Raw genomic sequence first — 71,761 nt, forward strand, 5'->3', positions numbered from 1 at the left:
TCGTACGCTGCACTACTAACAGATAACTGATACAGAGTGAAATGGGAGCCCTTAAGGTAGTAAGTGACCCATGTCTGTGGGAGAAGCTGGACAACCAACTGCCAACGCTCCCAGTGTCATCTGCAGGTGGTTGGCAGAACTGACAATATGCTCTCCAAGTGACCTCACTGCCAAAGCCTCCAGACTCGACTCCTGCGTTAGGGAAATGGGGCAACCTGTCAACTCACCTCGAATCTCGAGCCAGCCGGTTGCTCTGTGGGTCCCACTGCTGACGTCCACCCGCACGGTGTAGTTCCCCGTGTCATTTAGCATAGAGTTCTTGATCTTCAGGCGGCCTTCCTTGGTGACATTCTCCCGCCCGCTGAACATGGGCCCAGACTGCCAGGAATTGGAGGGAGGTTTGTAGCTGACAATCATGTTTCCCTCACTGTCGTTTACACCCCGGTGCCAGCTGTATTCCTGAGCATCCTCGGGGAGGTTCTCAAGGTCCAGGAAGCTCCTATATCCCTCTAACCCTACGAATGGGGTGACGGAGAGTTGGCCGGAGGTCGGAAAGATCCCACAGGCCAGCAGACTGGCTGAGGAAGACACAGAAAGAGAGATTGGCTGACACCACCCAGACAACAATCCACAGACACTGGTGAGCACACTAAGGGTTTCCAGCTCCCGATGACTCCCCAGCCTGTCCCCTCCTCTCCATCCGCTCAGCCCCTTCCTGCTCCATTGTCCCCTCACCGTCCTTCAGCCTGGATTCTTCCCTGGACACTCAGACTCCAATCCGTCCTCACACAACCCTTATGTGGATCCTTATAAAGACCTAGTTGTGGCCCAGCACTCCCCCTGCTCAAATACTTTCCATGGCTCCCCAGTGCTCTTATGATAAAGTTTAAACTCTTAGAGTGGCTCATGAGACACTCTTAGCAAGAGCTGGGTTTTGTTTTATGACTCATCTAGCCCTCTTTTAGATTACACCTACCCCATCATCCCATGTACTTCCTCATTCATTCATTAATGCAATCACCCATGCATTCATTTATCAGAAGACACAAGATCCACATTCTTTGTCCCAGCTACACACACAGACAAGCAAAGCTTGAGGAGGCATACCCCTCCTCTAATCTTTTCCTGCTTCACCCAGAAGAGGAAAGCGACCCAGGCATCTCGACCAACACCACGAATGCACCGTACCGTCTCCCAACTTCAGGCTTTTGTACCTGCTGGTCCCCGTTTCTGGCACACTGATCCCTGCTCTCTCCTTGTTGACTCACTTCTACTCATTCTTCAGTTCTCAGCTTTGAGTCTCCTCCTCCTCAGCCTGGGACAGCCTCCTGGGCCCCCTCACTGCAGTCCCCACCCTCTGGGTTATGCGGTGTGGTGACAGGGCTGCAGGTCAAACTGCATGTGAGCTCCAGGAGGGCCGTCTCGGGCACCACTGCACCCCCAGCTCCCCTAAGCACAGCGTGGAATCCAGTGGAGGTCTCAGCATGATTCCCTGGGTGGATAAAACTCCCTGGAAATGTGTACACATGTCTTTGATTTGGCGTCTAAATTCAGTGAAGTCGATATGAACCGGGGTGGGGATCTGTTGTCACCTAAGACATCAGGCGTCTAGTGCTCTGTGAGCCCTAAGCCTTGGCTCCATGGAGGAGGCAAAGACACCCAAGATCCCCAGCTCCAGGCCTCCAGGTATGGATACTGGGTGTGTTTGAGGACAGTACACCTGGCTGCCAGTGAAACACGATAGTCGTGCATGTCAGGGGGACACAAAGTGTCCTGGGCAAAGTGAGGAGATGGGAAGGGGTGCAGTTGGAGAAGTGGGGGAGGGGATCAAGGCAGATAGCCACCCAGGGGCACACTGTGTGTGTGTGTCTACGGGTGAGGTGTGTCCAGGTGTGTGAGCTCATGCAAGTCCTGGCCAGAGTCCCGTCCCTCTCACCTCCCCCTGCCAGTCCTGCAAGGCCACCTGTCTCTTACCCACAAAGACCAGTTCCCTCCAGAGGCTGCATCTGGGTCTGGAAAACTCCATGAGCTGCAGTGGCTCCTCGTGGTGGAGGGATCTCTCCAGATCCGCTGCCCCTTCACGGCCCTGTGTCTCAGGCCTGGAGCTGCTGTGTCCCCTTCTGCTTCCTGTCTCGGGGTTGGACTCTGCACCACAGGTGGGAGGGGCGGGGAGGAGGGCCTCCGGGGAGTCAGTCCTTACGTTTAGGACTTTGTGTTTCCATCACTTTATTATTATTATTGTTATTATTATTAACTTATTTACACTATTCTCTCCTGGTAACAAAAGGAAACGAAACAAAACAAAACTCACTTTTAGGAAAACTAGAAAATACCAATCTGGGCAACAAGCACGAGACGTATTTACTTGTGACAGACAGTGTAGTTATTGGTGGGTGTGAAGAGGGGCCGCGCCAAGGCTCCTGAGTGCAGGGCCCGCTGTGTGTCCAGGGGCCACGACCGGGGTGCACTGACCCCACGGCCACCCGGGACGAGCCGCGTTGGAGCCCGCACGTCTTCCAGTTCATCTGCATGAACTCAGTAAAGCCCCACTTCTTAGAGACGTGGGTCTCCCGGCGGCAGGGACACTGGCACGTGGCCCCGCATGGAGCCTGGTCACCGGCTCCTTGTGCTGCAGCTGGTGGGACGGACGTGATGGCCTGCCCTCGGGGACCTGGCCGCTGTGCCCCGGGACTTTCCAAAGGCACCTGCGCCCCTCCCCCGCCTGGAGGGCGTCAGCCCCGGCGCAGGACCACCTCTTGCCCACGCGGCTGACGTGGAAGGGGCGAGCCCCACGCGGACGTGAAAACCCGTCTTTGCCCCGGCTTTGCACCGTGTACTTGTTGGCACAGACACGAGCGGCCTCCAGAGCTTCGGGAGAGAGCTGCTCCTGTCCGTCAGACACCACGTGGCCACCGAGTGGGACCTCGGCCCCTTTGGCCTCCCTCTGCCCCAGGTCGAAGATGAGTGTCTTCGCATCGGAGACACCTCGACAGAAGCGACAGAAGCGACACTGGGTCCGGGGTGTGGTTACAACACCGGTAACCTTGGGTGGCGCGGCGGCCCAGGGCGACACCAGGACCTTCAGGGGTGCGCCCGAGGGGAAAGAGGACGGCAGGCTTTTCAAACGTGTGTCTTGTTTTTTTGTTTTTCCGAAGCAGTGCTGAATTTCCAAACCGCGTCATCCCAGGTGACAACTGGCTGCTTTCCCCCTGGACAGACACTGTCCTGTCAGGGGCTCCCCAGGTGACTGCCTATTCCCCCAGGTGGCCCCTTGAGTGGCCGCAGCGCGTGCTAGTGTATGGCTGAACCAAAAGTTATAGAACCATTTCTCTGGGGGTTGGGCCCTCAGGCTCTTCCTAAAATTCAGCATAGGAGTGATGGTGCGGGAGAGAAGAATGTCCTCCACGCAGAGGGGAGCCGGAGCTGTGCCCACGAGACACATGGCTGCACGTTGAGGCCGACTGAGAGGGACACTGGGGCTGAGGGACACACCGAGGCGGGGAGGAACAGGGCACATCCCCAAGTCTGCGATCCATACGGAAGTTCCTACTGTACTTGGGACTAGGTTCCTCTTTCATTTCATACCAACAAATACTACTCTTTTATTTGCAAAAGGAATGCATTGGGTATAAAAATATTTGGAAAATTCTTAACATAGAAAACACTATCTTAATAATTAAGCCATTTAAAATGATTTGTTATGAATCTTTATTATAAATATTTTAAAATCAGATAAGTAAGTACTTATCTAAATATATAAAATGTTTACACATGTATACATTTTTACGTTTATAAATAAATAAAAATATTTTATAAATAGAACAAGTATACAGTTATTTGTTCTGCTGTAATTAATGCTGGTCAAAATCACCTGTAATTATTTGACGCCCTGGAAAATATTGAGCTTTTTCCTATGAGTGTTTTCAGTTCTGATATATGTCACTTCTGATACATATATATACATATATATATATGCATGTCTTTACCAAAGTGCAATCACACCATTAAATACCCTCCTTTATTTGGTCTTCTCCAATGTTAAACCCAAATTTAGTCAGAGGAACGTGAGTGAATACACACTTCAGAGTGTATAGTGTCTTATTAAATATCTCTGAAGTCTTCTACTGTAGCCTGAAAATCCATATGCAAAACACACGTGTGCATAATATGAAAACAATGTATTAGTTACCGCTGAAGTTACTTAATTAGTCGTCCCCAGCATTTGAGTATAAGTGGTGGTCCCAAAAGACATGCGTATTTGATCTTCTGCCTTTAGCTCATCTGAAGCACGGGGCTACAGTCCGTCCCCTCATCTTCAAACCGCCTCACTCCAAACTGTTTCCATTGTCACTTCACCTTCCTGGGCTCTGACTCTGCTGCCTCCCTCTCTCACTTACAAGGACCCTTGTGGATACACCCAGCTTTCCTCCTCCCTAAGAGACCCTTTTGTTTGGGATTGCATCCAGATGAAAGGAACCAAAAATAATCAAGTGTCTTAAACGAGGCAGCAGTTGATGTCTCTCTCACATAATGACTCTGGTGGCATGCAGTCCTAGGTGAGTTTGGAAGCTTGGTGACAAGGAGGAGCCCAGGCTCCGTCTATGTTGTTACTTGGCGACTCTTGTGGCTCCGCTTCCTGATCCAAGATGGCTGCCGGAGCTCCGCAGGCCTGTCTACCCACCACACAGGAGGAAGGAAGAAGAGGGTGGGAAAGCCTCCCTTGGAGGACACCTCCCTGAGAATGGCTCACAACAGTGCTATCTCACTAGCCAAAATGTCCCATGTGGCCACACCTACCTGCAGGGGAAGCTGGAGAGTGCAACCTTTTAGTGGAGCTCCCATGTGTCTAGAATCCTCATCACTAAGGATAAAGGAGGGGGGGAGAATGGGAGGAGCCCAGACACCTCTGCCCCAGAAAACATCTGAGTGGCTCTATTTGACTACACTCAACATGAAGCATCCCTGTCAGATAAAGCTTTGTGCCAAGTCATTGCACAAAAATGTCCCTCCCTTGTACCCAGATTGTATATGGCCAATGATGACCGGTCTGCTCAAGCAGCACCAAGATGGCAGAGCTGATTTTATTCAGAGCCCGTGGCTTGAATCCGAGCATTTAATACAATGGAACCCTCATGAGGCTCTTGCCCCTGGGAGGTGACTGCCACCTTGGAACATCCCTCTGGCTTCAGTGACTCATGATTGTTCCCTCAAGCAGACTCCAAAGCTGGACCCGGCCCATCTCATCCTGGGTCCCATATAATTTAGAGCATTTTATCTTTAATCAGGTGAGCTTCCTATGTCATCAGCCCCTGAAATCCCCAAGCTGAGAAGTGTGACAGGTTTTGGGAAGTGACTCCCTCCAGAAAGACATGTCAGTAGTGGGTGTAGTTCCTTTAGGCCAGCTTTGCTGCTTCCCTGGTAGAGTCTGGGGAGCAGTCCCAAGGAGCCATTAATCTCTTTCTGGAGCTTTCTTTTGCCAGTTCAGCTTCTCAATAAGCAATATTGTGGCTGGACCAGCCCTTGGAGTTCTTATCATGATTGCATGATGCCCTTGGCAATAACCATCAGGAAACTTTGAAAAAATAAAGGGTTACTACTTACAGGCCCTGCAAACTACACAGCACACTTGGGGCCACACGGTAAGGTCAGAGAGAGAGAGAGAGAGAGAGAGAGAGAGAGAGAGAGATTCACAGGCTCAGTCTTTATTGGTAAATTAAAAACATAAGAGAAGGAATTTAAAGTTCCAGAAGAGAAAAAAGAAGAGGCCCAAATGGTCAGTGAGTGAAACCAACCAAGATCTGTAAAATAACAGAACCTTGAGGGGAGAAGTGGCTGGGATCCTTATGTAGTCCTGTGATTGCCCATCATTGAAGTGGATGCATTGGCAAAGAACGTTTCAGTCAGGCCCTTGAATTACAAAAAAGGAAAACCCCAAGCGTCAGGGCTCACACTAGGGAAACCCAGTTTGTACTTTCTAATCAAGAAGGCACATCCTCACAGCCCCTCCCAGGGCAAGGTTCTGCCAAGCGCAGCCTGAGTGTACACTTATAAAACATGCACTCCTCCCTGCTTATCAGGCCTGGAAACCTGGGATCTTTGTGGAGCTGTAAACCTGGTGGAGTCAGGCAACCCCCAGCTCCTGTCACTGTGCCCTATCTATGCAATCCCCATCACCCCAGGCCATCAGGCCACGAGGGGGGCCATGGAGCTGTGAAACTCAGCAGCCCTGACCTTGGTGTACATCCTCATAGAGGTGCTGTAAGAACTGGATAGACAGGTAAGAGGCAGGAGCCCCTGTCAGCTTGCAGAGAAGGGAGAGGGTGGGAAAACAATAATATTGACATTAACAACCATAGCATTGTTAATAACAACTATTTCCTATTTCATTATTCCTTTGTAGTGAGACTGTATATCGTGAGATAAATTGGCCTCTGAGTGACAACACGGGAGTAGTTGGTGGTGAAAAAGGATAAATTGAGAGATGGTTTGAAGCCTCCAGGAGACTGGTGATCCTGGTAACTCCGGAGTGACCAGCAGAGGGCGCCCTCAGCAGGGCCTCACCAGGGAACGTTGAGACAGAAGCACAGACTCCAGCTTCTCCTGGAGGAAAACTACCTGATCTTTGCGGGCCTCAGGTCCTCATTTGCAAAAAGTCTAGCCCTCCCATCACATGAACCCTGGAATCCAGCCGCCTCTCAAGGCAGGTCAAATAAGGCCCTGAATAAAAAAGGGGGACACAGGAGGCAGAGAGACACACGACAGGAACCTCAGATCTGGTGCACAAATCAGTAATTACTCTAATCCACAGTTTATCCGTCATACTATATTTTTTTCTTTGTGGATTTGGGAATTAGGAGTGTAGAGTTAAAAACAGATGCTCCACAGACAGGAAGATCAGATTCAAATCCTGGTTTCAGCATGAGGTGAGTCTGCTCTCTAGAAAATGGGATCATGAAATAGTTCAGGGTGATGAGTGTATCATAAGTATCAACGTAAGAGCACCCAAACTTGTGGAGAGTTTTTACAAGAGTTTGTTTGCGCCCAAACCGATGACAACTGCTAGGAAGCAAGTTCTCAAGAACTCCTGACAGCTTTTCATTTTCTTTTATGCATTTGAAATTAAGCAGGGAAAGTAAGGACGGTTACATGAGGGTGGAAGAAAGCAAAGCAGGGATTGGATTACAGGATAGTGAAGATTATGTGCTTTCTTGAGGGTGGTCATGCTTTAGAAGGAGGATCTGAAGAGGCACTTCAAAAGTGTTCACCAAGAGGCATGAGGACAACGGGCAGGGCTTGTTTACGGCAAAGACACGCCTTTTACTAGAGAAGGTATAGCCTGGGTGCGACTCCCCACCACGTCCTGCCCAGTGAGGGATGTATGATCAGATCACCCGTGACGGTACTTTCCCTAGAGCCCCTTTCTCATCCACACAAGCTAATGAATGACAACTTTGATCACATGCAAAAACTCTATGTACCTCTCCCCATAACACTTTATGTTCTTGATGTCACAATTTACATCTTTTGATTGTGTTTCCATCAAAAAATTGTTGTTTTAATACTTTTGTCTGTTAACTTTTATGCTCAAATTAAAAGGGGCACCAACGTTTCAGTCCATGACACACCACATAGCCTAGGTATGCGGTAGACAGGACCATCCAGGTTGGTGTACGTGTGCTCGGTGGTGTCCCCACAGTGACAACATCGCCTAAAGGCACAGTTCTCAGAACCTATTAAGTAGTGCAGGATGTGTGTAACATCCTGTCCTTTCATTGTGATGAGTGGAATAAGCAAGTCACAGAAGGACAAACGCTTTGTGATTCCACTTACAGGAAGTGTTGAAAATACTCAGACTCACAGAAGCAGAGAATAGAGTGGTGGCTGCCGGGGGCTGGAGGGAGGCAAAGTGGGGAGTTGCTGTTCAACACGTATAAAGTTTCAGTTATGCGAGATGAATAATCCCAGAAACCAGCTGTTGATCACAGTGCCTGTGGCTTCCAATCCTGTATTGTGCACTGAAAAGTGTTGTTAAGCGGGTTGGCCGGGTGGCTGTTGGGTACAGCGCAGAGCTCAGAACACCAAGGTCACCGGTTTGATTCCCACGTGGGCCGGTGAGCTGCGCCCTCCACAAGTAGAGTGAAGAAAAGTTTAAGAAAGTAGATCTTGTGTTAAGTGTCCTTACGACAAACAAACACACACACCCAAACATGAGGCCCAGGGAAACGTTGAGAGGTGATGGATATTATTTCTTACCTTGATTGTGATCATGGTTTAAACAGGTGTATCCGCACGTCCAAACTCACCGAATTGTACACATTAAATACGTACCATTTTTGTATATCAATTATACTTCAACAGTCTGTTTTAAGTAGAGACACATCTATGAACGTCATCATCACTCTTGTGATGCAGGGGATCATTACTCGGGGTGTCAGCGGGTGGTCATAAGGCTCAAAGGATCTTTTGTAAGTAAAGTATTTAGAACAGTAATGAATTGATACCAAATACTCACACTAACATGCCTCAAACAATTAACTGGACATTTCCAGCTAATTAACCAAGTCGCAGACGACCTTTCGCCTGATTCCCATAGCTGTTCAGTTGGAGGACCAGAAAGTGAAGGGTCATTACTGCCATCTGGTGGCCAACACCTGAATTGCTGCCTCTGCAGATTCCCACGGAAAGGTGGGAACACACTCACTCATCCTCTTTTGCAGAGATGAGGTTTCACAGTAGGTTCTGTTAAGGTCTAGAATCGACCACCCCTCAATTGGACAGAGGACACACGCGATAATGCAAGTCACACAGCGAGGTTTATTTCCAGCTAGCTGGGGTCCGAGTATCTGCCCGACGCAGCGGGTTTCAACAAGGACCCCGAGCACTCAAAGCCAAGGGTTTATATAGCATCTTTAAAGCATCCAGTAATTTTCCATAGCTTCAAAGAGTATACATATCATGGGCTTGTATCACATTGTGATGGTTTGACAAGATAAGCTGGCTTGTACCCCACCCAGTCGGCAGTTAACAAGATAAGCTCTTTTCAAACAGGACATCTGGTCCACACCCTGTTAAGGCCGTCCAGAAAATGGCTTCCTTTCTTATGCTAACCTACTCTTACAGTTCTATTTTGTCTTGCTGGGCATTGGATGGGAGGGTGTTACACGGTAGCATTTCAGGAACCTCTGCAAAGAGAGCTAGAGCGAGAGCAAGAGACAGAGAGACACAGAATGAGAGAAACTTTCTGGTACTTCGTGAGAAATTGTGTAACAAAACCTTCTGCAACTGATACAAACCATTTCCTGAATTCACTGTGTCCACCAGACACAAATTGCTCTTCCAGCTACAGAATAGACAGGAGTCTGCGTGACGTCAGGCAGCTCAGGACCCACACGTACGGGGCTGCTCAGGACATGTGAAAAACAGAAGAAACAGCCACATGGGTGAAACTTGACTTGGAGGGGCTCCCCAAAGCAAAAGCATCCATAAGAAAAAGACTGACCTGAGGGGCCAGATCCAGAGGAAACTTGCACTGTGAATTCGAAGGAGAGTTTGGAACAGCCTTCCCCCATTATCCAAGCATTTATTCACAGAAACCTATACTGAGCATGCGCTGACCAGGCCCTGCCCTGACGTGCTGATTGATGGAGACAGGTTGGAGACATGGCCCCAGACATGGGGATAAATCCCTGAGAATTAGTAGCATGCTTTGTGTTCTAGAGACACCCGTGTTCCCATCCCGTTTCTGTACTTCTGAGCAGAATTAATATGCCATCGTGATGACAAGCAGTGACTCACTGATACCTGCCTTTGTTCCTGGTACAGAAAGCAGGTACCAAAGGTCAAGACACGGGCAGGCATCCAGGAAAAGGGGAGCAGGTCCTGCCTTCCCAGGTTCGTGGGGATGCACATCGTCCTCTCTGGACTGCAGTGTCCGCCTCTGAAAAATAAGGAAGTGAGCTAATCTCCCAGGACAGCCCCGCTGTGATAAAGAGCAGGGCTGGTGTTCCTCTTCTGTGCACATACTCCCTTATCATCTTATCTTCCTGTGTGAACTTCCCCTTGACCCTACAGCTCTTGGTTCCTTGAAAGAGGAACCTAAACACCAGACAATCCTAGAAAATGGCTCAGCCTGTCCCATTCCTGAGCTGCAGCTGCCCCTCCCTTCTGGGGGTGAGCTGGTCGGGCAGGCGGCTGAGGTCAAGCCTCTCACCCCCAGGGCCTCAAGCTGAGCTCCTGGATTTCAAGCTAGAAGTCATGACACAGAAGGGCTTCTACAGCCCTGCACCCTGCACCATCTCCAACCCGTGGGGTGGCTGGAACCAAACCACACCGGCTTTGGCTACTGGTTCCCGAACAGAGACAATCCTGTTCTGTAAGGGGACCTTAGTGTCTCCAAGCCACCGAGATGGAATACTACATGTTGAGACTCAGAGAGAATTCCATCTCCTCGGGGACCCTGGGAAATACAACTGTGCTTTAAGCATCACCGACACCTGGATGGTGGAGATGGGACAAATTTCTTACCACTGCAAAGAAGAAACAGTATATAATTACGTACATGGCGTGATCTCTGCATGTGACAGGTATGGAACTGCTCATAAAAAGGACAAGGATGGATGGAACGTGGGGACCCCATGGAGCCTGATCGCTATAGACTGAATGGCTCTTGTCCAAATTCAAATGCTGAAGGCTTTACTCCCACACGATTGTTATTTCAGAGATAGTTGCGATTAAGTGAGCTCATGAGAACAGTGGGTTTATAAAAAGAGGAGAAGAAAGAGGGAATGATTTCCTCTTTCTCTCCCCATGAGCATGAGCATGAGGGGATGTAAGGAGAAGGCGGCCTGCCAGCCAGGAAGCGGGCTCTTACTAGGAGTCAAATCTGCTGACACCTTGATCTTGGACTTCCCAACCTCCAGAACTGCCAGAAGTAAGTTTCCGTTGTTTAAGCCGCCCAGGCAATGGTATGTTGTTATGGAAGCCTGAGCTGACCTGTCAGCCTGAGGCACGATTCAAACAAAAGCAACCAATTCTCCAAGAGAACCAGGTGACACCACTCCCTCCTGTTACTACAGAGCCTCCTCCCACAGCCCCGGTTTCTTCATGCTGTTCCTGGGTACAGCCCTCAGGGGGCCTGCGTGGGGTGGGGTCCTCCTCCTGGGGCAGTGGGTACTTGTGATTCATAATGTGCTGGCAATCTCATTTGATAGTATTGGGGGCCACACGCTCAGCCTTCCCCGTTACCCTGGGGCAGAAATCCTCCCCCACCAATGTGGTGACTAGGAGGCCATCAGACCGTCCTGGGGGCCACACCCTGAGCCCCTGCCAGCCCTCAGTGTCCAGAGTCCTGAACTGTCCTGGGGAGGAGCTGGGGACAGAGGAACGTTCACTGCTGAGTGTGGCACCTGCTGGTACCCAGGTCCCCCTGCCGCTCTGTGTGGAGTGAGACTCAGGAGGCTGGTGCCTGGGCTGCTCCTGCTGGGCAGATATGAGAGAGGACGGCAGAAGCGGTAGGAGCTACCTCAGGCCGGTGGTGACCTCAGCGCCGTATGAGGCCCACCAGCTCAAGATTGTTCTCAGGTTCAGCTTCAGGAGTGCCAGCGACGTGGACCATCTCTGTCCTGAAGGGCCTGGAGGCTGTCCAGCATGTGGGACGCAGGGGTGTGGGGATGAGAGACACAGGGAGGGGGGAGGCGGGGCTAGCCCAGAGCTGGCAGGACAGCAGCTAAACATCCCCTCCTTTGTGCAGCTTCTGCTGAGCCCCCCACGGGGAGGATTTGAGTGGTCCCTGCACTGTGTCCCACAATAGCCCAGCCAGACAGGCCTCGGGGCTACCTGAGGTCCATGTGTGGCTGTTCACCCCCCAGCCCCAGCCCCAGCACAGGACCAGCTCATAGGCCGTGCCCAGTGAATGCTGTAGGAATGGGTGAGCCGGTGTTGCCATGTGCAGGTCAGAAGGTTGATGGCAAGACGAGAGGGGCAGCTCCAGAAGGCTTTTAGGCATCTGGACTGCATAAAGCCACCACCATCAGGGGGCATAGGTGTGGCCTATGTGGCAGACGGGGAGAAAGGGAAGTGAAAAATGAGCCTGGACCAGGAGAAAGGGAAGTGAAAAATGAGGCCAGACCTGGAGGCCAGCTGAGGGCATTGCGAAGTGTCACCTGAGCAGGGAGACGCAGGGCAAGTTGGGAAGTGCTCTCCCGCTTCCCTCTGTGATTTTGCCTCCTAACTGACCCCGGGCCCACAGGAGGGTCCCATAGCTGGGAATCTTCTTTCTTGCACCTTGAGAGTCCAAGCCATGTCCACCCAGTTGGGTCACTTGTGGCCAAGAACAACCAGCTGACAGAGCCTCGAGCACCGACAAGGCAAGTCCTGGAGATTGTCTGTGGCTCTCCGGATGGGGGACGTCTCAGGGCACCAATGGCATCTGTTGTGTCCCTTCAGCCTCCAGCCCCGACACAGGGCAGATGCTCCCTCTGTGTTGAGTGAACGTGAATGAGTGAGTGTGTGAGTGAGTGAGTGAGTGAGTGAGTGAACGTGAATGAGTGAGTGAGTAAGTGAGTGAGTGAACGTGAATGAGTGAGTGAGTGAGTGAGTGAATGAGTGAGTGAGTGAGTGAACGTGAATCAGTGAGTGAATGAGTGAATGAGTGAATGAGTGAATGAGTAAATGTCTGAATGAACGGTTGCCCCCCACAATACATCTGAGACTCCTCCTCACATTTTATGAGCCACACACCCAGACAGCACCCCCGACAGCCCAAGCCTGGAAGAACTGCCTGCCTCCGGGGTGTGGACGGGGGTTTCTTGCACTGCTGACCTTTAGGCTGTCTGATGCTTGTCAGGGGCCGTCCTGTGCATTGTACCATGTTCAGAAGCATCTCTGGATTCTGCCCACCAGCTGCCAGCCGCACCCTCCTCCCAAGCTGTGACAATGTGTCCACGTATTGCCAAGTGTCTCCTGGGTGGGCAGGTTCAGAAGCACAGGCAGAGACAACACCATGACCCTTGGGCCAGGCCAGGAAGTGACCTCTCCGTGCACACAGGGCTCCAACAGCACCTCAGCCTCGGCAGCAGGACTCAGACACCCATTGTTTGTCATGACGCGAATCTGCAGAGGCTGCTGCTGCCCCCCCTGTCCCCCAGATGCCCGGACGGGCCTCACCCAGGTCCAGACCTGGGGAACAGGGCCCACGTCCCTAGTCCAAGCGCCAGTGCTGAAGAGAAGTTCCCGAGATGGGACAGGACAGGACCTGGGGTCTGCTCCCTGTCTCCCTGACTGCTCCTCTCTAGGAGGGTCTCCAGGTCTCTGGGTTGCGGGGTGTCCATCTGTTCTGTGCAAAAGGGGGATGAGCTGCAGATGTGAGGTTCCTCCTCTGTGAACCAGGAGGCCCCACACTCAACCCCAGCTTCCGTGGTTCCCCCCCAGTTCCCCTCCCCATTCCTTCTCTTTTCTCCCACAGGAGCCAGAAACCCTCCGTGTCAGACATGCTGCTGCTGCTTCTGTCCCTGCTGTGGGCAGGTGAGTGGTCAAGGGGAGGAGGCAGGGTGGGGGTTCTGCTGACCCTCCTTTCCCCACAGGGTTTCCTGGCTCAGGATGAAGGATACCGGCTGACAATGCAGGAGTCTGTGATGGTGCAGGAGGGCCTGTGTGTCTTAGTGCCCTGCACTGCCATCTATCCCGGGTACCAGCGGCAAGACTCTGACCCAGCTCACGGCTACTGGTTCCGGGAAGGGGCCAATACACGCCAATATGCTCCTGTGGCCACAAACAAGCCAGGTAGTAAAGTGCAGGAGGAGACCCAGGGCCGATTCCTCCTCTCTGGGGACCCTCGGACCCACAACTACTCCCTGGATATCAGAGACACCAAGAGGAGGGACGAAGGAAAACACTTTTCTAGGATGGAGAGAGAGATGTGTTATGGAGTTACACATCTAACTTGCTCTCCGTGCGTGTGACGGGTTAGGCACTGGCTCCAAGAGAAGCCACAGGGGAAGGACATGGGGGTTCGGGACAGGGCTGGGATGGACACCCGTCCTGGGAGGGTGTTGGGGTCCAGTGTGTCTGGTCTCAGAGGGAGGAGCTGGACCAAAGCCTAAGGCTTCTCTCGGGGCCGCACATGGGACCCTCCTTCCTGATGCCATGTCTCCCCTTCTCACCAGCTCTGACCCACAGGGTCCACATCCCCTTCCCGGGCACCCTGGAGTCTGGCCGCCCCAGGAACCTGACGTGCTCTGAGCCCTGAGCCTGTGAGCGGGGCACGCCCCCCATCTTCTCCTGGACATCAGCTGCCCTCACCTCCCTGGGTCCCAGGACCCTCCTCTCCTCCATGATCAGCCTCACCCCTCGGCCCCAGGACCACGGCACTAACCTCACCTGTCAGGTGAAGTTCCCTGCAGCTGGTGTGACCGTGGAGAGAACCATCCAGCTCATCGTCACCTGTGAGAGTCTGTGGTGGGGTCCTGAGGGCAGCAGGGATGGGGGTTCCCATTATTCTCTGAGGCCGGGGTGAGAGCGGGATATCTGGGGTCCCAGACACAGCATGAGCAGGTGCCTCAGTCCTCAGCCCCCTGCGCCTGGTTTCTTCCCTCTGTCCCCTAAGACAGCTTCCACATGGACAGCCTTGGCCTCTTCGTCCACAAATAAGGGCTCCCTGTACTTTCTTGACTCTCTTTGCCCTGTCTGTGAAAACCTACCCTCTCTGGTCCTCTTACATGTTAGGTCAAACTATTACATATCAATTCATACCCCGAAGCCTTGTTCTCCACAGCTCTGTCTTTTCTCTGCAAACTTATCCTTAAAGGAGCTCAGTGCACCTGAGCTCTGACTCAATTCTTTCAGTGCAACCACACTGCAGCTTCTATCTCTGCCCTGACGCCTCCCCCACCAGGACAGCCTGACACGCAGAAGAATCCCTGGGGATGAACTACGATTCAGAGAGAAGCATATGAGGTCTGACAATTAAGTTTGCGAACTCATCCTAGAAAAAGCGCTACACACCTCATTGCTGAACATGACTACGGTCACCTTCGAAGTGCTCCCCTTGGGAAGCTGGGCACCGACGCCAGCGCCTAGTCCACTCTTCAGAGCAATTTTGGAAATCTTTTTCTGGAATGGTCATCACAGCTGTTGTTGTATTAACTTTGATGTCCTGAGTGTCATCAAAATGCCTTCTTTTCAATATTTCCTTTATCTTCTAGTAAAGAAAGAAGTCACGGGAGGGCCAGATAAGTTGAATAGGGATGGTGTTCCAATACAGTTGTTTGTTTACTGACTAAAAACTCCCTCACAGACAGTGTCGTGTGAGCTGGTGCCTTGTCGTGATAGAAGAGCTGTGAATTGTTGGCAAAAAGTTCAGGTCGTCTAACTTTTTCATGCAGCCTTTTCAGCACTTCCAAATAGTAAACCTGGTTAACTCTTTGTCCAATTGATACAAATTCATAATGAATAATCCCTCTGACGTCAAAAAAAGGTTAGCACCATCAGTGCAACAAGTTCGCGAACTTAATTGTCAGAGAACACCAGTCCACTGCTTGTCCCCAAATCCTTTCCTCCCAGGTCAGCCATACATTTTCACGCGCCAGGTCTTGGATCCCACGCTTAAGAGGTCAGACCCCCTTCAGAGCTGGGCGATTTCTGAGCTCAGGACACAGCCCCATTTCAGCACCACGGACAGCACCCGCGCGTTGCCTGGAGCCAACCAGGGGTACAATCTAGTATCTTGGGGGGACAGGCATCCCCTTGTTTGCTGAGCACCTTCATTGCATCCCAGGCACATTAGTTCAAGATAATGCTGGGAGAGACTGGAGAGTTCACTGTATCACAGCAAATGAAGGATCTGGACAGACACCTCATCTGAGGGCATCGACCCACAATGCTGGGGATTTGGCGTAAACAGTTTGATGTTGATGGAGCTTGCATGATCATAGAAAACTATCCAGCTCATTGTCTCTTATGAGTGTGGGGCCCAGGCTCCCAGGACCCTGAGTGCAGTAGGGAGTCCAAAGAGAGTTCAGGGCTTGGGATACTCAGTGCCTGTTTCCTGGGGACCAGACTGACGAGAGGGGCAAGAGGAATTTCCTAACCCACCATCTTTACTGTTTCTGTGGCTCTAGAAGGGAGGAAGGCCAACACCTATTATATCTTTAACCACTAAAGAGGAAATTGTTATGTTTCTGCCCTAGATACTTCATCTCCCTGGATTCATGCCTTTCAAGAACATAGCACAGGTGAGAAGGAATCTTTCCTCTCTGGGACTAGTTGGGAGTGGGGTCTCTGCCACCCCATAGCAAAGCTGGATTCCCAAGTAACATAATGGGCAGGATGATGTCAGACATGGGATGTCCTTATTTCCCCACAGTCAGGTTTCTGCCCACATAGCCTCCTGATCAAACTCAAGAGCTCCACTGAAGTTCCCTCAGATATCACAAGCTGAAGCCTTGGGGGCTAAGGGCTGGCAGCATCAGCACCAGTATTCAGAGGCTAAATGCCAGTGAGGAATCCCACAGGGCTTCCGTCCCGGTCCTGGAGCCCAGAGCTTTCGTGGTAAAGGGAGACTGCCACCACTGGTTCTCACAGAGCAAATGTATCTCTAGTTAATCGGTTATAAATGATTTCATGGAAATTCTTTGCTGGAGGGAAAAAATACAGGCTTTAGAATAGGTGAAACTTGGATCCTGGTTTCTCCACTCGTAAGAGGGTGATAATTGGAAAGTTAGTCTCTTTCCCTCTCTCTTAGTTTCTTGCTCTGTAAAGTGGGGGGACGATACACCCCATCTCACAAGTGTACACATACATGCAAAACACCATCTACAGGTACTGGGATAAGGTTGTTTTCATTGTGTGCAGGTTTTTCACCTCCTGCAAACTCAAGTTTCTGCCAACAACATCTCATGATACACTAGCAGTGCCAAGACCCATCATGTATTAAATGAACACATGACCCTTAAACGAAAGGAGCTAAACGTTCACCAGCAACATTCAAACCAGGAAATGAAGAAAACAGCACACCATGCACTTCCAAATGGGAAAGAAACAAACGTTTTTAGTGTGACACTGAAAATTTTCTGATCCTAAATAGTTATCTCTTCTCCAGAAGCAGGAATGTAGGGGAAAATGTTGGGCTGACAGAACCCTGAGAATTTTCTCTCAGATTTCCCAATAGACACATATGCTCATATGAGTGGACAGACCTGAATAAAATCAATAAAAAGACTCCCAGAGAAGAAGCCTTACATATCATTGATTCTGTATCTGAGGGTCACCAGAGCTTTCCGTCTTCCAACTTCTGAGTTGGGGTTCGAGCACAAACCCCAATGTAAGATACACCTGTGGGTTGGTGGAGAGGACCGTAGTGAAGGTTGGAGTCTCAGATAAAAGAGTAGAGTCCTGGACCCCAGGAGGTGTGTGTTTTGAAACCTTTTTGAATTTTACCCTCTTTTTCTCCCCTTGATCACACTCAAACCCAAACATTTAGGTCTCAGAGAAGTTGATTGAAAGCAACATCCACTCCCCAGACACTAGCTTAGATTGAAGAGGCAAGATACAATGTCTGGACAGACTGCCTGTGTTAATCTTGAGAATATGAAAAGTAATCACATGAATACTGTGCATACATACTAATCTGTTTTTGGTTCTATTCTGGGGTTCAACGCATTGGATGATGCCTCCCCACCTGGGGAAGGGCGATCCACTTTACTGAACCCACTGATTTAAATGCTAGTCTTATCTGGAAATACCGTCAGAGACACACCGACAATGATGTTTATTCTGGGCATCCTGTAGGCCCACACAAGTCTGTATGTAAAATCAACCATCACACGTCCTAGAAGGCCACACACACATACACACACACACACACACACACACACACACACAGGTGGGCATTGAACACTGAGTACTGAGATGGACCATACACCTATTGTTTGGGCAATTCATTTGCATACTCTGGACCTCAGTGTCTTTTTCTGCAAATTGAAGAAGTGGGGCTAGAAGGTCCCTGTCATGCAGGGTGTCACGAGGGGTCTCTGGTCCCACTCCCCACATAAGAACACAGGACAAGGTGGGGCCAAGAAGGAACACCCATGGAGCCATAAATAGGGGAGTCATACCACTATATTCTCACTGGTGGCTGGGTTGGAGACACAGGACACAGGAGCCCTACACTATCTGCAACCTGCCGTCCACTTCTCTGCCAACCAACCTCACTTACTAGCTGCAATCTGCTGTGCTAACTGCAATCCGCTCTTGCTAGCTCAGCCACCATCTTCTTGCTAGCCCCTATTTTCTGCTAGCGTAGCCACGGCAGTTATATTAGTGGCCAATGGCTCACTGGTTACAGCTGATGGCTAACTAGCCACAGCTGATGGCCATTTACTACCTGAACCAGCACCCCTCCACATGAAGCCAAGAGCCTGGAAACTGCACTCCTGGCTCTGTCCCCACGGTTACAAATTCCTCTGTTTCACACAGCCAGATTATCTGTCATATCCCCTTTCATGTATCTCCTTCCCATTCTTCCCCTGTTCTTTGCAAATTGGGGACGATGGGGAACAGACAAGGTATGTCCCAGCGTTCTGACCACAGAGATGCTGCAGCTTCCCCTGTAGGGAGAGATGAGTTGGCCAGGACAGGGAGCCCAGGAGGGGATGAGATGCCCGCTGAAAACGCAGGAATTGGTGGTGATCTGTGGGAGCCTGTGTTCATGCGGAAACCCTGCACCTTCCCTTCTCAGTAATCCCAGCGCTGACTCCACTGCAGGTTGTGGGAAGAGGATAGAATAGGATGGGCAGATTCACAAACTTGGATGGAAAACAGATTAATTTATTCCTATGGAGGCAAAGTCTTAAGAAAGACATATGCAAACCCACAGTATCAAAAGCAGCATGCTGGGATGATAAAAATAGGAAGAGAAGCAAAGAAACAATTAGCTTTAAAGCTAGGCTAAGGGCTCCTGTGGGGGGATGTGGGTGTGGTGAGAAGGGTGGGGAACAGGGGGAGTCCTGGGGGCCCACCACGTTCTATTCCCTGGAGGGTGTTCATTTCCTGATGAATCATTGAGGTTTTCTTGTGGGGGCTCTTTTCTGTATGTGTTTCATATTTGCCCCCCCACCCCAATGTTTCAAGAAACCCAACCTGGGCCTAAGGAGGCACCACCTCTCATGCATTCCCACCACTTCTGCCACCAATGCCGCCAGTTAAAAATAACCTGTGAAATCAGGGGCCTGTCTCTTCTCTCATGAAATCCTCACCATCGCCGAGGGTGGACGTCCCCAGGGTGGCATTTCTCACTCCGTGTGTCCTGCACACCCCGATTGCTGGGAGCAGAACCTACACAAGCAAAGCCCCAGAGGCCAGAAGATCCTGTCATGCTCTGGAGCAATGACAAATGTGGTCCCATGAGACATCGGTGATGAAAAAATCCTTCCTGGCACCCAGACAGCTGCGATGAAGGGGTGTTTATCCCTTTCAAAACCTGCACCTGCCTTTCCGCTCTTCCTTCCCTAACAAATCCCACTGTGCAAAGAATCACAGCCTCAGTTTCCCAGGTGTCCTGCCAGCCGGGCTCCTGTGACGTCCTCCCTGTGCGTTAACACACAGAATCCTCACCTCCACTGCCCGGGTGTCCCCTCTGCACAGTCCCCTGAGACTCAACCTCCAATAGGGAAAGAGTGACATCCCACCCCACCTGAGCGTCACCCATCACAGCTGCTGTCCCAGGGGGCTCCAGGCTCCAGGACACTTGTGTCCCCACTGGACAGTGACTCTCAGGGCAGCATCCAGGCGGGTGTGTGACTTTGTGAGCAGAGAGGGGACGCCCACTGGTGGACATTGAAAGCAGGACAGATAACTGGCCTCCTCCACCCCCTGTAGCTCCCCCGTCCCCATGTCCCTGAGCCCCACCCCTGGCTGGACCCACTCCACAGACGTCTACAGCCTGTGACGAGAGGGTTTGGCCAGAAGGAACCTGTTTTAACTTTGCAGAAAATGACCCCCAGGGGGAAGGGCATGACAGGGAGGCAGGGGATGAACGTGGGACCTGCGTGGGGTGTGATTTGGCTTCTCTCACCTTCCTGACCCCCAGGCCCCCAGAGGTGAATGTGGGGGTCCATGGTTGACCATCAAGGGCTGCCGCACCCTGTCAGTGTCTGAGTGTGGAGTTCTTCCTCCTCCAGGAAGCGTCACTGTCCTGACCTCACCTCTTCTTCCTCTGGAACCTTCTCTAAATCTTGCACTTTTACTTCTAATTTCTGGGAGACAAACCTTGAGAAAGAGACGTTTCCAGAGGGAACCTGGCACTGCCAAGCCCAGACATGTTGCTGGCCCTGCTCTGGGGCCGGAGGGAGTTCAGGAAGGATTACAAAGGCAGGTGTCCAGGATCTGTGGACCCTGGGTGTCCATGTGCTCTGTGCAGGGGGTGGGGGACGAGCTCCATCTCTGAGTTCCTCCTCTGTGAACCAGGAGGCCCCACGCTCCACCCCGGCTTCCGTGGTTTCCCCCTGTTCCCCTCCCACTTCCTTCCTTCTCTTTTCTCCCACAGGAGCCAGAAACCCTCCGTGTCAGACATGCTGCTGCTGCTTCTGTCCCTGCTGTGGGCAGGTGAGTGGTCAAGGGGAGGAGGCAGGGTGGGGGCTCTGCTGACCCTCCTTTCCCCACAGGGTCCCTGGCTCAGGATGAAATATTCCAGTTGACAATGCAGGAGTCTGTGACGGTGCAGGAGGGCCTGTGTGTCTTAGTGCCCTGCACTGCCGTCTATCCCGCGGACCGGTGGCAAGACTCTGACCCAGCTCACGGCTACTGGTTCCGGGAAGGGGCCAATACACGCCAAGATGCTCCTGTGGCCACAAACAAGCCAGGTCGTAAAGTGCAGGAGGAGACCCAGGGCCGATTCCACCTCTCTGGGGACCCTCGGACCCACAACTGCTCCCTGGACATCAGAGACGCCAAGAGGAGGGACGAAGGAAAATACTTTTTTCGTGTGGAGAGAGGAGATATGTTATGGAGTTACACAACTAACTTGCTCTCCGTGCAGGTGACAGGTAAGGAATGGGCTCTAGGAGAAGCCACACTGGAAGGACATGGGGGTTTGGGACAGGGCTGGGATTGACCACCCCTCCTGGGAGGATGCGGGGGGTCCAGCGTGTCTGGTCTCAGAGGGAGGAGCTGGACCAAAGCCTGAGGTGTCTCTCGGGGCCATACCTGGGATCCTCCCTCCTGATCCCATGTCTCCCCTTCTCACCAGCTCTGACCCACAGGGTCCACATCCCCTTCCCGGGCACCCTGGAGTCTGGCCGCCCCAGGAACCTGACCTGCTCTGTGCCGTGGGCCTGTGAGCGGGGCACGCCTCCCATCTTCTCCTGGACATCAGCTGCCCTCACCTCCCTGGGTCCCAGGACCCTCCTCTCCTCCATGATCAGCCTCACCCCTCGGCCCCAGGACCACGGCACTAACCTCACCTGTCAGGTGAAGTTCCCTGCAGCTGGTGTGACCGTGGAGAGAACCATCCAGCTCAACGTCACCTGTGAGAGCTGGGCCAGGAAGCTGGGGTCTCTGGTGGGGTCCTGAGGGCAGTGGGGAGGGGGTCAGGGCCTCGGGCACTGGGTGCTGGGTCCGAATCTGGTCTGGGACGGGGTCAGGAAGATGCCTGCCTCCACCTTTCCTGAATGTATGCAGCTCCATTGACTTGGGTCTACCATGTCTTTCTGTCCCAGACTCTCCACAGAGCTTGACCGTAACTGTCTCCCACGGAAATGGCACAGGTAGGAGGAGCCTATCATGGGCTGTAGGGAGCAGGGCCTCTCCCACTTTAGGGCCCGGCTGGGTCCTGCCTCATCCTGCTCTCACCCCGGTGACCAGACACCCCCTTGTGGGTAAACCCAGTGGTCCCTCCGTCCTCAACCCACTCGGCCCCTGTGAGCAGCTGTCCCCTTCGGCCCCTTGCTCCCAAAGCCCCCTCTTCCCCCACCCCTGTCAGCTGCACCAGGAGAACAGGGTACCATCCACATGGCAGAGCTGCCTTTCGAGGCCCCATATCATCAATCTCCTGGCGACAACTCCAGCTTAGCTTTGAATTTTCCCTAACGATGTTTTATTTAAGTAGTTTTTAACAGGTAATATATTCACATGGCCAAAAAGTTCAAAATGCGTAGCTGAGTCTGTCTTGAGATGCCGGGTCCCCTCCCAGGAAGTGACCAGTGTCCACACGCTGCTCTGAGCCTTGGTTTGTGCACTTAAAGAATAAGGGGTCCTTTGATATCGGTAGGACAGACGTCCTCACTGCTCTCTGTACCTGTGAGGTGTTCCCATTCCTGGATGGACTGTGGTTGTGTACACAATCTTCAGTGGAGAACCATGGCATTAAGTTTTTGTCTGAATGATATTCCATGTATAGACGTAACACCTTTTGTTCATTTATTGATGAGTTGATGGATGTTTGAGTTGTTTCCACTTTTTGGCTGAGCTGCTAAAAACATTGGTGTACAAGTTTTTGTTTGAACATATGTTTTCTCTTTTCTTGGGCATAGACTTGGGAGTGGGATTTCTGGGTCAGATAGTAGTTTCTATAGTCATCTTTTTGAGGACAAACCAGACTGTTTTCCACTGTGGTAGCATTATTTTACATTCCCACCAGTAATGTATGAGAGTTTCAATTTCTCCACCCAATTACCAACATTGTAGTTTTCCTTTAAAAAATTATAGGCTACTAGTGAGTGTGAAGGAGTATTTCACTGTGGATTTGATTTGCATTCATGTAATGATAAGGATGTCATTCATTTTTTTTCATGGATTTATAAGCCATCTGTACGTATTTTTTGGAGAATTTGTTTCAAGTCCTTCGCCCGTTTTTCAATTGGGCGATTTGCTTTGTGTTGTTTAGTTGTAAGATTTCTTTATATATGCTGGATACTAATCCTTATCAGATCTCTGATTAGCAAATATTTTCTCCCATTTAATGGGTTGGCTTTTCACTGTGTCCATAGTGTCAATTGATAAACAGAATGTTTCATTTCATGAGGTCCAACTTGTGCATTTTTTTTCTGAATCCAAGTGCTGGAAGGGCAGGGCAGGGGGTGAGGTGAGGGCATGGGTGGTCCCACAACCAGTGTTGCAGGAAGGCCTGGAGGACAATGCCCAGAGTCCTATTGGGAGAGGAAGATACACAGGATTGCAGTTGAGGAGGTGAATCTGTCTTTGTCTAGTTCCTACAGGGAAATCAGGGCCTGGGGCACAGGTGGTGATGGTGGCCATAGGGGAAGCGGCTGTCAAGACCCTGCTCCTCCTTGTCTGCCTCATCGTTTTCATGTGAGCTCTGTCCCAGGGAGAGGGGAGGCATGGGGAGCACAGGGCGCATGTGGCTGAGTCACAGAAGCAGGGCTGGAGGGACCCGAATGAGTTACGGGCAGGGCTGGCAGGAGGTGATGGGTTGGTGGGTGAGGATTCCACACGGGCAGCCATCGTGTGTGCCCCCACCAGCAAGTGTCCAGCAAGTATACCAGCTGTGCTCAAAGTGGTCTGTGTAGCTAGACCTGCCCTCTCCCACCTCTGTCTTCCCTCCACATCCTGAGCAGGAAACAGGGGACTGGGTCTGCTGCCACTGCACCCTCCCTGATCCAACCAGACTGAAAGACCCTGGTTTCTTCTTTCAGAGTGAGGTACCACAGGAGGAAAGGGACCAGGACCACAAGGGGCATGGAGGATGCAAATGTCTCAGGAGTTAATGTCTCAGGTGAGTGTTGCGGGTGTCTCACCAGCCAACATCCCATAGACACCTCCTCCAGGATGACCCCCAGATTTCTCTGCTTAACATGGGCAAAGTTGAGCTGCCACCTTTCTTCATCCCCAAACCCATTTCTCTGCTGAATTCTCTGACATATGGATGGCATGGTGGGTCCCACCTCTACAGGTGGGGTTCTCCACTTTGCCCTCCCTTCCTTCTCTCCAATCCAATAAATCACTAAGTCTTTTTCATGTTTCCTCCTAATCACCGCTCATCATAATGCCCGTCTCTTTCCCATCCTCACCCTGATCATTCCGGACACTTCATCTTTTCCTTGTGTCTGTGAACCCACCAACCTCCTGCTTCCATCTCACTCCTTATCACAGGCCTCCAGACAGTGTTTCCAGAGACCATATCATTTGCTTCCTGAAAAGTATGACAGCGACATTTTCTCTCCATGGCCAGAGATCCAGGTGGAGACGCCTCAGGCTGGATTGGAGGGTCTGCTGTGATCTGTCACCTGCTGGACTCCCTACCAGATTCCACCACTCCCTGCATCCCAAACTATCTCCACACTCAGCCGGGCCCCTTTGTGACTCTGAGACGTTGCATGTGCAATTCCTTCTCCTGAAATGCCCTTCCCTCCCCACCCTACATCTCCAAGTGCTGATCATGCTTCAGGCTCAGTCAAAAGTCACTCCACTGGACGTGTGTGTGTGTTGTGTGTGTGTAATTGTACAGTTTTGAGCAAAGTAAAATCCAGTCATCTATTAATAGACTTCTTCAGCAAGTCTAACTGAACACCTACTACGTGCCAGCATTGTTGTAGGTGCCAGAAATGCAACAGTGCACATGGCATCAAAAATCTGTCATCAAGAAGCTGTCATTCTGGAGACAAGAGGATAGAAATACAAACAAATAAATAAAAATGTTGTGGCATGTTGGATGGTGATATGTGTTTGTGGAGGAATTACCTACGGGAAGAATCAGGTGACACACTGGGAGACAATTTCCTACACCTGAGAGTGTGAAGCGTGATGTTTAAGCACAGACTCAAAGACAGTGAGAAAGCAGATTCCATGTTTGCCTAACAAAGATTACCCAGGAAGATGGAAAGACCGTGTCACAGCTCTGAGGCAGAAGCAGCCTGACCTGTTGTAGGACACATGGTGCGGTGACAGCACAGGGCGGCACAGGAGGGGGCTGCTGGGAGGGGGGCCCCAACCCAGGTGAGGCCTTGCAGGAAATGCAGGAATCTGGGAGCCTTTGAGGAGAGAGAGACATGGCAGAACGTCCCTTGTAGCAGGATCCCTATGGCTGCTCCCATCACAATAGACCAGCGTGGGTCCACGGCAGCAGAACAGAGAGAGGGCATGGAGGGCAGGAGGTGATGGTGGTAAACCAGGAAGGTGGAGTGGAGGACGAGGTTTTACTTCTGCGTATATTTCGAAGGTGAAGTTGATTGAATTTCCTATTGGATGTGGGGATTGAGAGAAAGAGAAGAGCAGGGACGGCCCCCAAATGTGTCTCCTGAGCACCTGGCAGGATGGGGATATGTTTCATGGACGTACACAGGAGGGTTTGGAAGGAGATGTTCATTCTGAGCAGCCACTTGATAACAACTGGGGATGTCAGTGAGAGAGCTGCATATGAGGAGAGGGCTCCAGACTGGAGAAGTGAACGCGTGCAGCCAGTGTAGGTGACGACACCTGCTGAAGTAAGAAGAGGTCTGATGGCACATGGAGAAGAGAAGGCACAGGAAACACATTGTCACTGGTGATCCTGGCGACAGTCGTTTCATGGTTGGTGGGAAAAGTGTGAAGATGAGATGGAGCTGAATCAGGAGGAGGGGGTGGGAAGAGAAGCCTTTGTGGAATTTGGCTGCAAAGAAGGACAGAGGAAAGGGGCTGGTGAAGGAGGACTTGCTCTGGTGCGTCTACGCACCCCCCCAGCAGTGCTCACTGAATTCCCACCTGTACTGCTTCCTGGGGCCACTACAACACATTACCACATACTCGATGTCTTGAAAAAAGGAAATTTATTTTCTCAGATCTGGGGGCCAGAAATCTGTAGGGAGGAAAAATATCTCCTCCCTCTTCCCTTCTATGTTCTCAACTGAGACCCTTGCAACAAAGAAAGCTTAGGTGCCACATCTTGGGGGAATGTGTCCCGAAGCCCATTATCTGATATCAATTTTACCGGCAGCACTCAGGTGTGGTTGGGACGCACTCACTCCAGAAGCCACATCTTGCCTCTTCCGGGTGCTGTGGCTGCCGGCTTTCCCAGGCTTGTGGCTGCGTGACTGCTGTCTGTCTCTGTGGTCACATTGCCTCATCCCGCTCTGTGTACACATTCACCACTGCCTCTCTCTTAAAGGACCCTTGTGACTAGACTCAGGGGCCAACCCTGATTATCTTGGATGATCTCCACATCAAGATCCTTACCTTAATCCCGTCTGAACAGACCCTTTTTCTTTATCAGGTAACATTTGCAGGTACCAGGTACCTTAGTACCTGGATATCTTTGGGTGGCCATGTTTCAACCCACTGTACTGCTCATGTGAACTTTTGCCCCCTTGAAAGTCCCCATCTGGCCTCCAGACCTTGTTTACTCTGCTTTTCCATGTCCAGACAATTAGTGGGTCATCTCATGAGTGATACGTATTTTAGGGAACAGTAGATTGCTCTTCTGTAAAAGCCAATGTTAAGAGTGCTAAAAGAAAAATTTAAATCTGGGAGAAAAACATCTGCAATGTATCTTTGATGAATGACTTGTATTCAAATATATCAAGGACTCTCAAACAAAACAATAAGTAAACAAACAAGCAAATAAAATCAGTTGTGTAAAAAAAAAACCTCACTCAACAACAAAAACCAAACAACGCTATTTAAAAATTGGCAAAGAACTTTACTAGACATTTCCTTGAGCTTATACAAAAAGCAAATACACATGAAAATATGCTAAACATCACTAATATTAGGGAAATGCAAATTACAGCCATACAATGAGGTACACCACCCATTATTCTGTAAGATGGTTATTATAAAAAAAAAAACTAAAACAGTAAAGTGTTGGTGACATAGTGAAGGAAGTAGAATTCTATGCTTTGCTGTTAAGGTTGCAAAATTTCATCTGCTGTGATATTCCTCAAAACATTAAAAATAGAACTACCATACGATCCAGTAATTTCACTTCTGGGTATATACCCAAAGAATATGGGTATATACCCAAAGCAGGAACTTGAATACATATTTATATACCCCTTTTCATAGCAGCATGACTCACAATAAGTAGAAGGTAATTGCAACCTAAGGGCCCATCAACAGAGGAACAGAAGGACTAAGAGGTGAACACATACAGTGGAATACTATTCAGCCTTCAAAAGGAAGGGAATTCTGACAAATGTTACAATACGAATTGAAGATGCCAGGCAAAGTGCGACAAGCCAGTCCCAAAAGGACAAATACTATATGATTCCACTTATGTGAAGTCCCTAGAGGAGGCAAATTTATTGACACAGAAAGAATGGTGGTTGCCTGGGTCTGGCCCAGCAGGGGGCAGGGCTATTCTTTTCATGGGCACAAAGTTTCAGTTTGAGAAAAATGAAAAAAGTTCTTGAGAAGGAAGGTGTGATGGTCTCATAACTATGTGAATGTACTGAATGCCACAGACCCAGACAAAAATGGTTAAAATGATAAAGTATTTGTTGTGTATATTTTACCATATAATTAAAAAAAAGAAGCCGAGGATTTAATCAGCAAATTCACCAAAGTAGAAAAATAATGGCAACTAAGCTCATGAAAACATGCTCTACATCACTTGTTAGGAAATCACACATTGAAACCACGATGAGATACAATGGAATACTACTTAGTAATAAGACATTACGAACTACGGATACATACAACTTGGATCAATGTCAAAAATATTGTGCTGAGAGAATATAGACACAGGTGACTACATTTCTATAACTTCTCCTATAGACAGAATTAATTCACCATGATGGAGAGTATATCAGTGCTTACTTGAGACCGGAGACGGGTGTGATGAACTACAAAGATGTGGGAAAAATTCTTTGGGGTGATGGAAATGTTTTATATCCTGATTGTGAAGGTCTACATTTGTTAAAATTCATAGAAATGCATACTTCAAGTGTCTACATTTTATTTTATGTAAATTATAAAGTTCTTTAAAGAAACACAGTGAGAAGTCACAGAAGCTTCCTGTCTATGGACATGGTAAAACTTTCTTTATTATACATCCAATTGTGTTGGGTTTTCTATTTTGTGCTACATTCTTCCTTTTTTTTTTAAACAACCTAGAACAAGATATCATTTTGCTCATTGGAGACTCAATTCCTTATACATCAAATAAGGGTGCAAAAATCTCTTTATGTTAGTAAGACTGAAGGATCATACATCTAGAAACTACTGTGTTTGAAAGATTTTACAAATACTTGATGGCAAATATTTTTATGTCACTGGGGTCAAGAATTTGCCAGATACATACTACACAGAGTGAGATGGAAAACCACGTGAGTTGAACCTAAAATTTTAATTGTTGCTGCATATTCCACTCATGTTTTCCAGAAATATATTCTGAGCCACATTTAACTGTGAGAAGCAGAGTTTTTTAAACAACTCTTGCTTATTTTTATTTTATGTAGAAATTAGACCCTTCAGAGTCCCACGAAGCATTTGAGGTGATTTGTAATTTTATAGCCCTTCTAAGGCAGCAATTTTTTTTAAGGCAGAACAGAAATCACCTAGGAAAAATCACACAATTGTACCAGGAAGCTAGAATGACAGTTTCTGAAATGAAGTACTAAATATAACCCTCAGATTCCTAGCAGCCAATGCAACAAGGGAAATGTAAAAAAAAATAATAAAAAATCTTTTTATTTTTAATTGGGGAATATTGGGAAACAGTGTGTTTTTCCAGGACCCATCAGCTCCAAGTCAGGTCGTTGTTTTCAATCTAGTTGCAGAGGGCACAGCTCACTGGCCCATGTGGGAATCGAACCAGCGACCTTGGTGTTATGAGCACTGCCCTCTAATCACTGAGCCAACCTGCCACCCGAAATGTGAAATCTTATTGTCTGATAAAAGAAAGTATGCAGTTTATTTGAAAAGGCAAATATTATCTTATTGCTAAAGGCTGGGAGAAACGTATTCCATAAGGAAAGCACATTGCATAACATAACGAGAAATGCCTTTAAAGTACTTGTTTACACCCAACTTTGTAGTTGACTGCCTGGAGAACTAGAAGCAGATGTTTCACATGACAGGAAATACTAATCTGTGTGATGAGGAAGTGAAACAATCTCTCCAGTTCAAACAGCACTGAATGGTGTGAATCATGGAAAGTGTCCTGTGCACTGGCTCATAAAACATGTGTTCTCTCTTTGTTTTTACATGAAGATGCTACACGGTTTTTATTTTAGACATGGCATTGAAATGTCACAAATCAGCATATTAGCTGTAAAAACAAAACTCATACACATAATTTTAGAAAATTCCCAGTATGCTAGCAGGATACATGGTAAACTCACCAATGACTGCAGCTCTAAAGCCTGGCGGTTGCATGTATTTGGGGAGGAAGTGACGTCCATGAGTGGGGAGAATCTCAGTGGCATAGAACAGTCGTATCCCTTCTGGTCTCCAGCCAACCAACATTTAGATGCTCACTGAGCATCTAGTGGATGGATGGACCTGCCTTCACTTCACCTGGGACCCCCTTAATTTTTCTGTCCCAGGTGCTCACACAAACCCTAAAGAATCCTACACCTTGCAGGACCAACAACCTGAGGGTCTGGATGCACTGTGACCCTCCAGGTCAAGGCAGCAGTTGACTGGCTCTCTGGTGTAGACAACAGTGCTCAGAAAAGCCCCTCAGATGGGAAGACCTTAGGAGACTCACGTGTCCTCAGAGTTCCTGGTTCAGGCTCCCGTGCTGGAGGGAAGCCCCCGAGATGGGGCAGGATCTGAGGTCTGCTGCCTATCTGCTCCTCTCTGGGTAGGTGTCCAGGTCTCTGGGCTGTGGGGTGTCCACTTGCTCTGTGCAGAAGGGGGATGAACTGCGGCTCTGAGGTTCCTCTTCTGTGAACCAGGAGGCCCCCCGTTCCGCCCCAGCTTCTGTGGTTTCCTTCAACCCCTCTCCCACTGCCTTCCTTCTCTTTTCTCCCACAGGAGCCCAGAAACTATCCGTGTGAGAGATGCTGCTGCTGCTTCTGCCCTTGCTGTGGGCAGGTGAGTGGATGAGGGGAGGGAGAAAGGTGGGGGCTCTGCTGACCCTCGCTTCCCCACAGGGTCCCTGGCTCAGGATAAAGGATACCGGCTGACAGTGCAGGAGTCCGTGACGGTGCAGGAGTCCATGACGGTGCAGGAGGGCCTGTGTGTTTCTGTTCCTTCTCATACCCCAGTACCTACTTGACTTATCCTCGCCCTATTTATGGCTGCTGGTTCCGGGAAGGGACCAATATATACCAACAGACTCCTGTGGCCACAAACAAGCCAGATTTCAAAGTACAGGAGGAGACCCAGGGCCGATTTCACCTCCTTGTGGAACCTGGAACCTACAACTGCTCCCTGGACATCAGAGACGCCAAGAGGAGGGACAAAGAAAAATCCTGTTTTTGGGTGGAGAGAGGAGATACGTTATGGAGTTACACATCTAACTTGCTTTCCATGCATGTGACAGGTAAGGAATGGGCTCTAACAGTAGCCACAAGTGAAGGACACTGGGGTTCGGGACAGGGCCGAGATGGACCCCCCCTCCTGGGAAGGTGCTGGGGTCCAGCGTGTCTGGTCTCAGGGAGGAGCTGGACCAAAGCCTGAGGTGTCTCTGGGGGCCACACCTGGGACCCTCCCTCCTGATCCCATGTCTCCCCTTCTTACCAGCCCTGACCCACAGGGTCCACATCTCCTTCTCGGGCACCCTGGAGTCTGGCCGCCCAGGAACCTGCTCTGTGCCCTTGGCCTGTGAGCGGGGCACACCCCCCATCTTCTCCTGGACCTCAGCTGCCCTCACTTCCCTGGGTCCCAGGACCCTCCTCTCCTCCATGATCACCCTCACCCCTCGGCCCCAGGACCACGGCACTAACCTCACCTGTCAGGTGAAGTTCCCTGCAGCCAACATGACCGTGGAGAGAACCATCCAGCTCAACGTCACCTGTGAGAGCTGGGCCACGGTGTAGGGGGACCAGAGGGCCTAGCTGAGTAGGGGACCCAGAGGGCACAAGCCTTGTCCCTCCTGCATTTCTGTGGTTCGGGGCGTGTAGAGGGTGGTACCTAGATGAGCTTAACCTCACACCTTCCCACTAAGAAGGAAACTCCTCTCTTCTTGTCCTAGGTGCCTCACAGAACCACAAAATAGGTGTCTGCCTAGGAGATGGCTCAGGTAGGAAAGAGCCTCCTGTCCATGTGACACTGGTTGAAGTGGGGTCTCTGCCAGGTGGATTCAGAGCTGGACTTTCAGAGTTCACCTGGCGAGGGTGGAGCCCAATACACGAGAAGGCCCCATCCGGGTCTTCCCCCATGTTCTTCTACTGCTTTCCTGCTAGGGTGAACCCCCACACCCTCTTCCCTGCCCATCCTAAATGACCTTTCTCCCATCACGAAAGCCTTCGGGCGTTTTTGAGAAGACTTTATTTTTTAGAGCAGTTTTGGGTTCACAGTAAAATTGAGCAGAAGGTAGAGAGATGACCCCTACACTCACTGCACCCTCCCTCACACACACTGCTTCCCCACTGTCAACACCCCTCACCAAAGGGGACATTTATTACAATCAATGAACCTTCAGTGACACGTCCATTCTCACCCAAATCCATAATTTACGTGAGGGCTCACTCTTGGTGTCGGGCATTCTATGGCTTATCATGCACAATAGTCTCACTGCTCCAAAAATCACTTTGGGCTATTTTTTGACTGTCAATCCCCCGGCCCTCACCCTGTTCTGTCTGTGGAGCCCAGAGCTCCCCCCACTGCCCTATTCCCTGGTGATTGCATTTGGTCCCCCCACCCCATTAGAGAGTGACCCTGTTAGGGCTTTCTCAGCAGTGCCCATCAGACTGCTGACAAGTGACGCCCAGAGACACATCCCTGACCCCAGGTGTTGGGCTCCCAGGAGGCCTGGCCAGACAGGACCAGGAAAGCTGTCTGGGTCTCGTCTGAAGGGCTGAGAACCTCCCCATTCTCACCCCCTTCTGGAAGCACAAAAGACCATATTTGATCCTGAGTGATTGGTCCCGTGGAGGCCAGAAGAGAAGATTCTGACACCCTTCCAGGAAGGGATGAGGGATGAGGCCTTTTAGCATCCCGCAGTGAGGTGTGTGTGTGTGTGTGTGTGTGTGTGTGTGTGTGTGTGTGTGTGTAATGCCCATGGAACCCTGAGCCTTAAGGTCCTGTTTGCAGCCAGGTCAGGGGTCTGCTGCAGAGAGACCCTAGATGGAGAAGAACCTAGAAGAGACGGCATTTGCTGGACAGGAGTTGGATAGGAGCTGTCACGTAGACCTTGTTCTTCATCCTGCAGTTCTGGAAAAGGCTGAGCTCCTACGACCAGTAAGAGAACCTAGGGGCTGAACCTGGATGGGAGGAGAAGAGCACCCCTCCTTTCATGCTGGAGAAGAGGGGACTTATGCCCACTCGTCAAGATTGGAGTTCACCCCAAGTCTCTCTTGTCTGCAGGAGAAGCGGGGACCAGGGCAGGAGTGGTTCTGGGGGCCGTCACAGGAGCTGGTGTCACTGCACTGTTTGCTCTCTGCCTCTTCCTCATCTACTTCATGTGAGCTGGGTCAGGTATGGGGCAGAGGTGGAGAAGAAGGACCTGGGGGGTTGGGAAGGTTTGGAGTGAGGCCGGGGATAGAGTGGTGGTGAGAGGCCAGCCAGTAGCCAGCCCTGGTTCCAGATGCCCAGGATCCCGGGGCAGGGGGCAGCCTTGTTACAAAGGCTTATTACGAAGCCGCTTGGGCTTGCCCCACCTGTGACCTGCCCTAGTCACTCGCTCCAGCTTCAAAGAGTGACTCTGTGTCAAAGACCCTGGTTCTTCCCGCCAGAGTGAAGACCCACAGGAAGAAAGCAGTCAGGACAGCAGTGGGTATGGACGACATCCATCCTGCCGGCGGGCCAGCTTCCCTGGTGAGTGATGTGGGCATCTTGGCATACAGCCTGGCCCCCCACATTTCCTGGGCGGTCCACAGTCTCGCTCCATTCAGGATGTCCACAAATGAGCTCCTCGTGGTCCCTTTTTTTTTGTGGAAAATGTAGATTGCATTACTATTCAGGTATGTCAGGCCAACAGATTGGGAGACAATTGCCACAGTTAGTCCCTCACAGTTCCCAAGAGGAAGGGGAAACGTCACACCCTTCAAGGCCACGTGGGGCAGCACCAGGGTTGGTCAGGAGGCTGAGGGAGTGAGGAGGAAATGTGTGTGTCCAGGAGCCTTGATGCTGGTTTCCACGGGGAAGGCAAGGCGAGGCCGGGGAAGCTGGCTTAGGACTGGCTACTTTCATTAATTCTATGGGGCTCTGGGGTGTGGTGGCTGTCTCTCGTTGTCTGGGACCTGACCCTGGCATGACTAGGGCAGGAGGAGAATGGTGTGAAGTGTGAGCTCCATAAAGGAGGTGGTTGGGGTGTGCGCTCCGGATTGCTCACTTCTCATAGGGAAGGCATGCTCGCAGGCAAGTCCTTCACTCTCTTTAGCAATCGCCTGTTCCTGGCGGGCGCGGTCCCCCTGGGGTTAGCCCCAGACGTCAGAACATCAGAAGTACAGGGTTCACACATACTCCTTCTGAGTTTTCCATCTCACTGATGGCACCCTTGTCCCTGCCACCCAACCAGAGACCTAGCTGTGTCCCATCACCTCTTCCTGCACCATTATACTGCAAAGCATGTCTGTACTTCTGAACTCAGCTCCATAGAACCGTTCCCCCTGAGCTAAGCTCCCCTCGTCATGTTTACCCTGCTGCAGCCTTCCCGTCTCTCCTCCCTGGCATGTTAGCATTACCTCCACAAAAGATCACCATCTCACCCATGTCTGAAGTGCTTTTTCACGCTGCCAAACCATGAGCACCCGACAACTTGGTCTGGCATTTGGGACAGGAAAACCAGAGTCACCGCCAATGTGTCACACCTCCCACACTGGCCTGCTCACTTGCCTAGAGCAGAGTAAGTGTTTTCATCTTAAGTTTTTCACATCTCAGAATCGTTGCTTGGCTCTCCTCTCCTCCTCCTACTCCTACGTCAGCCTGCCCTGTTCCCTCTCCTCCGAGCTCTGACTTTTCATTCACTCATTTAACTCTGGCTAATGTAGACACCACTGTGAGGTTTCTGAGCACATGATCAGCAATCGCCCATGCATTTACCCTTTCCCCCAGCAAATATCTCCCACTTGTCAATTGTTCAGTGTGTCTGGGTAATAGCTGGATTTTCACAAATTCTTACGTTACAAATGTAAAATATCCCTCCTGGAAACTCTCTCCTTGCGTGTCAGATGGCCTCCTTCTCCCTGTGTCCTCACATGGCTTTGTCTCCATGCCCATGCATTCCTAGTGCTTCCTCTTCTTATAAGGACTTAAGTCATTTTGGGTCCCACCCTAATGACCTCACTTAAACTTCATTCTCTCTTTAAAGGCCCCATCTCCAAATACAGTCCCACTGGGGGTTAGCGCTTCAACATATGAATGATGGACAATTTAGTCCCTAAGACAGACTTAATTCGGGGTAATAATGATGACCCTCGTGTGAAGCAGTTGGGATCTGGATACATTTTGAAGGTGCAGCCAACAGGATTTGCCAGTGGGGTGACAGGGTACACCTGGGGTATGAGTAAAGACAGCTCACTGCCTTTACCTCACAGGTGTCATGGATGTCAAAGATGACTCCATGGGTGTCACAGATGTTGTAGATGTCCAGAGATTGTCAGAGATTTCCATAAATCTCCATAGATACCAATAAAGTCTCTGATGTGGTTGCCCTGAGCAACTGAAAGAACTGAATTGCCAATCCCTGAACTTGCCAACTCTGCAGGAGGAGTATATTTTTAAGAGGGGATCAAACTTTGTTTTTGTTACTATAAGTTTGAGGTACTTCTGAGGTGTCGAAGTGAAGATAACAAGTAGATGGCCAGAGCCTGGAGCTCTGGAGAGGGGTCCAGATGGGAGACACAGAGATTTGGGGGTCTTCCACATCAAGGTCTGAGAGTGGATGAAACCACAACGAGAAGGGGTCTGCAGGCAGGGCCCTGGGACCCTCCAGGGAGTCAAGGAGATAGTGTGAAAACAGCAAGAAGACCACTGAAGAAAAATAAATCACCAAAAGAGTGTACGGTTAGGTCCTGGTGGCCAAGGGGTGATGGAACTTCAGGGAGGCGAGAGTGCTCATTTTTATCGCGCTAATTAAGTCCAGTAAGCTAGAATCTGAAATATGACCACTTCAATTTAGCTAAGTGGTATCGCAGCTGATCTCAACAAAAGCAGATCTAGTAGCCTGGTGGAGGCAGATATCTTTATTGGAGTGAGTTCAAGAGTGAATGGAAGTAGAGACAGTGTAAAGACTCTCTTGAGAAATGTTACCATAAATCTAGAGTTGAGAAATGAGTCTGCAGCGGAAAATGTTTGTACTCCTCAATCCCTTGGAATTTCCCAGGTGACAGAAGTGTCTTTTGTTCTAATGAGGTGACTCTTGGTGGATTCTTAGATGGGGTCTGGGCGCCTGGAAGACCAAGCCAAAATTAGAAGCTTAGAACTTTCAGCCCTGTCCTCCATCCCCATCCAGAGATGGGAGAGAAGCTGGAAATGAAATTAATGACCGATCATGATGAAGTGTCCGTACAAATCCCCAGAGTCTGAAGTTCAGGGAGCTTCCAAGTGGGTGAATGGGGGACAGAGCCAGGAGTGCAGTTTCCAGGCTCTCGGCCTCACATGGAAAGGTGCTGGCTCAGGTAGTAAATGGTCATCAACTGTGATTGGATGGCCATCAGCTGTGGCTAGTTGGCCGTCAGCTGTAACCCGTAAGCCATTGGCCACTAATATAACTGCTGTGGCTACACTAGCAGCAAATGGGGGCTAGCAAGAAGATGGTGGCTGAGCTAGCAAGCGCAGATTGCAGTTAGCAAGTGAGGTTGTTGGCAGAGAAGTGAACTGCATGTTGTGGATCATGTGGCTCCTGTCTCCTGTATCTCTAACCCAGCCGCCAGTGAGACTATAATGGTATGAACCCCCCGTCCATGGCTCTGTGGGTGTTCCTTTTTGGCCTCACCGTGTCCTGCGTTCTTATGTGGGGAGCGGGACCAGAGACCCCGCAGTCTGCCTCGCACGACACATGGCGCAGCGAGCAGGGTCTCCCGCTGGGAGAACGGTGCACTTGGAGAGAATGTGGCAGTTTGCTTCTTCTCACACATCTTGCCCCATGAATCTCTTCCATCCGGATGGTCATCTGTATCTTTATCACATCCTTTTATTATAAGCTGGTGCACAGTAAGTGAACTCTTTTCATGAGTTCTGTGAGTCACTCTAGCCAATTAATTGAACCTGAGGAGTGGGACATGGGAACTTCTAATTTATAGTCCGTCGGTCAGAACCACAGGTGACTTGCTATCGGTGTCTGAAGTGGCAGGGGCCAGGGGGGGGTGTCTCTTATGGGACTGAGCCCTTACCCTGTGAGATCTGACAGTATCTCCAAGGAGATAGTAGCAGAATTGAGTTAAATTGTGGGACACCCAGCTGGTGTCACAGAATTGGTTGGTGATAAGACAAAACCCCACATACCTTGTGTCAGAAGTATTGTGAGTGTGACGGTAATGTAAGAGTAAAGGAGACACACAGGAAGAGTAGTTTTCCGTAAACACCCTCCTGTGCACCCAGTACCGAGCACATAGGAAACCTTTGAGAGGCCAGGGGTTGAGTTCACGGTCAGTAGATGTGTGACCTTGAGAAGTACCTAATGTCTCTGAGACTTAGTTTCTTTCTTTGTAAAAATAACAGTATTTTCCACATAGGTCTGTGTGAGTGTTCAGAAGAACTGGAAAGCAACCAACAAATGCTATATTTGTTGGATAGCTGAATAAATGGGGCCTTAAGAAATGTTTGCTAAAAGAATGGGAGGACGAGCAAACGTCCTGTCACAATCAAATTCACTTCAGGGACCTTCTCTGCCTCCTCCCACACGCTGCCCTGCTCTGACCCCCTTGTTTGCTTTCCACACAGTCACCAGCAGAAGTCCGAGTTAAAGAGCCCCGCTGACTCCTCCAGCTCTGCAGGGACCACCCCTCCCTTGGAGTTGGAGCAGGAGCTGCATTATGCCTCCATCAGTTTTCGCGGGATGAATCCTCCTCAGACGGGCATGCACACGGCGGCGTACTTAGAGGTCAGGACCCAGTGAGAAGCCGACGGGAGCGTCAGGCTCAGCCGGAGCATATCCAGAGCCTAACAGGAAGGGGGACCCACAGGCTGATGCTTGCAGACTTAGCGTCCCCACAGGCAATGGGTTTATAAACTACTGCATACAAGTTTCCTGCTATATTGGAACGATCGTAGGCATTTGCCATCAGAGACTCCTGGAATTAAATCCACACTCTTTCCCTTTGTAAGAGTGTGACACCTGGTGAGTCACCTTACCTCTCCATGTCTTGGTTTCCTGCTTTGTGAATGGCTGTCAGAAGCGCTACCTCACAGGGTTGCTATAAAGATTAAATAAAAGTACATGTGGTGGAAAACACCTATCAAACATCCTGCTGCACTGTGAGTTTGATACCTGCTGGCCCCTTCCCTCTCGAACAGAAAGGTGTTAGTGACATTTCACCCAGAGGCAGGGGAGACGTCCTGTCCTGGGCGCGCATCACATGTGCCTCACTCTCTACCCAAATCCACGGCTCCTTTCCCCGACTTGGCCTCCAGCATCGTCTCCCTTCACTCCGACATCTTCCCTTTCCATCCTGCCTGCCTCATTCTAGTCCTGCTATGGGCAAAATCACTTATTAAGATGTATAGAATTTTCTAAAACTCAGAGCTGACCATAGTCAAAATACTGCTCTATCTTCTCAGCCTCAAGTAATCTACAAGCTTCTTCACTTGACATTCCAGGTCAGGGCTCAGAAACCTTTCTTGTACAGGGCCAGAGAGCAAATGTTCCAGGCTCTGCAAGCTATATGGTCTCTGTTGCGTCTCTGTTTGCAGTGCAAACGCAGCCATAGACAGTCTCAAAATACACTGACGTGGCTGTGTTTCAACACAATTGTATTTACAAGAGCGGGCAGCCCCCAGGCTGTAGCTTTCTGAGCTCTATTCTAGGTTGTTCTCAATGTCACCCAATCCACCTCGCCATCACCATGTCCTAGCCCAGCAACCTCTCGAGCCGTTCTCTAAGTACCTCCATCCTAATGCATTCCTCACTGTCTGCGCAGCCCCATCCTTCCTGCAGGCGGGCCCATCACCACGTCACCATCACGCTTATCTTAGCCTTCGAAATGAGCTCAAAAATCATATCTGGGTTGAAAGGCGGAGGGAAGCAGGAACTCATAATCTTCCTTCTAAATAAACCTAGTATTCTAACTTAAATGAAAATCAGTTTAAACAAAAACAGCCCCAAATTCTCCTGCAGCACCAAACGATAACAGGGCTAAAGCATTACACCATCAGTTCATAGAGTGGCCCCTAAGTAAACAAGTGAAAGATCCTGGTGTGGTGGAAGAATCCCTGAGGCCTAAACCCCTCAGCCCTAAACCTGGAAGGAACAGCGGAGTCTGACTTCTGTTTATGATAATGTCAGGCTGGGCGACATGAATCAACCCATGTATTGAAAACATTAAACGCTGATGGTGAGATTTCCAATCCAGACAATATGGCCTCAAATCATTGTTTCCTGCTCATCCCCCTCTACTCACAACTACAAACCCTGTGGATGGTGCAAGAGACAACCAAAGGAGAATTCTGGAGTGTGGCAAGAAGGTGAGTTTAGGAGTATGGTTTGGGGACCCCAGGAGCAATACAGAGGCAGGGCACCTCAGTCCCCTGACCCAAGAGAGGACAGAAACCCAGACCCACTGTTTTCCAAATCCTGACTGAGAAGCAGAAGGCAGCCAGATAGGCTCATTCCTCTCCAAGCCCCTCTGACACTATCAGGTATGTCCAAGTCCACTTGCTAGAGGGATCAATTGGAACCAGAAATAAGTGTCCAGGAAGCGCTTACCTTCCCCATCAGGTCTGAGACTATGCTCTCCTGCCCAGAAGCGCTGGGGCGGGTGGACATAACTGGAGAAAGGGACCCAGTCATAGTGTCTGATATTCCTGATCCTGACCCTCAGTGTTCACAGATTTTTTTAATTTTTCAGTTACAGTTGGCATTCAATATTATTTTATATTAGTTTTAGTTGTACAGCATAGTGGTTAGATTTTATATAGTTTGCTAAGTGATCCCTCCAATAAATCTAGTATCCACCGGGGTGAAATAGGTGAAGGGATGGAGAAGTACAAAGTGGCAGTTATGAAATCGTCACAAGGCAGTTGAAGATTTTTGTTTACGATGGTAAAGAAACACATAACATCCGATCTACCCCCTTAATGCAGTTTTAAGTGCACAGTATTGTTAGCTACAGACACTGTACTGTACTGGAAAGCAGGTCCCTAGAACGTGTTCACTTTGCATAACTGAAACGTTATACCCCTTGAACAGCACCTTCCCATCTTACTTAACTCATGAGTGAAGTAACCAGGCAGCAATGAAAGAAGCACAGATTTGTACGGAGGAAGGAATGTTGAAGTGACTTTGTGAATGGAGGGGAAACTGGCGTGGTAGGGGGAATGCAAGTGACCTCCAGCAGACATGAAGTATTTGCTGTATCACTAGTTACCCACTAACCACAGCACTATAAAATAGTTCACAGGTAGTAAAATGCTAAAATCAGATAATCCCGGAAGCATGCACTCTAAAAAATGTGTGGTTTTCCTTTGGAGACAGCCAGTACGCTTATTTTGCTTATTCTAAATTTCCTTACAATTCTGAAAGCAAATATTTATTGATCACCTAATAGCATGTTTCTAAGCCGTGTGAATTCAGCAGTAAGAAGACCTTACATTGTAATGGCAGGAAAGACAGGCAAATAATAATTAAATAGATTACACGTTATATTAATTGGTGATAAGGCGTTTGGAGAAAAACAAAGCAGGAAAGATATATAGAAAATATGGAATGGATTATATTGTTCAATATGTTGTTTGTGGATGTTACTGAGAAACTGACAGTTGATTATGCACACATACACACACACCATAGGCATTTACACACACACACAACTCCGCGATGCACACAGAGAGAGCACAGACACATAGACACTGACACACACACTCACTCCCCCACCACACACCGATATACACAGACACACAGACATACACCTAAGGCATACACACCCGGAGCAAAGACACACACACACATCCACACACACACACCAGACATACACACATACACCTCAGACACATACATAGAGACCAGAAACACACACAGGTATTTAGACACACACAACTCAAACATGCACACACAGACACATGGACACATACATACTTCAAATACACATATAGATACACACAGCACACACACAAAGATCACAAAGACAGACACACACACCATAGACACACACACAGAGACTCAGACATAAACACACGTGCTGCAAACACAGGAACACCATGGACACACACACACACACACACACACACACACCACAGACACACACAACATGCATCAGCCACCCTGGGTCCCAGAACAGCTCCTCATACCCAAAGCTCAGCCCTGGGAAGACCCGGACCTGGTTCTCAGGCCAACTAGTCCCAGTGTCCCAGCAGGAGGGAAAGGTCAGGAATGTTCATGACTCTAGGCCACTCTCTGCCATTGGGGTGACCTTTTCATTCTCAGTACCCACCTCCCCTGCCCACCTGCCCACTAATATCACTTCTCCGCCCCCATCCCCTTATCCCTTCCCCCCCCCCACCCCGTGGCCTCACCACCCCGCCTGCTGGCCTGTGTCTGGAGCTGCAGTTGTATCCACACTCAGACCAACCATGGGGAACAGACAGGGAAGGTGGGAACATCCATCTCTTGGCCTTCGGAAAGACTGAGGCATGAAGCCTTTTCCTCCAGGTGAGGAAAAAAAGACTCACCTGAGAGGAGTGGAGAGCAAAGAAGCAGGACTCACAGGTCAGAGCGGGAGGCCCTGCACACTGCTCAGGGTGCTGCCCCTGAAGCTCCCCCCACTCCTGCTCTGAGGGCCCGTGGGGGTGTGGCTGGAGTTCACTGGACTCATTGGGAGCCCCTCGGAGGTGTCTGCCAAGTCTTCCTGTGCCACTGGGCCTGCCTTTGCTGACTCCAGCTCCTGCCCAGACTCCAGGCTCCCAAGGAAGCTCCTGAGGTGTCTTCCTGGAAACCTGTGTGTTGATGAAGGGACCCAGGCAGGAGGGAAGCAGGGTCTCCTGCATGAGACAGCAGTGAGCTCTGCTGGCTGTAGAGCTCATTGGGTGGCTCAGTTATCACCCCCTTTCCCAAAACAGGATGAGGAGAAAGAGGAGAAAGAAGGGGGGAGGAGGAGGAAAGAGGGGAGGAGGAGGAGGAGGAGGAGGGTGAGAGGAGGAGAATGAGAAAGGAAGGGAGGATTTCCTTCCATTCTGGAGCAAAGGGCTGAGGGACTGACTGACGCCAAGGGCTGCGTCCTACCTCCCTGTGTGCTCACACCAGCGTCTCTGGCTGGGGTCCCGCTCTCTAGAACAGGATGAAGTTACTTCCCAGACAACTCTGCTCACCTTGCACCTCCCAGCTGACCTGTTCCTTCCTCTAGGCACATCCTCACTCCCTCCTGTGGCTCCCCCAGCCCCGCGGTCCCTGCAGCACCAATTCTGACCACATCAGGTGTGACTGTCTCTGCTCCCTGTACCCGGCCTGGGCCGTGCTCCTCCAGGGTTTGCCTCACCTCAACCCGCCCCCCCAGGGCACTCCACTCAGCAGATGGGAAACCCGTGCCAGGGGTAGAGGAGCAGCGACGGGCTCAGCCAGCAGAGGGACCAGCCTGAGCAGAAGCCGCAGACCTGTCCTGTTGCAGGGAGAGGACAGGAAGTGAGGCCAGTGAAGTACCAGCCCTGCAGAGCGGAGCTGCTGTGGGAGGAGTGGCAGAGTTTTCCTCGTCACCAAAGCTTCCCCTTCCTTTTTCTCCTCCGGTCCTCAGGGAGGCCCCATCCTACAGACTGGCCACTGTGCAGGCTGTGTTCACTGTGGGCCAGACCAGGCTATTCTGAGCACTTGTATGAACACACCAATATTCTTGGCAACCCCATGTATTAGACACTCAGGCAGCCATAATAGAGCACCACAGACCGGGCGGCTTAAACAACAGAAATTCATTTTCTCACAATTCTGGAGGCTGGAAGTCTGAGATTAAGGCGTCAGCGGGGCTGGTTCCTTCTGAGGCCTCTCTGCTTGCCTTACAGATGGTCATCTGCCCTGTGTCCCTGCGTGGTCTCCCCCTGTGTGTGTCTGTGTCCTAATCTCCTCTTCTCATGAGGACACCAGTCCTGTCAGATTAGAGCCCACCCTACTGACCTCATTTACCTTAATCACCTCTTTAAAGACCCATCTCCATCTTCAGCCCATAACACCCCATGGGCATAGGCACCTGACTGTGCACAGAGTGGTTAACCTGCTTCCCAAGGCAGCACAGCCAGCTTCAAGGAGCAGGCTGGAGTCCAGGACTGCCTGGCTGAAGAGCGCACCCTTGGCCCCCTTATTGGAGGTCTCAGATGAAGAAGCCCCAGGGAAGAGCTGACCACCAGGAGGTCTCACTGAGGAGAGGACCCAGAATGACCACTGGGGAAGGGGCAGGGCCAGACATTTGACCTGCAAGACAGCCACACTGGAGTCTGCAGAAGATGCCCCCCTCCAGCCTTGCCTAGGGTTCTCCCACAGATGAGAACTGTGATGCCTGCGTGTGACAGATGAGGAAGCTGAGCCTTGGCGGGGAGGAGAGCCAGGCTTCCGCACAGAATTGCACTGTGCTGGCATCTTGCTGGGAATGCTTGGCTCTCAGTCTTTTGCAGTCAACACCAGGTATGGTTGAGCAGGGGGCTGCGAGCAGGTCAGGAAGCCCGGGACCACTGCGGGCCATGTCCTGGTGATGTGCATGGAATCCTGGTGCTGTCCACCCTGGGCCTTCATTGGGAACTCACCGTGTAGCTGCACAGGGCCACCAGGTCCCCATGAGCCCCTGCCTGCACTCCCACCTGAAGCCGGAATGGCCAGGGGTTTGTCTGCCTCCTGAGGTGTCAGAGGCATGTTCCAGGACAGAGGCAGAGGCCGCCATAGTCTTCCCTTCCACTCCACGCCCCTAAGGAGTAGATGCTCTGATTGATCTGTTGCATTTATTCATTCATTTATTCATTCATTCATCACCACCTCTCTCAGCCAGGAGGAACCCATCCCATCTTTTATGTCTGGCTCCCCTGCCAGCCCCTCCTGAGTCCCACACCCCCAGGACTGACCCTTCGTGCCTTGTCGAAGCTGTGACTGGCCCAGCAGTGCCTGCTTTCCTGTGTGGACAGCGGTGCTGGAGGGACAACCTGAGGACAGGGATCAGGAACGGCAGGTCGGGTCCTCCTTGCATGTGGGGCCTGACTGGAACCCCATCTGGAGAGTGGAAGTGCTTGTTCTCCAAGGGCTGGGCCAGCTCCACTGCGTCTGGGGGCCCAGCCCCTCCTCCGTGCTCATCACTTTTCTGACTTCACCCCGGCTTCCTGTTGGGCTTCCCCTTAGTCCTGTGACACCAGGGCCCCATGACGCTCCCCCCAAAGCTGCCGCTGCTGCTGCTACTGCTGCTGCTGCCCCTGCTGCGGGCAGCTCAGGGCACCAAGAAAACAAACGGTGGTGGCACCAAAGCTGCAAGGTCCTTGGCGCCGATTCCAAGTTACCGGCTGACTGTGCAGGAGTCCGTGACTGTGCAGGAGGGTCTATGCCTCTACGTGCCCTGCACCTTCTCCTACCCCAAGGAAGGCTGGAATGACTCTGACCCGGCGCGTGGCTACTGGTTCCGGACAGGGGCCCATACCTACCGGGATCCTCCAGCCGCCACAAGCAAGCCAGGTGGTAAAGCGCAGGAGAAGACCCGGGGCCGATTCCACCTCCTCGGGGACCCCCGGACCTACAACTGCTCCCTGGACATCAGAGACGCCAAGAGGAGTGACACAGGGACATACTTCTTTAGGGTGGAGAGAGGACCCAAAGTGAAATATAATTACAGGTGGAACCAGCTCTTTGTGAATGTGACGAGTAAGGAAAGGGGTCAAGGAGAGGCCACACGGATGGGTCTTGAGGGCACCTAGGGCAGGGCTGGGATGAGACACTCTGATCCTCATCTTAGGCAGGACCCAGGGGGATACAGGGATAGAGGACGCTGGGGCTGGCCTGAGGCACAGGCTGCTCTTGGGGGGCACACTCGGGGACCCCATCTCCAGGGCCTGAGTCTCTGTCTCTCTTTTCTCCAGCTCTGACACTGACACCTGACATCCACTTCCAGGGGACCCTAGAATCTGGGCACCCCAAGAACATTACCTGTACTGTTCCATGGGCCTGTGAGAGAGGGACGTCCCCCACCTTCTCTTGGGTTGGGGTCAACCTCACCTTCCAGGGTCCCAGGATTCCCTACTCTTCAGTCGTCACCCTCACGCCGGGGCCCCAGGATCACGGCACCAACCTCACCTGTCAAGTGACATTATTCTCTGGCGTGAAGACGGAGAGGACCATCCAGCTCAACGTGTCCTGTGAGTGCCCCGCCAGAACACTGGGCTCCTGAGGACAATGGGTGTCGGGGAAGAGTAGGCAGGGCCTGAGTTAGTGGGTGCTGGGCTCTGCAATTCAGGGCTGGGGAGGAAGGAAAGAGAATCCCCAATTTTACCCTATTCCTATTTCTAAAGTTTCTGGGGGGAAAGAGAAAACAGCCACCTTCTTGCCACTGAAAAGGGAATAATTTTGTGTGTCTGTCTGTCCAGATGCGCCCCAGGACATGACCATCAACGTGCTCTGGAAAGAAGGCACAGGTAGGCAGCAACATGTTTTCTCCGGAGGTGAGCTGGAAGTGGGGTCTGCCTCCACCCTTCAGAGCAGAGCTGGGGTTCCAGAAATCAGATGGTAGAAAAGCTCAGGCCAGGTGTGAGGACAGCAGATGTAGGAAGCCCTCCACTCTCTCTTCCTCTGATTAAAAACTGGCTTCCCCCACCCCTCACCCTGCTGTCACAGGGAATTGCATGGCCTCCATGCCTGATGGATGTGGCTGTCCCCAGTGCCAGGGTGAGTTACTTCCTCATCCTAAATTTTGCTGTCATTCTCCTCAGGATCTGGACCCTGCTTCCTCCTCCAGTTTTCTGTAATAGTTGGTAATTTTATTTTTTAAATAGTAGGCATAAAATGTGTCTTAGTCTGCTCAAGCTGCCATAACAAAATACCAGAGACTGGGTGGCTTAAACAGCAGGAATTTATTTCTCACAGTCTGGAGGCTGTAAATCCAAGAACTAGGTGCCAGCTGATTAGGTTCCCGTGAGGACTCTCTTCCTGGCTTGCAGACAGCCACCTTCTGTCTGTGTCCTCATATGGTGGAGAGAGAGTCTCTGGTGTCTCTTCTTATAAGGGCACTAATGCCATCATGAGAGTCCCACTGTCATGATTTTATCTAACTCTAATCATCTCCCAAAGGCCTATTCAAATACCTCCAAATACAATCACATTGTGGGGGTAGGACTTCAACATATAAATTTGAGGGGAATACAGTTCAGTCCCTAGCAAAGTTTAATAAGAAGAAAACAGTATTCAATACCTTGTGTGCCTTCCCTCTTGGTTATCTTCCCCAAAATAATCTATGCATATACATTAAAAAATGCACACATATGTACACACCATCTTATGCACATTTCTCTGAGTCTTTTTGTTGTTGTTGTTAACTTTTCATTGTGGTGTAATTCAGATTTACATGGTACAGAGTTCCCCTAAATCCCTCACCCAGCTTCCCTCGTCATGCGAGTCTTCCATCACCATGGCGCATTTGTCACAACTAAGTGACATTGGTACATTACTAGGAAGAAAGCCCCCCCTTTTCTCAAACTGAGTATATCTTGTAGGTCTTCCTGGATCTGTATATAGGAAATCTTCTCCATCTTTATTGAGAACTCCATGGTTTCCCAAATAGAAGTATATTATACTGTAAAATACTTAATTGGTCCCCCATTGGTGGAAAACTGTGGTGTTTCAGTCTTCACCTAAGGCAAATAATACTGCAATGAGTTACTTGTGCAAATATTCCCCACATATGTGCTTGTGTCTGAAAGAACATTTCCTAAAGAAGGAAGTCCTGGATCAAAGGGTATGTTTGTAGTTTCTGCAGATAATGCCAAACCCTGCTTCATGACGTTATTCTGTTTCTACCCCCACCTGCCGTGTACCTGTCCCTCTGCTGAGCATTTCATCCTTGCTAACATGCTAAGTGAATTCACAATCATTTTAACTTACATTGTCATTTTGTGACTAGGTCGAGTTTCATGTTTAAGGAACATTTATATTTCTTTGTGCACTTCTTAATCATTTGAAGAAGCTCTTTTCACATTAAGGAAATCAGCTGTGTGAAAATTTTTACTTCCAGCCTAATGATGACCTTTTGGTTTAGCATATGGTGATTTTTCTGGGCAAAACATTTTTTTTTTGCCTTCAATCCTTTGTAAATTTTTTTAAATTTATTGGGGTGACATTTGTTAGTAAAATTACATAGATTTCAGGTGTACAATTCTGTATTACATCATCTATAAATACCATTGTGTGTTCACCACCCAGAGTCAGTTCTCCTTCCATCACCATATATTTGATCCCCCTTACCCTTATCTCCCTCCCCCCACCCCCCTTACCCTCTGGTAACCACTAAACTATTGTCTGTGTCTATGAGTTTTTGTTTCTCATTTGTTTTTTTTAATTTACATACAGTCACGTATTAGAGCTGGCTCCCACTTGTTGGCAAAAGACAATCGTGCCCATCTTGTCCCAACTCTGGGTTCAGTGACTTCAGATTGGGTGCTTGAAACTGGCCAAGCTGGCAGTATTTACACCAAGGAAATTGGAAAACACTACAAATCAGGACATCCTCCTCCCACCCCCCATAAGCTGGTTGTTAAACATTTACCAGTAAACCACTGGTTGCATTTATCAATATTTTCTTTCATGCCTCTGACTTTCCCCATTTTAATATTATTTCTGTAAATTTATTTTTCAATTACAGTTGACATATGATATTATATTACTTTCAGGTGTACAACATAGTGGTTAGACATTTATATAACTTATGAAGTAATCCCCCAATAAGTCTAGCTCCCATATGACACCATTCATAGTTATTACAATATTATTGACTATATTCCCTGTGCTGTACTTTACATCCCTGTGTCTATTTTTATAACTGGAAATTTGTAATATTATTTTGCAAACCTCCCATAATTTCTTCCAGTAGCCCCATGTAAACACTCCCCAACATGTCCATTTGTGTGAGTGGTGGCCCATGCAAGGCCATTCCACACCTCAGCTGTAGCCACACTTCTGTGCCTTCCTCCCACAGTGTCCTTTTGTGCCAGCACCATCCCCGAGCCAGCTCCCACCCACTCTCATGCTCTACTTAAGCCTCTCCTCCTCCAGGAAGCCCTCCCTGTCCTGACAGTCTCACTGAACTCCTTTCCTCAAGGCTCCCTCAGCCCAATTGACCCTCATGTCATACTGCTCTGTGAGAACCTGCTTTTGGGGTGTCTTGCTCATGAAATTATGAGCTCTCAGACACAGCTAAATTAGATAGATCTCAGTAAATCATTGTTGACAGACAAAATGGCAAGGCTCATAAAGGGAAGTCTGGAACCTGTGTTGGCACAGAAGGCCAAAACAGGAGGAATGGGGACCAGGGTGGTTCAGGTGAATGCACGGGGGCCTCTTGGAAAGACTGTAGTGCCTGCTCCTAACTCAGTCCCCTTGGGGCTGAGCCCAGATGGTATGAGCCCATCGTACAATGGAACAGAAGAAACTGATCTACATGATGTAAAGAAAAGAGAGAGGAAGAGACAGAGGCAGAGAGACAGAGACATTAATGAGGTCTAGGGCTTAACTTTCTCTCTCTCTCTCTCTCTCTCTCGCTCTAGAAATGAAATACACGGGGAATGGATCCTCTCTTCCAGTCCGGGAAGGGGACTCTCTGCGCCTGGTCTGTGTTGCTGACAGCAACCCTCCCGCCACACTGAGCTGGGCCCAGGGGAGCCAGACCCTGAGCCCCTCCCAGCCCTCAGACCCCGGGGTCCTGGAGCTGCCCCGGGTGGAGTCAGTGCATGAAGGTGAATTTGCCTGCATAGCTCAGCACCCACGGGGCTCCCTGAGCGTCTCCCTCCATCTCTCTGTGCACTGTAAGTGGGGGGATGGGGAACCCCTGGGGGCAGGACACCTGGGTGCTGGGGAGGGGAGAGGCACCGCTGACCCTTCTCCTCCCTCCCCACAGACCCCCCACAGCTGCTGGGACCCTCCTGCTCCTGGGAGGAAGAGGGGCTGCACTGCAGCTGCTCCTCCCGAGCCCAGCCGGCCCCCTCCGTGCGCTGGCAGCTGAAAGAGAGGCTGCTGGAGGGGAACATTAGCAATGCCTCCTTCAAGGTCACCTCCAGCTCAGAGGGTCCCTGGACCAACAGCTCCCTGAGCCTCAGCGAGGGGCTCAGCTCCAGCCTCAAGCTCAGATGTGAGGCTCAGAATAACCATGGGAAACAGACAGTGAATATCCTGCTGCTGCCAGGTCAGAGGGTGTGATGGACAATGCCCGGGGAAGGGGGCGCACCAGCCTGGATCCTAGAAGACATTGAGTGGAAGATAAATAGGCCTGACTGAGGGCAAAGGGGGACTAGAGTTCAGGCCCCTCTGTCAGTTGGCTGGAAAGGGAATGGGGGAATCAAGAGGCTGCAGTCATACAAAGTGATGGGGAACAAAGGAGTCCTGGATGGAAGTGGGAGCAGTTTGGGGCATGGATTCAAGAAGGCTGTATGCTCAGGTGCCTGCCTAGGGAAATGGGAGTTCGCCTCAGGTGTCTTGTATCTGCAGGGAGACCAGGACCCAGGAGAGGTGTGGTTCAGGGGGCCGTCGGGGGAGCTGGTGTCACAGCCCTGCTTGCTCTCTGCCTCATCTTCTTTGTGTGAGTGGTGGCCCTGGTTTGGGCGAAGGCCTCACAGGTCATGGTGGTGGTGGTGGTGGTGGTGGTGTGTGTGGAGGGAACCCAAAGAATCTCCAAAATTCAAAACCCAGAGTGCCCCGATGAGCTGATGAATCCAGGAAGAGGTACAATCAGGAATTTAGCCTCCTGGTGTCTTGGCCAGGTGTAGAGTGTTGTCCCAACTCCTGGTCCCAGCCGTCCAGGAGGAGGGAACGTGTGTTCCCATCATGATCTCTGCAGTCAGACAGCAGTCTCCACACCCTGCCTCAGTCAGCACTTTCAGGCTCCCGGCAGCGAGCCAGCCAGGCTAAAAGGCCCTGCCTCTCTCCTCAGAGTGAAGATCTACAGGAAGAAATTGACAGAGAAGGCAGAGAGCCAGGATGGCATCTCCCAGGTGAGGATGTGGGTGTCTTTCCATCTAGTGTCCCAGCTGGATGCCCGTCCTGGGGTGGGATGGCGGCTCATTTAGCACATCCAAAATGAGTTCCTTATCTTCCCCCACTCCAAATTTGGTCCTCCCCTTGGATTTACTACTGCAGTCAACTCAGAGATCTGAAAGTCTCCCTTCCCTGTTTCCTGTTCTTCATCTCCCATAGCCAGTAATTGTCCAAGTCCTGTCTCATTTCCCCTTTAACAAAGTTTTTCTCCATTGGACATTTCCTGCTGAGCCCTCACTGTCCCTCCTGAGTCAGTGACCCCACCTCCCCTCCCCTAACCAGCTTTTGGCAAGGCATTCCCCCATGGCTTTCGTACAGCCTCCTTTCGCTGGCCACCAAGATCGGTGTAGTCCAAAAGGAACATGATGCAAGGGGTGCATACAACTTAGAACTTTCTAGTCGTCACATTAAAAAAGTAGAAAGAAACACAAGGTCAGTTTTCTTATCCATAAAATGGGAGATTGTAAGGATTCAGTGAGATTAGTGAAAGGAACGGGTCATTATGGTTAAAATTTGTTAAAGGTACAAATGAATGAATGAGTGAATGAATGAGTGAGTGAATGAATCTTCAGGAAATGGGTGGGAGATGGATAAATGAATAAATGCCCCCTCAAGCCCCAACTTCTCTTCACCAGACTCCGAAGGCCCTCTCTGACTCCCTTCTGTCCTCCCACGCAGAGTCACCTGAATAAATCTTCATCAGACAGCCCCCCAGACCACCAGCCCCCAGCAGTGGCCGCCTCCACCTCAGAGAAGGAGGAGGAACTCCACTATGCCTCCCTCAGTTTCCACCATCTGAAGCCGCACAACATCAGTTCCACTGAGTATTCTGAGATCAAGATCCGAAAATGACACCCCCAATCCCACCCCCGTAAGCTGCTGGAGCCCAGAAAAGGCATCTCTGGGGGAAAAATGTGCGTCAGGGACCAATTCTTGAACAGTTAACAGTCCTCAGAGCCAAAGGTCATCTATAAATGGGAACGTGAAGTTCCTTGGAGTGGCTGAATACTCCTGGGTTCCAATCCAGGCTCAGCTACTTACTGAGGGTGTCACATCAGGCAAGTCACTTTATCTCCCTGTGCCTCAGTGTCCTCCTCTGTAAAATGGGAGATAATATTGATTAGGTACATCGTTCAATGGGAAACACGCACCGTTGGCATTAAGTATATTGTTATGTGTTAAGTTGACCTCAGGATGGAGGGAGATGTCAGCTTTTGGCTCTACCACAATCTTCAATTTTGCTTGACTATCTTTAAGAACATGTATTATTTTCTTTTTCAGGGAGAGGGGAACTTGTATTATTTTAAAAAGTAAATCTATTTCTAACTGTAAATCATTGGCAGGAGAAGATATTTCCCAATACATGTATCTAACAAAGGATTCATCTACAGTATATAAAGACTATATAAAGATCTTCCAAAAATCAATAAGAAAAAGGCAGACAATGCAATAGAAAAAATGGGATATTTTATGGGCCAATAAGCATATAGAAAGATGTTCAACTTCAGTAGCTGTCCAGGAAATGCAAATAAAAATCACAATGTTATACCACTATACAGCCACCACATTGGCAAAAATAACAAAAGGAATATCAAGTGTTGAGGACATTGCACTAAGTGAAACAAGCCAGTCACAAAAGACAAATACTGCATGAGTCCAGTTACATAGGTATCTAAAGTAATCAAACTCTTAGAGGGTGGACGGACCTCTGGGGAGGATGAAATAGGAAGTTGCTATTTAATTGGTATAGAGTTTCAGTTTTTCAAGATAAAGACATTCTAGAGAAATAGTGGACAACAACATGCATAGAGTCAACACTACTGTGCTGTACACTTAAAAATGGTTAAGGGGCGGCCGGATGGCTCAGTGGGTTAGAGCGCGAGCTCTCAACAAGGTTGCGGGTTCAATTCCCACATGGGATGGTGGGCTGCGCCCTCCGCAACTAAAGATTGAAAATGGCGACTGGACTTGGAGCTGAGCTGCGCCCTCCACAACTAGATTGAAGGGCAACGACTTGGAGCTGAGGGGCCCTGGAGAAACACACTGTTCCCCAATATTCCCTAATTTAAAAAACCTTTTTTTTTAAGTTAAAAATGATTAATATGGTGAATTTTATGGGTTTGTTTTTTTTTTTACCATGATAAAGGAAAGTAATATACAGTGGTTTCCAAGGGCTGAGCATTGGGAGAGTGGGCAGGGAGTTAAGGCTTAATGGATACAGAATTTCAGTTTAGGATGATGAAAAAGTTCTGGAGATGGATAGTGGTGATGATTGTACAATGTGAATGTATTTAATGCCACTGAACTGTACACTTAAAAATGGTTAAAACAGTAAATTCTATGTTGGGTATATTTTACCACAAGAAAAAAATTTCTTTAAGACGATCAAGTGTTGGTGAGGATGTGGAGCAACTGGAACTCTCAGACACCGCGGGTGGAAGTGAGAATTGCTACAACCACTTGGAAAACACTGAACCTGTGAGTCAGCAAATTCCATTCCCAAGGGCATTGTACCCAACAGAAGTGTGTACAAATATTCATCAAATACATACAAGAATGTTCACAACAGCATTAGTTATGATGACTGAAAAGTGGAACCTGCCCAAATGTCTTTCAATAGCAAGACAGGTCAATAGGTTGCAGATTATTCATGTAATGCAAGAAACAAAAAACTCCACACAACATGTGTGAACCCTATAAACATAATGTTTAGTAAAAGAACCCAGACACAGAGTATCTACTATGTGACATCCTTGATACTAAGGTTCAGAAACAGACAAAATTAATCTTCAGTATTAGAAGCCTGGACACTGGTTACCTGGAGAGGTGGGGTGAGGTTTCCACCAAACTGTGAGCTCCTGCAAGGTGAGGACAGTCCTATGTCTGGCTCTGTCTTTTCAGAGCCCGAACTTGGACACAGAACACAAAGTGGACACAGTCAACCTCTGAAATGACGAGCTCAATTTCAAGGGGACAACATAGCGGGGCTCTGCTGAGATCTCCCAGGTTGCATTTCCAGCCCAAGCCTCTCTCCCAAGTGTTAACTCCCCATATCCTCCTGGACATCTCTCCATGAATGACCACAGGCTCCTCACTCTCGGTGCGTCCCAAACTGGACATCGGTCCTCCCTCTAGGTTCCACCCCTGCTCCTCCATCCAGGATGTGAGAAAGTCCATCCTCTGGCACCTGATTCCTGGTATCCGGGCAACGGGCGCGTCATGCTCCTATGTCTGGATTAACTCCAACTTCTCCCCAGGACACAATTTCTGGCCTGGCACTCACCGGGTCTTGTGAAACAGGACTCCTGCCCTTCTCCAGCTCTCAGGCCCCAGTTAGGCCCCTCTCTGCCTGTTCCTATAAGGGGCCAGTGTCTGAATCACTTCCTCATTCCGGTTAGCCTACATCTTCTCCTCACCCTCCCCCACCCCCAGGAGTGCGGGTTGTGAGCCCCCCCGGCCACAGTGTAAAGCGCCGCTAGTCAAGGTCCAACTTCCAGCGTGAAGCCTTCTTCAACCCCTTCCCACTACCCTGGGGAATAATGTCCTGCAACTCCTTTCTCTGGAACTCCTTCCTCTGGAAATCCACAGACCCTGCTCATCTCCCCACCATAGCTTTAATCACAGGCACTAGAGACTAACTAACTGTTTTAGCAAAGGCAGCAGAGGACAATGGTTAAAATTTTAAACCCCTTCCTAATAGGCAAAAGTGGAAACAACCCAAATGCCCATCAATGGATGAATTGAGAAACAAAATGTGGCCCAGGTGTACAATGGAACATTATGCAGCCGTGAAAAGGGCACACTGATATGTGCTACAATGTGGATGAACCTCAAAAACATGCTAAGTGAAAGACACCAGACACAAAAGGTCACATGTTGTATGATTTTATTAATATGAAGCATCCAAAATAGACAAATAAATGGAGACAAGAAGCAGCTTAGGGGCTGCTTGGGGTTGGGGGTAGGAGCCAATGGAGGGTGACTGCTTAATGAGCAAGGGGTTTCTTTTTGGGGTGATGAAAAATGTTTTGGGACAACATAGAGCTGATAGTTACAGAAAATTGCGAATGTACGAAATACTGCTAAACTGTTCATTTTAAAATGGTTAATTTTATGTTATGTGAATTTCCCTTTCATTGAAACAAATAATTTAAGCTCCTAAAGTCATTGTGCCAGGATAAAGCAGGATGTCCCTGCTTTACCACTTAGCCTCTTGCTACTTCCACTAGCTCATCTGTTAAACGAGGATGACAACATTCCTTAACTCATGAGGGTCTTTTGAGAATTTCATGAATTAATGTCCACAAGCATGCCACAGTGTCTGGTCCACAGAGAACCTGACGTGATGGTCCACTCTGGGATGCTGGTTAAAGTGCACTCAGCCAAACGCTGCTGTGGTGATCACGTGACTCATTAAACGACCTCTCAGTGACAGGCTTTCCACTGGCACCCTGACCAACTAAGTGTTCCTGTGGTTACAGGAAAGGTTGCTGATATGCAAATTAGCAAAGAAGTATAAGGGCCTATTTCAAGTATTTATGGCCAGGCTTTTGTTTCACTTCCCCCTCCCACACTTCCCATTTCCATGAGTCACCAGCTCCCTGATCTGTCCCTTCCTCTCCAACCCCAGAAACAGTCCAAGCCTGACCTTTCTCCCCAAGACCATTCAAACAGCCTCCTCCCAGCCTCTGTGCTCCATTCCACCCTATGCAGCCCATCACTAACACCAGTCGCTGAGGGAGCTTCCTAATACTCAGCTCCAACTCTGTCGCTCCCTGGCTAAAAATCCTTCCACACCTGCCATTTTTGAGGTATCAATTCCAGTGGGAGTTATTCAAGAATGTTCACAATCTCATCATCATCTACCTTCCCCTCTTCGCTCACCCATCACCCCTCACACACTTTAGCCATGTCCCTGCCACTTCCTGAAGATCTCCTGCCCCTTCATGCCTCTCCATGCTTCATTCAGACGGTTCCATCTCACTGTACTATTGTCCCTTTTCTCCATCTTTGCAACATATGCTTATCCTTTAAAATCTGGCTCAAATACTACCTCCACAGACAAACTGCATTCCCTGCCTAACCCTCACCCGACCCCTGGACTTTCCCACTGGTTGGATTAGGCCAATATCAAACTCAGTGGTATTGATATTTGGACATTTGGGGCTGAATGATTCTTTGTTGGGGTGGGGAGTTGTCCTGTACATTGTAGGATGTTAAGCAGCATGCCTGGCCTCCACCCATGAGATGCCAGGAGCTTCCTCACCCTGGTTTGATGAACAAAAATGTCTACAGATGTTGCCTAATGTCTGTGGGTGGGCAAAAAGGCCCTCAGTTGATTAGGAGGTTAGAGCCTCCCTCCTCTGTGCTCATACAGATACTTCAATGGAATGACAAACTTTCTCCAGTTCTTTTCAAGGTCACCACACAAATACCACTGCTTCACTCCTGACTAATTTCAAAATGAAAAGGCATTTCAGATTTTTTTGCATTACATTCATGAAAGGAACATTGGGAAATCCGTACTTTTCCTCCCCATTTCTTTGTTCTCCAAACTTTTACTGCATGTCTATTGTATGCCAGAAACAACAAAAGGAAGCAGATACAGTTCCTGCCTCAGGGGAGCTCAAGTTCATGGTTTGGGGATTGCGGAAAGGGCAGAAATATGTAAATTACTAAAGCACCCTTTGATGAGGGTCCCATGATTTAGGGATCCAAGGGCAAAAGCTCTGATCTCTGTCCTCGGGAGTGGGAGTTAGAAAAGTCTTCTCAGGGGAAGCTCCTTTCAAGATGCACCTTGAGGGGAAAGCAGGAGTTGGCTAAGCAAAGAAGAAAGAAAAGCCGCCCAGGAAGTATCAACATCAGGCAAAAAGCGAGGATGTAGGAGAGGGCCTGGCAGCTTTCTGGAAAAGAGCAGTCAGTGTGCAATAGCTGGACCCTGGAGTAAAGCAGACGAGATGAGATCACACCCCTGTAAAGTCTGTCTGGGGTCTGCTCTTCAAGAGCTCTGTAGCCAGACTGAGGAGATTGGACCTCATCCTTCAGTCTATCATGTAAACAATATCTCTGGATTTAGATAAGGACAGACTTGATTCAAAAGGATTATTGCAATAAAGGGAGTGGAATTATTACAAAGGTGAGGGATTGTTACAATAATGGAAGAAGGACTCCTCTTGCCACAAAACAAGTCTTATTAAATTTAAAAAAATGGAAGTCATGCAAAGCATCTCTTCCGGTCACAGTGGAATGAAAATAGAAATCAACAACAGAGGGAAACTGGAAAACTCACAAATATGTGGAAAGCAAACAACATGCACTTCAATGGCCAATGGATCGAAGAAGAAATCACAAGAAAAGTTTAAAAATACCTTGAGATAAATGAAAACCAACACACAGCACACCAAAATGTATGGGATGCAGTGAAATCAGTGCTAAGAGAGAAATTTATAGCTGTAAATGCCTACATTGAAAATGAAGAAAGATCTCAACTGAACCACCAACTTTACATATTAAGAAATTAAAGAACTAACTCAACCCAGTGTGAGTAGAAAGAAGGTAACAATGAATATTGAAATGGACATAAATGATAGATAATAGAAAAACAGTGGAGAAAATTAACAAGACCAAAAGTTGGTTCTTTGAAAAGATCAACAAAATTGATCAACTTTTAAAAGACTCAAATTACAAAAATCAGAAACAAAAGTGAAGATGTTACTACTGATTCTATAAAAATAAAAAGTTTATAAGAGAGTATTATGAACAATTGTACACCCCCAAAATTGGATGACCTAGATGAATGGACAAATTCCTAAAAACAAACAATCTACCAAGACTGAATCGTGAAGAAATAGAAAATCTGAGTAGACCTACAACTAGTGAGAAGATTGAATCAGTAATCAAAAAATTCCCAACAAAGGAAAGCCCAGGACAAGATGGTTTCATTGGTGAATTCTACCAAATACTTAAAGAAGAATTAACACCAATCCTCAAACTCTTCCAAATACACAAAGAAGAGGAAATACTTCTTAACTCACTCTATGAGGCCAACATTATCCTATTACAAAAACCAGACAAAGACACTACAAGACAATAAAATAATAGACCAACATCCCTTGGATAGGACACCAAAACACAGGCAACAAAAGAAAAAGTAGATAAATTGGGACTTCATCAAAATTAAAAACTTTTGTGCATCTAATGACACTATCAACACAGTGAGAAGGCAACTGACAGAATGGGATAAAACATCTGCAAATCATATATCTGATAAAGGATTAACATGCACAATATATGAAGAGTCCCTACAACTCAACAAGAAACACAAATAACCCAATTTCTAAAATGGCAAAGGACTTGAATAGATATTATTCCAAAATAGATAAACAAATGGAAAGTAAACACATGAAAAGATGCTCAACATTACTAATCAAAATCATAATGAAATCCCACTTCGTACCCATTAAGATGGCTATTATAAAAAAAGAGAGAGAAAATAAAAAGACTGATGAAGCTGTAGGAAGACTGGAACCCTGTGCATTACTGGTGAGGGTGCAAAGTGCTGCAGCCACTGTGAAAAAACAGTATGGAGGTTTCTAAAAAAAAAAATTAAACATAGAAGTATCATATGATCCAGCAATTCCACTTCTGGAATTGAAAGCAAGGACTCAAACAGATATTTGCAAACCAACAGTTCATAGCAGCATTATTCATAATAGTGAAAAGATTGAAACAATCAAGGTGTCCATTGATGGATGAATGGATAAACAAAATGTGGTATACAAAAACAGTGCAATATTATTCAGCCTTAAAAAGAAAGAAATCCTATTATATGCTATAACATGGATGAACCTTGAAAGTGTTATGCTAACTAACCACTGTACTGTACACCTGAAACTAATATAAAATAATATTAAATGTCATATATATGTGTGTGTATATATATATTCATGAGATGTAAAGTACAGCATAGGGAATACAATCGATGGTATTGGAATAGCTATGTACGATGTCAGATGGGTAGTAGACTTGGTGGGGTTATCACTTTGTGAGGGGTGTAAATGTCTAATCATTATGTTGTTTTGTACACCTGAAACTAATAAAAAAATTATGCAAAGTGAAATAAGCTGGGCATGAAAGGCCAAATATTGTATGATTTCACTTATATGAAGTTCTTAAAATAGTCAAATTCATAGAGAAAGAAAGTAGGTTTACCAAGGGTTGAGGGGAGGAGGAAATGGAGAGTTATTGTTTAATGGGTACAGAGTTTCGGTTTGGGATGACAGAATTTCTGAAGATGGATAGTGGTGATGGTTACACAACAATGTGAATGTCCTTAATGACACTGAATTGTACACTTAGAAATACTAAAGTGGTAAATTTTATGTAATGTATATCTTATCACAACTTTTAAAAAGAATATTGTGCCACGTTCATAGTCAATTCACCCCAAATTCATCTGTGAATTCAGTGAAATCCCAATCAGAAGTCTGGAAGGTGTGTGTGTGTGTGCATGTGTGTGTGTGTGTGTGAGAGAGAGAGAGAGACAGAGAGAGAGACAGAGAGACAGAGAGAGAGAGAGAGAGAGAGAGAGAGAGAGAGAGAGAGAACTGACAAGTTGCTTCAAAAATTTTAAGGAAATGCAAAAAGAGTTAAAAGAAGCAAGACAACAAAGAAGCAAAGAAGTACAAAGACTTAAAATGCTTGATTTCAAGACTGATTAAGTTAGAGGAATTAAGACACCGGTATTGGGGCAAACATGGATAAATAGATCACTGGACTACAACAGAGTATCTAAATGATGTAGTACAGAATTGTACACCTGAAATCTATGTAATTTTACTAACAATTGTCACCCCAATAAACTTTAATTTAAAAAACGAAGAAATACAGATATATTCCCAACATGAACCTGAAGGAATAAAGATAGTTCTACTGTTGTTAAAAAAAAAAAAAAGAATATAAAAATAACATTACCTCCTCAAGGAAATGTAAATTAAAACCCAATAAGATACGACTACACCATCACCAGAATGACTAAAAGGAAAGATTGGCTAGTATCAAGTCTTGAGAATGATGTGGAGCATCTGGAACTCTCAAATATTTATGAGAGTTCACCATTAGAAGAGTTCACCGTTTATGGTGAAAGTGTGAACTGGTTCATTGACTTTGGAAAATTCTTTGGCAGTACTTGACAAAGTTAAACATATGCCTGACATGAAATTCTGCCCCTTCAGGCCTGTTCATGATTAAGTGAATATTTATTGATGAATATGAAGCACCCTCAATATTCCAGGCGTGGAGGAAACAGTAGAGAAAACAAACAAACAAACAAACAAAGTCTCTGTCCTCGGTGAACTTACATTCCAGCTGGATAGTCAGACCATAAGCAAAAATAAAATGTAGAAACAATATGTGTTTTGAAAATGTTTGGTGGGTGAGAAAGTGTTTAATGAGAACAGTGCAAGAAAAATGAAGCAGCATTACTCAAGACCAATGGAGTGATCAGAATGGGAGGGTATAGTGGTTTTCATTAGCATGGTCAAGAAAAGACAGAAGAAACTGGTGCCCAAATTTCTATGACACCGCCCACCACTACTGATTAGCATAAGCCCTCAAGAATGGCCCCTCCTCCTTCCCCCCTCTACACCCCTCTCTACAACCCCTTTCTCCACCCCCACCCACCCACCCGGAGCAAAGGGTGAGGAACAGGCACTTTCAGGTCCTGATTGGCTCTGGTCTTTGTCATCAGCTCCAACAGGCAAGTGCTCACGAGCGCAAAGCTTCATCTACCTCATTGATTGGCTGCAGAATAATAGAGCATGCAGCCGCTGATTGGCTGTGGGGTAGATGCTCCCCACGGGAGGCACGCGGGGAGAACCCAAGGAGACTTCTGCACCCCATCACGTAGCCTTCCCCGCGCCTCAGACAGACGACAACTGGCCTCACGAGACCTCGTATGGCCAGTTGGCTTTCCTGGCAATCGCTGAGTGTGGGACTGCGTTGGGATTGCCCAGATTGGGCTCCATGAAAGTGGGGCTTCTCTACCAATCGGGCTGCCCGTCAGTCAGCGTGGCCGTGAGCAGCCAGGCTGTCACGAGGTCAGTTAGGCGCCGGGGCAGCTCTCCGGCCTGAGAGGCCCGCTGGAACCTCTTGGCTGGACAAACCCCAGTTCTGGGTCAGACGGCGAGGCTTCCTGAGAGCTAGTCCGTCAACTAGTCAGTGCACTAGAAGCCTGTCTGTATGCATCAGCCCGCCACCAAGTCCATCTCCTGGTCACCCTGGAGGGCAGCCAAGCCGTCTGTCTGCTCCTGAGCAGGTTAGTGCCCTTACGAGTCAACAGTCAGTCCTCTTACAAATCCATTAATCATAATCCACCCCCTTCATAAGCTGTCCTGTTAATCAGTTAATTAGACTCCCTCTAAATAAGTCCCTTAATAAATTAATCCCACTATAAGGCACTCAGTCCTTAATCACACGTTATCCCATGTGTAAGCCAGTTAATCAATTTTGCTGTTAGTCCTTGGTTTCCCTAGAAAATAAATTTCCAGCCAGCCTAAGTAGGGCAGTCATCCCAAAGCCAGCCCTTCCCTTAGCAATGGTGGAAAGTCCTTTGCACCATTTGCACTCTGCCGAGGAAATACACAGACAGGAATGCGCTGAGGACATGAATATCCTGGAGGCCTTGGAACAAGAGACAACAGTCAAATTGAGAAAAGCAGTGATGGACAAAGGGCAATGTAAGGGGGAGGAAAAAGAGGGCGCATGGGGAGTCATCCCAGGTGTCTCTACAGCCTGGCAGAGAAAAGCAAGAAATCAGAATTTAAGAGCTAGAGTGATCATTACATCTCAAACGATAAAACCCACTCGTGGTGTAGATGAGGAAATAAAAGGAAAACCACAGAGGGGAAAGTATTTGACCAGAGTTATTCAGTGATTTATTGGCACAGCCTGGGCCAGGACCCAGACATGGCGGATCCACCATGCAATTTTAAATGGGAGAAGGGGAACGAAAGAAATTGCTGTGCAAAAAGGGAGTGCATGTGGGGTGTGATGAAGAGAAGTGCTTCATTACCTGGCAGTCTGGGCAGCATCTTCTTTTATGAGACGGAGAAAGAAAATCTGTTTTGACATGTGGAAATTAAGGGTAGGGGCAGAATCCGCTCAAAGGGGTCCTGTGAAACGTGTAGAAATACGTAATAGGAAAGCAGAGAGCTGGTTCCAGAACCAGAAAAGCACTAGGGAGGGATTAGAGGTGGTTAAGAGTGACCCCAAGTCAAATACTGACAGGAGCCAGGCAGGTAATTTCACAAATAGTAACTGGCATTTACTGAGTATCTACTATGCAAGGCTTTGTCCTGTTAACTCGTTTAATTCTAACAACAACCCTATGAGATGGGTGATGTTAGAATCTATGTTTTAAATATGAGGAAACAGGCCTAGGAAGAGGTAAAACATCTTGCTCACCATCACACAGCTACCCAGTCTTCACACCCAGGAGACTGAAATTTTCTTTAAAAAGAAAAAAGACAGAGAAGCTGAAAGTTTGAATTTCTTTGTGAAATACCCTGATTTTAAAAGGTTATCCCACCAAAAAACAAGTTTATTTTTAAAAGTAAGCGTTTAATTGGCCAAACAAGACCATTTATGGGTGAAATCCAGCTTGGGTACCACCACTTTGCAATCTCTGAAGCAGACCAACGGTGAGGGAAGTGAATCTCCCAGATGTGGGAGACAAAGATTAGGCCTTCTGACTTCTGATCCACTTCCAGCAAAAATCTAGAACCCTTTCCTAAGTATACAGTGTGTCACACCAGGTCATAGCTGAAGATGTCTTCAACTCACATTACTGTGTGGGTTACGACTCTTTTCCTGCATATCTTCCCAACCCTGGGGATGCTAGCTGATTTATTCCCATATTTTATTTATGAGAATATGACTCAGAGAGGAGAATGGACTCGACCGTGTCTACATAGCAGTTTTTAAGGGAAAACAGTGTCATGCCAAGGACACTGCATTTGGAGTCAAGGGTTGATTCTGAAATCTGTCAACCTAAGGGCTACAGATATTTGGATCAGTCATGTACTTCTGGGTCTGTGCTCTCTTCCGTGAAGTGATGATAATGAGCTCTATCTCACAGGGTTGTTGAGAGAATTTAGTGACATAAAATTTCTAAGTCTTTAGAGTTGTAAATGGCAATGATAGATGTTAGATATTAACTGAAAAGCAGTTACCAGTTGTAACAGCAAGTATGACAATGGGTTCATAATAGCCAAAGAGTAGAAACAACCCAAATGTCCATCAACTGATGAATAGATAAACAAAATATGGTATATTATTCAACCATAAAAATAAAAGTACTGATATACCATAAATGAACTGTGAAAACATTATGCTAAGTGAAAGAAGCCGACACAAAAGACCACATATTGTATCGTTTTATGGGTATAAAATATCCAGAATAGCCAAATACATAGACACATAAAACTAGATTAGTGGTTGCCTAAGACTAGGGGATGGAATGAGGGTTTGGGGAAATGAAGAGTGAAGGTTAATGGGTATCAGGTGTCTTTGGGGGGGGGGGGTTAAGTTCACTCTGATGTGTGAAAAATGGGTCACGTAGGGCACAAGAGTGGAAGCACAGAGACCATTTGGGAAACTACTTCAGGCAGCTAGATAAGTTGATGATGGTGGGGCTCAGAGTGGTAGCTACAGAGATTTGAGAGTCATTGTATTAAAGATATCTTTTGGGGTTCAACAGAGAAGATTAGTTGGTGAATTAGATACTGAGAAGTAAGGGAAAGAGAAGATTCAAAGGTGACTCAAGTTTTTCACCCAATCAACTGAGCGGATTCATTTTATTGTATCAGTTATGTCTTTCTCCCCCACCAAACTTTGAGCCCTATGAGAAAATCATTGTGACATCAAAGTCACTCTAACATGGTAAGTGTTCAATGAATGTCACTGGTGAAAGAAAAGTTTTTAACTAAGAGTTGAGTTTTAGCCATGGTCTGCTGTTAACTACATTTTTAATAATTAACTTTAAAAAATGAGATATAATTGACATTCCATAAAACTCACCCTTTTAAAGTGCACAATTCAGGAGTTTTTAATATTTTCACAAAGATGTATAGCCATCACCATGATCTAATTCCAGACATTTTTTTCTCTTAAACATTCTAAATTCCTCAAGCTTTGCAATTCCTGTTCCCTCTACATGCCACTTTCCTCCCTCTAGATATCTGCTCAGATGTCACTTCCTCAAAGAGGCCTTCTCTAACTCACCCTCCCACACTGTTTCCCCATCCCATAACATCCCGTAACTATCCTATTATCATGTATTATTTTTCCTCATAGTACTTACAGCTGTCAAATTATCTTCATTGCCAACTTGTTTATTGTCTGCCTTCCATACTAGAATGAAAACCGGGATGTGTCATTCTTGTCTACTGCCAGATGCTTAAAACAGTGCCTGGCATAAAGGAGGTGCTCAAAAATTTTGGTTGATTGAAGGAATGTTTGAAAGAAAGGGTGTCATCACACAGGCATGTGCGTCTTGAGAGAGACTCATTAGAGGGAGCTGACTGCTCTTTGAAGTAGAGTGACAGGAGCTGAGATCAGAAGGAACAGGGAGAGGGCCACACTGTGCAGAACTTTGGCTTTTACTTTGAATGAGATGAGAGCTATTGGAGGGAGAGTTTTGAAAAGAGAACCGGCAGGATGTTACTGAGGTGTTGGTGGAATCCCTCTGGCTCCTCTGCAGGGAGCAGATTGCAGGGAACTAAGGAAAAGCAGCAAGGTCAGTGAGGTTATTGCAGTGATCTGGGTGAGGATGGTGGCGTAGGTCAGCGTGGCAGAGGTGGAAGTCGTTAGAAGTGGTGAGATTTTGAATATATGAGGTTGGACAATGAAGTTTGCGAACTTATCCTAAAAAAAAAAGTACATTTCTCATTGCTGAATATTAATCACTATGGTCACCTTCGAAGGACTCCCCTGGAGAAGCTATGCACCGACGCCAGGGCCTAGTCCACCCTTCAAAGCAATTTGGAACTCTTTTTCTGGAATGGCCATCAGAGCTGTCATCGTATTACCCTTGATGTCCTGAATGTCATCAAAATGTCTTCCTTTCAATATTTCCTTTATCTTTGGGTAAAGAAAGAAGTCACGGGGGGCCAGATCAGGTGAATAGGGAGGGTGTTCCAATACAGTTATTAGTTTACTGGCTAAAAACTCCCTCACAGACAGTGCCCTGTGAGCTGGTGCATTGTTGTGGTGCAAGAGCTATGAATTGTTGGCGAAAAGTTCAGGTCGTCTAACTTTTTCACGCAGACTTTTCAGCACTTCCAAATAGTAAACTTGGTTAACTGTTTGTCCAATTGGTACAAATTCATAATTAATAATCCCTCTGATATCAAAAAACGTTAGCAACATCATTGCAACAAGTTCTCAAAAGCCATGCCAACAGGATTTTCTGACAATTTGGCTGGCTGTGGGACATGAGAGAAAAAAGCCCAGTCAAAAAGAGGACTCCAACATTTTGTTTTTTTGGTTTATTTTCCACAGATTAGTCACAAACATTTATTGGCATCATCCACAGAATTAACATTATTCATCCATCTTTAAAACTTCACATTCCAGTGTTTATGTGTAGGTAAATATTTTCTTTTATATTTCCTGTAAAACTTAAAATTACTTCATTTCTTCAATTTGGAGACATGTTTCTTAAGTTTTATGTGATTGATTTTTTTTTCCTTTTCCTGAGATTAGGGTGTTTAAGCTTTTACTATTACTTTCTACCATTACTATATTGCGGATTGGCCAAAGAATGGGGGTAGACAATAAAATTTCCACTCTTTTCAAAGCTGATATTGAGAAAGAAGAGCTTGAGTTTTAAATCCACTTCTAACTACATTTGCTGAATAACCCTGGGAAAATTACATTTCTCTAAGCTTCGGCTTCCTCCTCTATAAAAAGGAAATCATAACACTTAAGTCCACAGGATTTGAGGAAATAGATAAAGACCACCCAAATGAGGACAAGCAGGATATTTATTCAGACCTGGCTATGGCAAGAGGGTCACCCCCATCACTTGCATTTAGCAAAGATTCTAAGGCAGATGGGGTAGTGCAAAACCCTTACAGTGAAAAAAAAGAGGAATTTCAGATTGTGTCTGACTGGCGGTTGTGATAATGAGGAAGCTGGGAATTAGCTAATTAAGAAGTGGGGGCACCGAATGTGATTGGATAAGAGAGCAAATTTGAATTTCTTTGGTTGGTTCTGAAGTGAGGGCAAAAAATAGGGCAAAAATAGGGAACCTAGTACACATTGTTCGAGTTCTGACTGTTCTGGTCAGTTGCTATGGAGACTTTGGCTTTTTGGACTGGTGGCTGTAAAGTGAGGATCAGAGTCATAGGTCATATGGTTGAAGCTTGAGAGTTATATGTAGTCTGGCCATTATCTGTTTGTATATCCAGTCTCTCAGGTTCTTGGGAGGAATAAATGTGTACATGTGAAGATGACAGGCGTATAGTAAAAAATCAACATTAGTTTAAGTTAAAGATTTTTAAATTTTTATTATGGCTTAATGTATAATTTCTTCTTTCTTTTCTTTTACTAATCAATCTTTGCAAAAAGAATTTGTTCACCAGTGTAGTACATGCATGCAAATTCATCTAACAATATCTAAGTCTATAGAATAAAAACTGAACATCACTTACTTCGTCTTTTCTTACCTAAGGTAAGTACTGATATCAGTTTATTATGGATCTTTCCATATCTTTGTTTTATTCATTTATATACATGTATATTTATGAATGTATTATATATGAACATACAAATATATATGAGCATACATATTTATGTGTAATACACATATATGAAGATTTTACGTAAATGACAAATGATCACATTTTTATTTAAATATTACGAAATATTTCAGATATATAGAAAGGTATAAATATGGTATAACAAGATCATGTATCTGCCACTCAGCTTAAAATTTAAATCACTACGCGTTGTGTGCCATTTCCCCCAATACGTCTCCCACTCAGACCTAGAGAAAACTGCCGTCTCAATTTTGGCATCTACATTCTGTGTAGTACGGAATTTAACCCAGCCTGAAACGAGGCCTGGCCTTTGCCCTTGGCTTCTGGGAGATAATCCCTAAGCCCTTAGGATATCATGCCACACAAGAGTGTCTTTGTTTGTTTGGGGGCCTTGCGTCACACTGAACTGTCTAAAAATGTGATTAAAGGCAGGAGCTGGCCACACCCATAGTCTAACAATGTGATGGTGTCGCATCAGCTCCACTTCAAAAGGAGATGGAGACTAGTTCATACACATATTCTTTCTTAAAGAATATTCTTAAGAATATTCTTTAAGAAAGAATATGTGTATGAACTAAAGAATTAAATGAACTAATGAATTAAAGAATATGTGTATGAACTAGTCTTAAAGAATATGTGTATGAACTAGTCTTAAAGAATATGTGTATGAACTAGTCTCCATCTCCTTTTGAAGTGGAGCTGATGCGACACCATCACATTGTTAGACTATGGGTATGGCCAGCTCCTGCCTTTAATCACATTTTTAGACAGTTCAGTGTGACGCAAGGCCCCCAAACGTTTTGGGGACACAAAAAACCGAGAGTTGTTAGATGGGCGGGGGGGAGGGGGTTGGGGATGGGGGAAGGGTGAAGGGATTGGGGGGCGGCTGGTGACCACAGGATGGCCTCAGGGTTTTTTGAGAATTACTTTGGGGAACTTATTCAATAATGTTTGGGGATTTTGTTGGGTGTCCGATGGACACGTGTCCTGTTTGGGAGACCGCCTCAGGGATGCTGTGGATGCCTGATCATGGCATTGTACACCAGAAGCTAAACAATAATGAATTCCAACTATAATTTTATGTGTATAATGTGATGGCTCGGTGAGAGGTCGGGGTGGTGGTGGATGGGGGGAGGGGGGTTCACGGTGTGAGGGATGTAAAAATAAAATAAAATAAAATAAAACTATAAAAAAAAAAAAGGAGATGGAGACTAAGATCAGCCATGGGGGCAGTCAGCCATGCCCACGTGACGAAGGCAAAGTAAAAACTCTGGGCACACACACCTCTGGGCACAAGGTTTGGGTGAGCTTCTCTGGTTGTCATATTCTGTGGACACTGTCACACATCGTTACCAAGATGTGTAAGTTGTGCTTTCCATGACTCCACAGGGAGAGGACAACTGGAAACTCTCTGACTGGAACTTTCCTGGAGTCTGCCCTATATGTTTCCCTTGTCAGATTTCAATCTATATCCTTTAGTTGTAATAAATAACGTAGGGTAGATGTTGAGGAAAATTTGCCTTCATTGGTTGATGTGAGCTTTTGTCTATTAGCTTTTATCTTTTCCTGTATGTGATTTCTGTGCTGTGATCAGGGGGTGAGTAAGTTCCCCCTTTGGTCTCATTCTCCAGAGCAGGGGAGACATGAGATGAGGTTATTTTTCTGTTTGGTCTCATTCTCTTGAACAGGCGAAATACGAGATGATGTTTCTTGTCCTGTCCGTGTTGTGAGGTGATGGTTAGCTTAGGGTTAAAGAAATTCCTGATCAGGGGTTGAGAGAGTTTCCTCTTTGTTCTGTCTGTTTCACCCACATCAGCAGATGAAGTGAAGAAGCAGCTAAGTTATATCAGGACGACGTGACAGGCATATTTCCAGGCTTTGGAAGACCTTGGGCTGATGGTCCCAAACAAAAACAGTAGATATTACTTATCCGGATGAATTGGCCCTTTAGCCGGATGGGCAGCATTCATATCAGTAACTGCCAGACCCTCCCAGAACTGGCCATTCCCAGAGGGGGAGGCAAGAACAAGAAACTTGGCTCTAAGGTACATCTGAGAAAATATATAAAACAGACCTCAGTTGGCAGTGTAATTATTATTATTTCATCATTTAGTTATTTGTCATTGGTGATTTCTCATCATTCTAACATTTTGAAGACTCCCGCAACATGCAGCTTACACCAGGGGATGTCCTGACTTCTAGCCGCAAACCTGGGGAGGTCTGGCTGGTTCCTGGCCTCTCCAGTGTTGTTCCCCACGGTTAGCCTTCTTGAGAACTTGTTAGCGTCTAGAAAGCTTGTGTGCAGCTTGCAGCTTACACATCAGAAGACACCTTGACTTCTAACAACAACAAAGACCACAACAGCAGAAACATTCTTGGGAACTAACAAGCAGCGGTGTGGGAGACGCCTGAGTTTCTCTTGTAGAATACTGTAGCACCAGGACTGCCTCCTCAAGGGTTAAGAAATTCTTTACTGTAACACCAGGACTGCCTCCTCAAGGGTCAAGATGCCCTTTTCTGAACAGCCCCCAGACCAAAATACCTAGTCATTAATCATAAACACCACGTATTGCAAGGTCAGGAAGCTCTGTTGAGAAAAGTCTTATCTTGCAGCAAAAATGTAAGCAAGGACACAGGACCAAAAGTCTTGTAAATATCTTGCCTGCATGGAAAGTTACTAAGAGCCTTAAAATGTTATGCTATAAAAACCCCTAGATTTGTATGTTTGGGGTCCTTGTTGAAACCCGCTGCGTCGGGCAGATACTCGGACCCCAGCTAGCTGGAAATAAACCTCGCTGTGTGACTTGCATTATTGTGTGACTTCTGTTCGCTTGAGGAGGGGTTGACTCTGGACCCTAACACTCTCAGCTACAGACCTGGCAAGGTTTTGATTTATGACTTTTCCAGTGCTGTTCTCCCCCAGTTTGGTGAGCTTTTGACATCTACTGTAATAGTTACAATCCTATAGAGCTTATTACTGCTTTTGGATACTCCTTACTGATGTTGTGTATTTAGCCAAGTGATTCTTGATCAATAGTAAACATATGTTGAGATCTCGTAAACTTATATGTATGTGTACTCCTCTGACATGACATTGTTATCAATGTATATAGTTTAGTCTTAAGCACCTTTACTTCTGACATTAACATATTTTATTAATTACTTTGTCTTTTGCTATTACATATTGCTAAATAAATTGATTAGCCCCATTCTAGCGTGTGTCCTTCCTCCTTCTTTTCCCCCCGCTCGTCATTACAAATAGTAACTATGAGTATAACAGCTTTCGGTGAATTCTGTGAACTTCTAATGAACCATTGAACCTAACAGTAGTGTTGGAGACCCCCAAACTTGCAATTGGTATCAGAAATGAGGATGATTTTAGAGACCCCTGAAATCTGCGGTTTGCGTCAGAAGTGAGGGCATCTTGTTGGGCTGTTCCCTCACTTTGTAGTTGGCACCAGAAATGAGATTCTTGAGAACAAACCTGACTCACTAAAGCATGTTTTAGGAGAAGGGAGGATGTGAGGTCAGGAGATACTGAACCTTTGATTCCTGGATGGCTCTGAGGTCACCCACAGATATGAAAATATAACTGCTGTTCAATGAGTTACAGGAGGTAAATGTTGTGTGTTTTGTTTTTTAAAATTATGGATCCAATCCCCAAGGAGTTGACTCCCTGGATGCATGAGGAAATGCAAAACAACAAGAAAGAAGCTAAATATATGATTCCTTGATTAATTTTATCTGTAATAGCTAAGATGAAAGTAAAGCAAAGGGCTATGGTGGGTCCTGATGTCGGGCTAAGCTTGGGTTCTGTCCAGTCTGAGCTAGAGCTGCTAGCCTCAGGGTTGCTACTAGAGAAAGAAGTTATGTTGAAACAACAGATAGCAAAGAAAATTAGAGTGATTCACAAGAGAATGAAAAAAGATGAAGGTGAGAGTCAAAGGGACTCATCCGAACAGGGAGGAAATCTTTAAACAGTTGCTAAGAAATGAGATGAATAAATTGGTCATTGATGGAGTCAAAACATTGTTGCAGCACTCATGGAGTTTGTGTGGACCTCTGGAAACCCCAGATTGTCCACCAACATTGAATCTCCCTAATCAAGTCTATTCTATTTACACTAGTTTGGAGGAATTTTAAAAGCCAGAAGACAAATATGACATTAAGAAACCTGACTTCAAATCTCCTGAGGTGATGTTTTCGTGATCTAATCAAGATGAAGGTTGATCAAAGGGCCTGGGTTCTTTGGCCCCACCCCCAGCTGGGGACTCACTATATGCATATTAGTAGTAAGATGGTGAGAAGAGAAGTTTCTGGGGTGCCTTAATATAGGCGCCCCATGATTCTAAAACCTGTTGGTGAGTCCTAATGGGAGTTATAGTTACGTTGAGAAAACACGGAAATGCAAGCATTGATGGGATTAAGATGAGAGTTTGAATGAAAATTGTCCTGGTGTAGAATTAACCACCCCTGGTCATTCGCAGAAGGTGAAAGAATTCATGAGACTCTACAAAGTAGGAGAGCAAGGAAAGGTTTATTGAAAGTCAGGCAGAGAGAAGGAGAGTTCTGTTTGGAAGAGAAATATTGGCAAAAGGAATTTTTCCAGGGCAGAGTCTAATGGAGACAGCTGCAGCCGGTTTCTGTTTAGCTGGGGTTTTATATTTTTCCGTGCAGGATGTTGGGTGCTTGTCAGCTTGCAGGGGTGCTGCTGTTACAATTGTCTTCTCCTGGGAACTGCCCTCTTCCCATCTGTGATGGATGTTTGTTAGTGTGCAGGGGGTTGCTGTTGCAATTGGGAACTATTCTGTTCCCTCTTATGATGGATGTAAGTAGTTGGCAGCTTGTGGGTACAGTGTTAGCCAGGAGATTCAGAGCCAAGCTGTTAACTCTTCACTTGTCTCATCAAAAATGGGAATGTTTGAACAAATTGTGTTTCTTGTTTACCTGAACGTAAATAGTTACTGTATCTGACTGGGAAACATTTCCCCGGCCTGGCCTCGTATTATAAAGCAGGAGGCTTGTAAACCCTTCTTAAAATCAATTTTGATTGGACATGCTAAATGGAAACCAGTCAGATTGCTCAAGCCCACACAGATTGTTAATTTGAAAAGTACAGGCTATGGAAATTTCATGTTCAGAGTATTCCATTTCATTCAGCATGCTTCCTTTCTCCATTCCCTTTTGCCAGTTCAGACCTTTACTCTCTCCCCTTTTATGTTTTTTCACAAATTATCCCTATTTATGATATGAGTTGATTTCTGCACTGCAGTAGCAAGTTGTCTTTTTCCTTTTTTTAAAAGTAACATGATATATAGGTGATATATTACAGAATTGTACATTTGAAACCTATGTAACTTTATTAATAATTGTCATCCCAATAAAGTTTAATTTTTTAAAAAAAGTATAGGCTATCTGCTGGGGGAAAAAATATTAAAAGCCCAGTGTTTGATTTATTTGGATTTTGGAGGACATATCTTCTACATCTGGGAATATTGTTAGTCCCTATGCATAAACTGCTGGAAAGAAGTTTTGGAGTCCTTGTGCAGACTGCAGCTTATGCCAAAAACCTGTGAGCACAACTCAGTGGCAATCACTGGGATTTGGGGCCAGAAAATTTCCATTAGAGAGACAACTAGCTGGCTATTTGGGTTTAATTGAAACTGCCCCTATGACTGAAGAACATAAAATAATCCTGAAGCCTGAAATACCCATGATGTCTTGGATATTGTTGAATAAACGTGCTAAGAAGGAAGGCCATGCCCAGAAGAGTTCCATCATAAAATGGAAATGGTTTGTAGAGGAACATGCTACCAGGGAAATGTGAGAAGGCACTCACACTCAGGAGCAGGAGGTCTCATTTCCCCCTAAAACCGCCTGAGGAACTGCCAGATTCTGTTGCCACTTGGATGGTGCCAAAGAATAGCTCTCAATTGACTAAGAGCTGCTTGGTTTATGGATGGCAGTTCCAAGGTGAATGGGTTTCTCTGACTGGGAAATGCTAGTCGTGGTGTGCTGGTAAATATTCAATAGCCAGATATCCGGGGTGCAGGGAAGCCCTGAATTGTAGTATTGCCAATCTCTACTGTGTAAATAATCTCACCATAGTCCATTTCAAGCTACCAACCCATGATGTGGAGTTAGGAAGAGAAACAGTAGCACACCATTGTGCAGTATTTCCAGCATACAGATATAATAGCTGTAAACAACCTTGAGAACATAGATAACAGTGAGATGTCTTAGAAAAATTAGAAGTAATTGGTTTTGAGTAATTGTTACCTTTGTTTTTAATATAATTTGTTTAACCATAGGTTTATATCATTTAATTTGTAATGATGAATGTGTTTAACAACCAGCTAGCAACATTCTTAAAAATGTAATAATCAACTCTTGCAAGCTGGTTTATGCAGGCTCCGGCACACTGATGGATATTATTGGAAACCAAGATCTAGGTGCCAGGTGTGTTTTTTGCCGTGGATGTATCATTGCTTCTAGGCTTTTCCCATGAACAGAATATGGAAATAGAATTTGTTTTTAACCAAGGGTTGGTATTGCCAATTAA

General features: G+C 47.6%; 2 protein-coding genes across 2 annotated transcripts in view; one reads left to right on the forward strand and one right to left on the reverse strand.

Annotated features, from left to right (window-relative positions):
- LOC308489925 (cell adhesion molecule CEACAM18-like) overlaps positions 1-2,026 on the reverse strand; it is a gene marked incomplete at both ends in the record, with an annotated part of 6,629 nt that extends 4,603 nt beyond the window's left edge. The window contains 2 exons of the mRNA XM_081031541.1: positions 228-515; positions 1,975-2,026. Coding sequence (XP_080887667.1) covers positions 228-515; positions 1,975-2,026 — 340 coding nt within the window. The remainder of the gene's footprint in view (positions 1-227; positions 516-1,974) is intronic.
- Positions 2,027-20,551: 18,525 nt separating this feature from the next.
- On the forward strand, positions 20,552-51,723 carry LOC308489926 (sialic acid-binding Ig-like lectin 5). The gene is made up of 17 exons (XM_081031542.1): positions 20,552-20,598; positions 20,658-21,038; positions 21,242-21,520; positions 21,711-21,758; positions 23,199-23,301; positions 23,646-23,725; positions 30,024-30,108; positions 30,629-30,907; positions 36,919-37,078; positions 43,534-44,008; positions 44,224-44,499; positions 44,728-44,775; positions 47,896-48,153; positions 48,246-48,530; positions 48,833-48,923; positions 49,275-49,335; positions 50,057-51,723. Exons 1-17 carry the CDS (start codon positions 20,565-20,567, stop codon positions 50,228-50,230), a joined length of 3,117 nt encoding a protein of 1,038 aa, XP_080887668.1. The 5' UTR covers positions 20,552-20,564; the 3' UTR covers positions 50,231-51,723.
- Positions 51,724-71,761: the final 20,038 nt, after the last annotated feature.

The sequence above is a fragment of the Rhinolophus hipposideros genome (genome assembly GCF_964194185.1).
Source record: "Rhinolophus hipposideros genome assembly, chromosome: 21".
NCBI classification, from domain to species: Eukaryota; Metazoa; Chordata; class Mammalia; order Chiroptera; family Rhinolophidae; genus Rhinolophus; species Rhinolophus hipposideros.

Excerpts from the sequence above, each read along its gene's own strand:
- LOC308489926 (XM_081031542.1), top strand. The coding sequence starts at position 20,565 with ATGCTGCTGCTGCTTCTGTCCCTGCTGTGGGCAG. Across the intron at positions 23,302-23,645 it reads GTCTGCCTCATCGTTTTCAT|AGTGAGGTACCACAGGAGGA; the intron begins GTGAGCTCTGTC and ends TTCTTCTTTCAG. Across the intron at positions 44,776-47,895 it reads GCTCTGGAAAGAAGGCACAG|AAATGAAATACACGGGGAAT; the intron begins GTAGGCAGCAAC and ends CTCTCGCTCTAG.